This window comes from Tamandua tetradactyla, chromosome 5 (assembly GCF_023851605.1).
Source record: "Tamandua tetradactyla isolate mTamTet1 chromosome 5, mTamTet1.pri, whole genome shotgun sequence".
Classification (NCBI taxonomy): Eukaryota; Metazoa; Chordata; class Mammalia; order Pilosa; family Myrmecophagidae; genus Tamandua; species Tamandua tetradactyla.
In genome coordinates, this window is record NC_135331.1 from 26986268 (window position 1) to 27047215 (window position 60948).

Below are 60948 nucleotides of genomic sequence, written 5' to 3' on the forward strand. Positions count from 1 at the left end.
CATAAGCCCCCACTCTGACTGGTGGTCCAGAGTGACGTTTTGGGTCCCCTGGAATTAATGTCACTTCTGAACCAGTGTCTAATAATCCCCGAAATATCTGATCATTTCCTTTTCCCCAATGCACAGTTACCCTGGTAAAAGGCCGTCGGTCTCCTTGGGGAAGACTTAGAGGAAGGTTAACAGTATAAATTTGTGGCAGTGTAACAGGTTTCTCCCCCATAGGGACCTGGCCTCCCCTTCATTCAAGGGGCTCAGGGTCTGTAAACTGTTTCAAGTCTGGAAATTGATTAAGGGGCCGTGACTCTGTGTTTTTGTAATTCAGGTTAGACTTCTGTTCCCTTGACCTAGAACTCTTTTGTTTATACAGCTCCAACAAGAATTTAGTAGACCGCCCTTCTATTGTATTTCTAGGCACCCCATGATTTACTAGCCAATGCCACAAATCTCTGTGTGTCATATAATTTTGATGCCTCCTTTGAGTTTGTTGTCTATTATAATAGCCGCGTCTACCCAGTCTTTGTCAATTAAGTGCTGCCACCTGGCTTCTGCCAACTGGGGATCCTGTCATCCCCATTGTCTTTAAGGATTACAGCTCAGTGACAGCAGTTCCTACAGTAATATCTGACCAACAGAGAAATGCAACCACAAAGCTCTTGAGGGATGATGGTGCTAGTCTCACAAACTTATTTCTCACTGTTCTGGTAAAAGGTGCATCCTCTGGACATTCCTCTGGACATGCAGGCTTTGCATGATAAATCCACTCTAACATTCCAATCTCTCTAAGCCTCTGGATCCCCTCATCTACATTATACCAGGGCAGTTCTGGCATTTCAACCTCAGGTAATGTTGGCCACCTTTTGATCCATGTTTCAACCAACCACCCAAACAAGCTGTTAACACCTTTTCTAACCGCTCGAGCTCTAACACTGAATACAGAATCTCTGCTTAGTGGGCCCATATCAATAAATTCAGCCTGATCCAGCCTTATATTCCTCCCACCATTATCCCACACTCTTAAAATCCATTGCCACACATATTCCCGATTTCTGTCTATATAAATTGGAAAACTCACACAGTTCTTTTGGAGTATAACGTACCTCCTCATGTGTGATACTTTGTACCTCGCCTTTAGGGGCCTGTTGGGACTTTAGTCTAGTTATAGGTCTAGAAGAAATGAGGGGTGGTGGGGGTGGGTCATGAAAAGAATTAGAAATATCTTCCAAGCCATTTGCTTCAGGGCATTCATTTGCAGTTTCATCTGGTGAAACAGGATTAATAACTCTAGGGCTAATCCCTTCAGGGGGAGGTGGGTGGCCAATTCCTCAAGGCAGGCTGGAGGTGGGGCGGCTATGTCCTCAGGGCAGACTATTACAGGGTTATCTAGAGAAGGCTCAGCATGGTCTAGGGTTTCAACCTCACCCCCAACATCATTATCAATCCATATGTCACCATCCCATTTTTCAGGGTCCCACTCCTTTCCAATCAATGCCCTCACTTTAACGGCAGACACCGTGCAAGACTGAGATTTCAGTTTACATTGTAAAGTTGCTACCCTAACAATAAGATTCTGAGTCTGATTTTCAGAGATCTCAAGTCTACGGCTACAGGAAATAAGATTTTCCTTCAGGATACTCATAGAAACGTCTACATCTTTCAGACGGCGCTTAAGCTTCTCGTTTGAAGCCTTAAGCCCATCCCTTTCACCCTTTAACGTAGACAGTGTATCTAACAACAACCAACCAACATCTCTGTAACTCTTATTTCTACAAAACTCTGTAAAGGTGTCAAAAACATTATCCTCCAGGGTCTGGCTTCGTACAAGCGAAGCATTAGGAGAATCGAATGATGATATTTTGACTATCTCCTTTGCCAACTCACTCCATGGATTGGGAGTGTCATTCTGATTACGGGAATCAGAGTCCTTAGTGTCTCTGAGTCCAGTCAGAGTAGAAAACCATTCATAAAAACCCATTTTTAAGATTCTGTTCCTTAAGAAACACTCCTGGTACCAAGATGTATTAGTCAGGGTTCTCTAGAGAAACAGAATCAACAGGGAACACTTGCAAATATAAAATTTATGAAAGTGTCTCACGTGACCGTAGGAACGCAGAGTCCAAAATCCACAGGGCAGGCTGCAAAGCCGATGACTCCGATGGATGGCCTGGATGAACTCCACAGGAGAGGCTCACCAGCCAAAGCAGGAATGGAATCTGTCTCCTCTGAGTCCTCCTTAAAAGGCTTCCCATGATTACATTTAGCATCACTAATTGCAGAAGACACTCCCCTTTGGCTAATTACAAATGGAATCAGCTGTGGACGTAGCTGACGTGATCATGACCTAATCCTACGAAATGTCCTCATTGCAACAGACAGGCCAGCGCTTGCCCAATCAGATAAACAGGTACCACAACTTGGCCAAGTTGACACCTGTCCCTAACCATGACAGTTGGGTCCTCTGGGAACTGGCTAGGGTCCAAGAGGAGCTTCCTGGGACATAGATATCTTTATTAAAGTACACCTCTTTCCAGGAGGATAGCCAGTCCTCCCAGCTAAAGTGCATATTTTAATTGTTTCTTTTCAAGGTCATGTGATAGCAACATCAGCTGCATGATGGCAAGATCAGGTGAATAGAGCAGATGCCACAAGTATATTTTTTCCTTGCATTCAACCCTCAAATTTGATCTGCTCCTGAATTGAGTCATCGTTATTTTGGGATAAATTTAGTTTATACCTATGTAGTTTATATAAACACTGGATAAAGCATTAAAATATTTTGGCTTAAAGGAATTTAGGTATTCATATCATCTGAATATTATTTAGTGAGTAATAGATTCATTTACAGCAATATTACTTAGATTAATAGATTAAGCCACCTGGTTTGGGGCAAGAAAAGAAACAGTTTTTTTGCCAGTATAATGATACCCAGAAGAAAATCAGTATTTTTTATACAGATAACGACATGATAAAAGTTAACGTAAGCTACTTTGATAAAACACAGACTCTTTGCCTTTTACACTGATTATCTAGAAAAAAAATTTTATATCTTTTCATTAAGAGTCCAAGAAAACGTTGTTATTTTAGACTCATTAACTCTTTCTTCATTTTGACCATAATTTCCATTTGTATAAACCCTCAGCAATTATTACATTAGTTCAGGCTTTGTCCTACATTTTTCTCATTTTGTAAGTTATTCATTTTATCTTAAGATAAAACTATTCTTCTTCCTATTAATAAAAATACATCTTTTATATTTTTCATGCTTAAAGTCATTATTTTAAACAAATATTTTACCACACATACTTACCATCAAAATTAGAGTTCCTAGAATAATGTTAAATACTTAAAATACTTTAGTTAATGCATATTTGAAACATCAATATATAGTTTTTAACAAGAATTTTCAGTTTTAAAGTTCTGAAAATATATTTCTTTTTCAAATATGAATAGGAGCTAAACTCATGGCTAGTTTCCAAATTGCTATTTGTCGACGATCTAAGTTAACAAAAGGAGATGGAGCTGTCATTCCCATTCCTTGTCACAAGATTTAATTTGCAGCATTGGTATAAATTTCAGTAGAATAATTATTTAGATTAAACCAAGGTAACAACAGAACACTTTGAGTCAGAACTACAATCCTGAATTGCATACCCCTTAGGGGACGAATCTGTTACAATTCCATAGGAACCATTAATGAGCACTGACTTGTTCTGCATTGTTCCTATTGAATACTTTCTGACTCAGGTGTATAAGAATTTTTATATAAAGGCAGCTCATTAAAAACAAGTTCAGAAATTAATTTTTTTTCTTGCTCTGCTAAAGGTATGGTAAAGAAGCAATCTTTTAAATCTATCATAATAATGGAAAACATTGTAGCCTCGAGGCTGAAACCAATAACAATACTTCTGTACTAAAGAAAAGAGCTCTAGTGACTCTGAAGTCTTCATTGAGACCCTGTAGTTTCTAACAAAGTTCTCAACACACAAATATACTCCTCCATTCGCCCGCTATGATTTCCCATTACCCTGATGCTACAAGGAAATTAAATTACTTTAAACTTTAAAAGACTTACAACAATGACCTAGGTCTGTTCCTGTGGCGAATCCTCAGCTTCCGTAGACACTCAATTTCCTTGGATACTTTACGAAACCGAGTAGTCCCTTCTTAGAGTCCCTTCGTGGTCGCCATCTGTTGGCCGCTGTTATGACCCTAAGGAATGTTAAAGTAAAACGAGAGCCACTGGGATCAGGGGGTCTGAAGCTTTAGCAGTAAAGACAACAGACAACTTTATTCTTAACTAGTTCCTGCTTATATACTGCAGGGTTTACGTGACTAAAAGCATGCATACATTTCATGATAAAACAGAGTGCCTGCTTTTCAGTATATTACTCCCTACATACAACAGATAGCTAACAAGACCTTGGGGGTTAAGGAAAAAACAAACATCCTCTCCCTCTCAGACTGCCGAGGCCACTCTGAAGCCAGTCACTCCCAATAAATTCCGCAGGTTTTCTATTAACCCTTGGCTCCTACACATTCGCAGTTCACTTTTCTCCAACTTCCTCAACCTTCGTTAACCGAGCACATACCGGGACTGGGTTGCTGGCCGCGCCGGGAGAGTGCCACAAGGGCGCAGACGGGGCCTTCGTCTCCACCGCAGGCCCGTTCCAGGCCGGGCAAAGACGCCGGGGCCTGGCCGGAAGACGGCCGGTGGGCCTCCCACCCGGCCGGGGCTCAGGGAGAACGCCAAAGCGCGGGACCGACTCGCGGGCGGCTCCAGCCACTCACCTGAGCTAACCTGAGAGCGGGAGGCCGCCATTCAGCCACCTGGAGCCGGAACGTCGTCATCAAACTGCGCGCTGCGCCTAGCCTGGCGGGAAAAGCGCCACTATCTCTTGGCGCTGCAACCTCAAACTACGCGTGCGCAAAGCCAAGACCCGCCGGGTTGGGTGGGGGCCGCCCCTGGTTGCGCGGGGCCGCCTCTGGTTGCGCGTGCGCACTGGGTCCATATGCGCTCCCTCTTCAGCCCGCGCGGGGTCTCCGGCAAGAAGTGCGCGTGCGCGTCAGCGGCGGCCGTTTCTTAGCGCGCTGGAGGAGCGCCGCCTAGTGGGGAACACTGCTCGCCGGGGTGCGACGACGAGCTCCGCGTCCCCGAGGCGTTTATTGAGCGCCTACTGTATGCCAGGCACTGTGCTGCTTGCGGACACCTCAGCAAGCGCGCCTCGGGCGGCCTAGCAGGGAAGGCCGCAATCGCCCCGGAGCGGTTCTGCGCGGCGCGCCACGGCATCCCAGCTGGGGCCGCCGTGAAGGAGGCCAGGGCGGTCGGGGCGGCGGGCCGCGGGCACCGTCGTGAGGCCGGGCCGCCAGGGGGCGCTGCGGGCGCGGGGGGCGTGCCGCGGGGTTGGCGGCGGCGGGCGCTGGGCCCGGGCCCGGGGTGCCCCCGGGCCTAGAGGCGGCCCTGCAAAAGCTGGCGCTGCGGCGGAAGAAGGTGCTGAGTGCCGAGGATATGGAGCTGTACGAGCTGGCGCAGGCGGCGGGCTGCGCCATCGACCCCGACGTGTTCAAGTGAGCCCCGGTTGGGGGGTTCGCGCGCTTTCTGGGTCCCTCGGGCGCCCCAGCTCTCCCCGGCCCCCGGCGTGCCCCCGTGGCGGGGTGTGCCCAGCGTAGACCCGGGGTCTTGCGCGAGGAGGCCCCCGTGGCCGCGCCCGGCCCGCGCGCGCAGGCCCAGCCCGGGGCGCGGAGGACTCACTGCGCTTTTGTTCTCGCCAGGATCCTGGTGGACCTGCTGAAGCTGAATGTGGCCCCCCTCGCCATCTTCCAGATGCTCAAGTCCATGTGTGCCGGGCAGAGGCTGGCGAGTGAGACCCCAGACCCCGCGGCCATGCCTCTGCCCGCATCCAGCATGCCGGAGACGCGAGGTCAGAGCCGGGCTTGGTGCGCCCCGGCCGGGAGACAGGGTCCGGAAGGGGGTTGGGGGCGGCACCGGTGGCTCGGCCAGGGGATGGCCAGGACCTCTCTGTCTTAGTGGCCCCAGAGTCCCGGCTTGGGTGCTGCGCTGCAAGTGGGGGGTGGGGGGCGGGGCACCTCCAGATCTTGGGGACACAGCGAGGCCCCACAGCAGCCCAAGGAGGCTGGGGCGCCCCGGGATTTTCGCTGCCCCAGCTTTCTCTCCATCTCCGCCTTCCGCCCCTCCGTCGAAAACACGGGAGCAGAATGACTTTGGTCCTCGAGGAGGTGCTCCTCCCTGCAATCCCCTGGCCTGGGTCCTCTACTCCTGCTGTCCCTGCACCTACAGAGCTCCCAGGGCACCGGGGCCTGAGGGGAGAGCTCTGGGCTCCAGTTTAAAGGGCTTTCCCTTTTGGGGGTGACGACTGGGGAATAAAGGTGCTGGGTCCTGCTCTGTCTCAGCCTCAACGGGCAAGTCACTTCTGCTCCCCACGGCTACTGGGGATCCCCTGAATCACAGCCGAACCTCCCAAGTGAACCAAAGGCGGTCCGGGCTGTATCCTGGCCCAGAAGCCCGGGGGGGCCACAGACATCCCGGGAAGGGGTTGACATTTGGGTGGCAGGTGAGCCGGGCCCCTGGGCGGGAGTGAGTGACCCCGGGTTTCTGCCCCTGTCCCGAGAGGCCCGGCGTCTCACTGACACGTGCCCTGTCTGCTCTCTTTGTGTTTCTCTCCGACTTCCAGAGGCCTCCTTTCTCTCGGCCAAGAACAGTAGTTCCCCGACCAGGTCCTCCTTTTTCTCTGCCCCTCGGCCCGCAGCCTCTCCGGTTCTGCTCCACGGCCCAGCTGCCACGTACTCGCCTCTCTCTCCAGGGCCCCCTGGTTCCCTCCGGTTTTCTTGCTGCCTGTTCTCTCCTTTTGCAGGTCGCGTTTATTGGTTTATCTCTGGGGGTTGGTGCTCACTTTCGTTTTCGTTGGAACCTGTTGTGGGCCCCGACTGCCCAGTGTAGACGCAGGGGATGCAATTCATGGCTCAACTTCCTTAGAGGCATCCCGCAGTGCTTTTAGAGCATGTGGTCAGGCTGGTGTCAGGGGACAGGACAACCCCTAGAGGCAAGCCCTGGTAGGTGACAGTTGGCTCTGCAGAAGTGCCCCTGCCCCAGGGAGAGGACAGCAGGCCAAGGGCTAGGGAGGAGGCAGCTGGTGTTCTGTGGCCTCCACAGGTTTAGGCCCAAGAAGCACCCCACAATGGCCTCTTCGAGGCTGTCACCCAGACAGGGTGCAGTAGAGATGTTGCTACCTTCCCAGGCCTCCATAATCATCACTCAGAGACCGTGAGGCCCTGTTCCTGCAGGGTCCTGGGCTGGGGGCACCTTGCAGGTGGGGTGAGACGGGGGTCCCCGAGCCAGGAGCTGTTCCTAAGACCCCACATTAGCCACCTTGCTATTGGGGGTACATGGTCTTTCTCTGTAGGCCCTTTGTGTCCCCAGCTGTGGAACAGGAGCCTCCTTGGATAGCTCAGACCCCGGGACAGGGTGGGCTGGGACTGGCTACAAGACAAAAAGGAGGCATCGTGGGTGAGTTTCCAGACAGAGAGGGATGGCTGTAGAAACCAATAGTGATAGAGATGGGCATATGGGGGGAGGCCAGTGCAGCCTGTCCAGTCACACAGGAGCTTCTAGAACCTCAATAGTCCTAGCCTTGCTGTAGCAACAGAAGTGAAGCAGGGTGGGAAGGCCAGCTGGCACATTGGGTTGTCACCCTGTGGCCCTTGGAGGGGCTCTCCCCAACTGGAGTGGGGCGAGCTGAGGCATTGGTGAACAGAGGCACGTGTCCAGCCTCGGGTGGGAGCCAGGCCTGGCCTACGGTAGTGAAAGGAGGGCAAAGAATTAAAAGGTATGTTGGGGGTTAAGTAGGTAGGCCTTGGTGACGGACTAGAGTTTGGGGTGTCAGCAAAGAGGAGGGACCAGGAGGGTCAGCAGGGCCAAGGGGGTACACACTGGTTTTAGGGGAGGGATGTCCTGAAGTGGGGTGAGAAGGGAGGTGGAGGCTGGTGCATCTTGGTGGAGTAGGGATGGGGCCGCCTTGGCGTGGCACAGGAGCACGGGCAGACAGAGGTGGAAGGAACAGGGAGCACCTGAGCTGAAGAGGGGTTCTGAGGGTGAGGTCAGGAGTAGATGGAGGGCTGGTCCCACAGAAACAATTTCTGCATGAGGAAGCAGGGTGCCGGGGGGTACAGGGCACAGAGGCTCCTGGGTGAGCATAATCCCAGAGAGGCCCAGTGCGGGCAGAAGGGAGTCTGAGGAAACCTGGCAGGGATCGGGGCCTATAGAGGGGTGCGCTGGAGTGGGCTGCGGCCAAGAGGCAGAGCCCATCAGGCAAGAGCCGAGATCTCAGGCCATTGTATCACAGCAGCTGTTCACCGACCTGGCTGCCCTGTAAATGGCAGATCTGGGCTGGCGAAAATGCGTGAGCTGTCAGAGGGATGTGATGGAAGCTAACAGGTTTGGCCTGGCATGAGTACTGGGGTTCGGGTCATTGGGACTAACTGGCCATAGGTTTCTCACAGAACTCAGGGTGTGTGGAGTTGCTTTGGGCCACAAACCAGGAGCTGGAGACCCGCCAAGGTTACAGGCAGCAGGGGCTGGACACTGAGCTGCAGCACAGTGGGTTTGCCTGCAGGACTGTCAGCTCGCTCATGCCTGGCAAAAACAGGGGAGATAGGAACCTAAAAGCACAGTGGGGTGATGGTTGTCATGGCAAAGGTGTCTGGGGAAAACTGAATCCAGTTGAATGTTCTCTAAGTTATTAAAGAAGCTATAAGCGCTTTTAAGAGATGGCCACCTGTGAGGTGTAAGAGGAAACTCGGGATATAGGGACCACTTTGGAGCCACGAGCCACACCTGGCTGATCTGAAGCGAGATGTGCTGTGCACGTAAGATATATGGCAGATGTCCGAGAATTGGCCCTGAGAAAACTATGTAACATGTCATACCCGTCACATCTCGAGATGATAATATATTGGGTAACTGGACAATTAAAATATACTACTTCTTTTAGTTTTACCAGTCTCTCCTCTCCCTTGAGTGTGGCTACTAGAAAACTTAAATTACAGGTGTGGCTCACACTTGTTCTGTGGGGCAGGCCGTTCTGGAACATTCCCAGCAACACCAAGGAAGAGCTGAGGTGGAGGTACAGGGAACACCCCCACACAAAAACATCGTTCCAATGTGGGGGTGGGGAAGGGGAGTCATTGCTTAAATGGGGACAGTTCCTGTTTGGGGAGAGGGAAGAGTTTTCTTGATGGTAGGCCAACCTCGTGAACGCCATTACCACCACTGAACTGTGCATTTCACAATGACTAAAATGGGGAATTTTGTGGCCAGAACACGACGTGGCATCACACAGTGTTTGTCCTCTTCCATCTGGCTTATTTGAGTCAACGCTATGTCTTCAAGGTGCATCCCTGTTCCTTCTTACGGCTGAGTAACATTCCACTGCGTGCGTACAGCAATTTGTTCATCCCCTCCCTGTCGGCAGACCTCGGCTGTGCCCACCTTCCAGGTGTTGGGAATAACGCTGCTGCAGACATTGGTGCAGAGGACCTGTTCGAGCCGCTGCTCCATTCCTTTGGGTGCACACTGAGAAGTAGGACTGCTGGGTCCTATGGTCCTAAAGTCGAAATTGTAAGCCTGACTTTCCGACAAGCCAGCCCGTGTTTAACACCAGTCAGTCGCGGCTGTCTTTGACGCAAGTAAGGAGGTGGTGAGGACCCTGGCCTGTGAGCCACAGTCACCCCAGTTTAATGCCTCGTTCGGCTCCCAGGCCCTGGGAAGGGAGTGGCCGAGGTGGGCTTAGTGCTGCAGGGCCCTACCCTGACCTCTGCGTCCTTCTTGCTCGTCCCAGCCTCAGGGAGGGTGCAAGCCTGCGATGGGGGTGCTGGTGGCAAGCCCACAGGAGACGGGGTCCTTGCCCCCCCAGCAGCTGGTAAGGATCAGAATGCTGGCGCTTTGTTCCCCACACTTCGGGAACGTTCTCTGCTTTGTCTCTGTTCGCCATGGTCAGCTGGCTTAGCCCACCTTCACCCCCCACAGGTCCTGTCTGCTCTCCCGCCTCGGCTCTGGATAGCCGTCACTGTTTCTTAGTTGAATCAAATGAATACTTCAGTATGAAGCCCAGAGAAGCGAGGCATGGGAAAATCAAGACAGGAAGGTGGGGAGGAGCTGTCAGGTCTCACGGTAGACCTCTGTAGCCCTCTCACCCCACCAGGTAGCAAGGAGCCTCTAGTTCCCCCAAGAATGACTTCCCAGAAATTCTCCTCAGGGCTGTCACAGCCCTGCACGAATCCTGTGAAGAACTTAGCTGTATTAGAGGCTGTGGCGAGCGAGTTTCAAATCCTGAAGGAACCAGAGTCTGCAGTGCCTCAAAGCTAGTGCCGCCTCTTGCTCAAGACAGTAACAAATTGTGAAATGGAAATGGCTTATCAGACCTATAGGACACTTAGTTGCATCCTCCTGCCCAGGTAGGCACAAGTTGCCCGGGCAGGCTATTTGACTAAACTTGAGATAGAGGCCTGTGGAGGGATGAGGATTACCGGGGTAGGGGACACGCTCTGGTTAAAGCTGAGTGGAGGAGATCCCTAAGGAGGTCACTCTGGGGGAGCGGAGGGGACTTGTGACCAAGCAGGCATTCCTGCTACTGGGCAGATTTTGTTCCCCTCTCAGTCTGGCGGATGTGGTTGACACCGGGGAAGCCACAGTGGCCCAAGGAAGATGACAGGTCTTCTGGCTGTTCACAGCAGCCCAAAGGGCGTGGCAAAGAGGAGGAGAGTTAAAGTAAGCAAGTCACGACTCAGGTATAGCTGAGCCAGTGATATTTATCTGAGTTGTGACCACCTAGTATTCAGAGGGAAAATGCCAGGTGTTCAAGCCTCTCTAGGAACTGATCACGGAACCCTGTAGAGCTGGTGTGCATTTGCAAATATTCTGAGGCCCAAATGTGATTTCTTACTTGCATAAGAACTAGAGCCACTGATTTTCCTAGACACTTTATAAAGTGCCTAGAGTGTGGAGCCAAAGATGTCTTCCTGTGAAATGGGCTTTAATTTGGGCATTGCTCCAAATTAGAGAGCGTGCCTATGAGCAGAGTGCAGCCCATAAAACTTGTGGAGCCCCAGGCAGAGCTGAACAACCCACACTACGCCTATGTAGTCTTGATAGTAGAGCATGGAGGACAGAAATAACTGAAAACTATTTGAATTTTGAAATTAATTTTAAGAGAATTGGGTAGTCATAATGTTCAAACTTAAAATAATTATAGGGTTGTTGATTTCTAATTATTAACAGAATGGAACTTAGGAGAGATCACTGATCACAGAATATCCTAACAGACTCTTCATGTGACAAAAGATGGCCAAGAGTACCTGAAGAGTTTGATAGGAAAAAGTGTGTGCAAAAGAGCTTCCGAAACCAGAACCAAAAATCTGACTTAAATTGGCGATAACCATTGTACTTCCTCCTTCATCATGAGTGTATCCAGTGCAGCTCAGTCAGCTAATTCAGGTGGACTGTTCCCAAGGAGGTACGAGCACCAGGGGAGGTGGGGAGGTGGGTGGCTGAGTGCCAGAGGGTCCCGTGCAGCCCCTCCGGTGGACCCTTCCTCTTTTGGTACAGTAATGACAGGCAGGTGAAGTCTTTCTAGGGCAAGAGTAAATGAGTTGAACTGTTAGCTGAATTGGCCCATGGCTTTTGCTCCTTCAAATTTTTCTCTGCTTGCACTGCTGTCCTTTCCAAGGGCTTCTGCTGGATGACTGACTTGAGGCAGCCCTGAGCTGCAAGACTCCACGCAGATGTAGGGTCCCTGGCTGAAAATGTACTGGACAGGAATGCACTCTAAACGTTGCTCAGGGAGTGCAGGTGGCGCAGGCATGCTGACCGGGGTATGCCGGGCTCCTAATGATGTATTGTTTCCCCAGGGAGAAATAAGGGCAGCGCTGCTGTCGGCGGAGCCCCAGTTCTGGCAGAGCGGAGCAGCCGGGAAGGATCAAGCCAGAGGAGGCCCCGCCAGCCCAGTGCCACCCGGCTGCCCAAGGGTGGAGGGCCTGGGAAAAGCCCCACTCGGGGCAGCACCTAGAACAGGGTACATCATCCAGGGGCTGCCCTCACACTGACTCCTGGGCCCCACCATCCACATATGAGAGGGGATATGTCATCTTCCGGGGGAAATAAACCTTTTTGAAAAACTGATGGTCCAGTTCAAGATGTTTTCTTTCACCTTCTGAATAAAGTTCATCTTATTGCAAATAGGTATTTATAATGAGGCCAAAAAATTTAGAATTGGGGTGCTGTGTGCTGGTCCTGGGTGCACTCACCTTTTGCTTAAGTTGAAAGGTGCAGCGACTCCCAGCGAGGGCTGAGGTACAGTGGTGGTATCAGCTTCACCGTGGAGGGGAGAAAGCAGTTTTTCAAACAGTCCTGGGACAATCAGGTCAAAAGAGGAACTGCTTCTGTTGTAACCCAGAGATTCTAATCTGTGGGTCATTCATGCCATGGAAAATTCACTAAAACCTGTAGTTTTTCCCCAGGAAAAATCTGACCCACCGTTTTGGGAATTTTGTGGCTACGCCCGGCTTCAGGACTGCTGTGACACCGGAAAGCCCTCACATAATTCCCACATAATTACCTGCAGTTAGGCCAGACTCCTCCACGGTTCATCCCGCTCAGACTAGCCATGAGCTCAAGGGTCTCCAGGGCCACCCTCACCTCATCAACTGGCTACGAGTTCAGGAGTTCCCAGCACCCCAGCAGGTGCAGTAAGCCAGAACCACATGCACAACCCAGGAAAGCATAGCTACAGTTACAGCTTTTGCAGCCAAAAGGGATGCAAATGAGAAGCCAAGAGCAGAGACTCGTAAGGGCAATGTGGGGGGCAGGGGAGCAGGTCTCAAAGGCCAAGTTCCCATGCCCTCTGCACATGGGGCTACAACACGCCCCCTTCTTGCCCAGATGTGTCGATCATGGCAGCTCTCTGGGCCTCAGGTGTCTGGTTGTTACTGGGGTCTCATTATATGATTGTTGACATCAATGCCCACATGCCCTGCTCCTCTCCTTAGAGAGATCCCATTGATGCGATTTGGTTCCAACCCCCCCCCCCCAAATCCACTCTGGCGTACCTAGACAAGACCCTGCTATCATAGGAAATTTCAAAGATTTAGAGGATGTCTCCCAAGAGCCTGGCCAAAGGCAGCCAAGTTCTTTATTCTGCCACAGTCCCCACACACACACCTAGGCCTACCCATAGACCTCCAGTTTGAATGGCCCAGTTCTAAGCTTTTGTGATACCTTCATAAGCATGTCCCATCGTGGAGGCCAAAAATGGCTAATCTGATTGAGAAACCTAACAGTTTTCCTAGAATTTAGTAAATCCATTTTGAAACCTTAGATGTGAAATGCTGAGCTATTTCTCCTGGATCTTGTCATGTGACGTGGCTTCTTCAAATGGGGTGGTGGTGTTGGCAGTATCCCACACCCACCCGGAGGGCAGAGCCCTGGAACCCAAGCAGCCTTCCCTCCACTTGGCATGGGTATGGAGACCTTGTCCATGCCCCTGTGGGAGAGAAGGCAGGTATGTCCCAGTGCAGCATCAAGACAGACAGGTAGAATAGAGCAACTTTAATTGTAAACAGCTTTTGAAAGCAGCCGTGACAGGAGTGGCTGGAAAGGTGTGGGATGAAGGGGATGGAAGAAAAGGATGCCTCCGGCTCACTTAGTACTCCTCCCCTTCTTCAGCCTCGGCCTCCACGGAATCCACGCCTACCTCCTCATAATCCTTCTCCAGGGCAGCCAGATCCTCCCGGGCCTCCGAGAACTCCCCCTCCTCCATGCCTTCCCCCACGTACCAGTGCACGAAGGCACGCTTGGCGTACATGAGGTCGAACTTGTGGTCGAGGCGCGCCCAGGCCTCGGCGATGGCCGTGGTGTTGCTCAGCATGCACACGGCCCGCTGCACCTTGGCCAAGTCCCCCCCGGGGACCACGGTGGGGGGCTGGTAGTTAATGCCCACCTGTGGGAGAAGGGGAGACGACAGGGAAGTCAAATCGGCTCTTGGAAGTGGCAGCTGCTTTTACTCACACAGAAGACAGGCTGAAAGTGCCGTGTGGCCACCAGGGAGAAACTCGGTTCGCCCACACACCTTCACTGTTCCCTTCTTTGGGCCAGGCAGGCTGCCAGAGCTGGGCAATGGTCTCCAAAGACAAGGAAATAGCCAGGAAAGAGAAGCCGGATTCAGCCACCCTGGCTCGCTTCCAAGCTGCCTGAAGACTCTGGGTCCCAAGTAACTGACATGTCATACGAGTTCAAGGGAAGGGACTGTCTGCCCTCTGGAATGGACTGCTTTGTGTTTCTTAGAGATTATTTCCCCCCATGCTTCTACAAGATGATGATGAATTTTGTAGCTGGAACTGTTTAGCTGAGACAGATTCAGAGAACACAACTGGGATAAGGGAAGCTCATCCCAACCCCACCCCCACCCCCTTGTCCCCACAGGCAGGGGCTTATGCAAGAGTAACAGACAACCAAGGAGATACAAGTTAGGAATCATTCTCATGACCAGAGCACAAACGAAGGGTCTGAACCTGACCAAGTGGTGTGAATAGCCTGGCACAAGGAATCAGAGGGCCAAGAAAAGGAGAATGGACTGGGTTTAGGAATCAAGGGCTCCCAGAGCTGGAAGCCACAGGAAGGATGCATCATGCATCCTTTCATGAAGGTTCAGAAAAATGCTGTGTCTGAAACAGACACAGGCCAGGATGAGGAGCTAACCAAGGAGAAATAGAGATGTTCCGTTTTCTTCACGAGACGATTGTGATAGTTTTTATGTGATCTAAAATTATACAGGATGTTTTCTAACAATGGAACGAAAGTAAGATTTGGTGAGAGCAGTTTGTGGAACATCCCAATTTCAAATATATCCACTATCCACACAAATCACAAAACCATCCTGAAAATTCCCACATGGTTATGTTCAATCTACATTTCCTATACCAATTTTACCCAAAAAAGAATAAAAATCCCTTCAGAGAGAGGCCAGAAGTCAGCAGGAACCTAGAAGAGAAAAGAGAGGACACCGCCATGTAATGAAAAAACCAAGGCACTCTGAGGCCTGTCAGCTTGCCAGAACACTACCATCCACCAGAGGAAGCAAGACTTTTGGTCTCTGACACCCTGAGACGGTCAGTGTATATAACTTTCAGCAACTGTGAGCATGTGGAGACTATCTGCCTTTTGGTACAAGCTGCCTGCAGAAATTTTAGTCAATACCCCAGACAATGCCAGCTTCTGTATACCTAAAGGAAACTGCCTGGGCTCAGGAGCCTTGAATGTCAGCATCTGCAAGAATGGTTGTGCTGGTTTGAAGTTATTATGTACCCCAGGAAAGCCATGACCTTTAATCTTCATTCACTATTGCTGGGTAGAATCATTTTTATTGTTTCCACAGAGATATGACTCACCCAATTGTGGGTGGCAACTTTTAATTAGATGGTTTCCATGGAGACATATCTCCACCCCTTCAAGGTGGGGTTGCTTACAGGAGCCCTTTAAAAGGGAACCATTTTGGAAAAAGCTTTAGAGCCACCAGAACAGAGTCCCAAGGAAGCCATTAAAGAATCTTGGGGAGTAAGTTACGTTGCCATGTGCCTTTCCAGCTGAGAAAGAAACCCTGAATTTGATTAGTCTTGAACCAAGCTATCTTTCCCTGGATGCCTTAATTTGGACATTGTTTATAGACTTGCCTTAATTTGGACATTTCCATGGCCTTAGAACTATAAAATTTCAAATTAATAAATTCCTCTGTCTGAAAGCCATACCACTTTTGGTATATCACATCCTGACAGCTTGCAAGCTAGAACAGATGTTGGAACCAGAGAAATGGGGTGCTGCTATGTTTGCAAATAGTAAAAAAGGTTGGAACAGATTTTAAATGGATAAGGGGAAGATTCGGGGTGAACTGTGATTCACTTGATAGAGAAGGCCTAGAATACTCTGAACGGACTGTTGGTAGAAATGTGGACTCTAAAGATACCTCTGATGTGGCTTTATACAGAAATGATGAATGTATCATTATAAACCGGAAGAAAGGCATTCTTTGTAGATGGAAGGCAGAACTTGAGAGTGATAAACTTGGATGTTTAGCAGAAGAAATTCCCAAACTAAATGTGGAAAATGCAGTCTGGCTTCTCCTTGCAGCTTATAGTTAAATGTGAGAGAAAAAGAGATAAGTTGAGAACTGAAATCTTGGGTACAAAGAACACAGAAATTGGTGTTTTGGAAAAGTGTGGGCCTCCAGAAAGAGAGACCCCAGAGAATAGTGTCCCACGTGAGAATTTAATGAAACAGGGAACCAGTCAGACATTTCAGAAAAAGCCAGGATTAGGGATGGAGTTATCCAGGAAGGATTTGTGGAAAGTCTTTTTGTGTAATGAGCATGATCCCAGCATATTTCACAGGAAATCAACAAGAGTGCTGCGGGATCTGTATAAATGGAACGACTGCCACTCTGGACTAAAAGGGAGAGAAAAACGACAAAATGAAGGAAAATAACTTCAGAGGCAGAACAACGGAAACTAAGGTCTGAAGTCAAGAATCCTTGGGCCAGGGGTATAGACCCAACCCATACACTTGGAGAGGGGAGACCAAAAGAAATATCAATGTGTTGATTCAGCAGTCATATTACTTATTTCAATCCTATCTTCTCTATTATACCCTCCTCTTCTTTTCTTTAATGAGAAGAATAATACACAAGCAAAAAATCAATAAATTTCAAAGTACATTGCAAAAAAAATTCTTTTCAGAATACTTCCTATTTTCTGCAATTAAATGCTCACCACAGACATATATACACTGTGATGATTCAGGAAGGAAACTCAGAATACAAACTTGGATAAGTGATCACTTCTGGCTCACTCATGTATGACCAGGAACCTGAGAGGATGGGGCAGACTTCTCCCCAAGGCCTTGGCCTTGGGGGCCGGCATGATTATGCAGGTGTCCCGCGCCCTCCCAAGCACAGCAAGGCTCCTCCACACTCCTACCTTGAACCCGGTCGGGCACCAATCCACAAACTGGATGGTGCGCTTAGTCTTGATGGTGGCGATGGCTGCGTTGACGTCCTTCGGGACCACATCCCCCCGGTACAGCATGCAGCAGGCCATGTACTTCCCGTGGCGAGGGTCGCACTTGACCATCTGATTGGCCGGCTCGAAGCAGGCGTTGGTGATCTCGGCCACGGACAGCTGCTCGTGGTAGGCCTTCTCGGCGGAAATGACCGGCGCGTAGGTGGCCAGGGGAAAGTGGATGCGGGGGTATGGGACCAGGTTGGTCTGGAACTCCGTCAGGTCCACATTGAGGGCCCCGTCGAAGCGCAGGGAGGCAGTGATGGAGGACACGATCTGCCCGATCAGACGGTTGAGGTTGGTGTAGGTGGGCCGCTCGATGTCGAGGTTGCGCCGGCAGATGTCATAGATGGCCTCATTGTCCACCATGAAGGCACAGTCGGAATGCTCCAGGGTCGTGTGGGTGGTCAGGATGGAGTTGTAGGGCTCCACCACAGCTGTGGAGACCTGGGGCGCCGGGTAGATGGCAAATTCTAGCTTGGACTTCTTGCCGTAGTCCACCGAGAGCCGCTCCATGAGCAGGGACGCAAAGCCGGAGCCGGTGCCGCCCCCGAAGCTGTGGAAGATGAGGAAGCCCTGCAGTCCCGTACACAGATCTGCCTGCAGAGACAGAAGCGCGTGAGTCGCTGCCCACAGGAGCCACAACCCTGTCTGATAGTGAGCCAGGGCCTGTCCTGCTCTGCTCGGCACATACATGCAGGTCCGGGCCTCCCACGGCGAGCGTGCAGCACACTCAGCACCAAACAGGAGGGATATGAGAGGTACATGGATATGTTTCAACACACACCTCGGCAACCCACCTGAACTCATGATTCTGGCCCAGGTTTTGCCCTAATGCCCTCCTGATGGCAAATGAAGGCCCACCGCCCGTCCACTACCATTTCTGCACAACGCCCTCTCGGCACTTCTCACCAGTTTGCGGATCCGGTCCAGGACCAGGTCGACGATCTCCTTGCCGATGGTGTAATGGCCTCTGGCATAGTTATTGGCGGCATCTTCCTTCCCGGTGATCAGTTGCTCCGGGTGGAAGAGCTGCCTATAGGTCCCCGTGCGCACTTCGTCTGCAGACACAGAGTAGCCCGTGAGCCCTGCAGGCTTGCCACACGCACCAGGACCCACACACTGGGGTGCCACTCAGCTCTACAAAGCCGATCCGGTCCTTGTAGGATCAGAATGTAAAGACCTCATAGAAAACATGGGAGTCAAATACATGAACCACGATGCCGTTTAAGGCTTTGGGAAGGAAAAGTCAACTTGCAGGAAAATGCCAGCAGAACCAGTCCCCAAGGAAGGGAGAGCAAGCCCGCACGTGCACACACAGGTCATTCTACACTTTCTTTCATACTCAGAGCTACATCAAAGGGCCTGAAAAAAGAAACCCTAAGCACCAGACAATCACCCATGACTCTGCCGGGCAGTCCCCTCAGCACTGTGTGTGGCCTGGGACTTACGGGCCATAAAGTGATATCCTGTCCCTCCTGGGCAGCCACTGAAAAGTGCTCTCAGCAGCTCTGTTGGAAACAGGGAGCCCTTAAAAGGGAACCATTTTGGAAAAAGCTTTAGAGCCACCAGAACAGAGTCCCAAGGAAGCCATTAAAGAATCTTGGGGAGTAAGTTAGCAAACATTGCCATGTGCCTTTCCAGCTGAGAAAGAAACCTTGAATTTGATCAGTCTTGAACCAAGCTATCTTTCCCTGGATGCCTTAATTTGGCACCTAATCTGGAAGAATCAAAGGGACGCGCTACACCTACCTTGTTTTCGTGACGCAGGTCAGAACAGTTGCTCGAGACTGTGCACAGCATGAAGGATAGGGGTAGCCACCACTGCCTCCGATGGGCGCCATGAACAGAGCCCAAGTGGATCCTTTGCCAGCCCACCCTACTGCTGCCAGAGCAGCCCGCCCTCAGTGGGTCAGGTTTCCTAAATTAGGAGACTGCTTCCCACAGGCTCCTCAACCACTAACGTTTGCGTTTCTCACCTAAAATCACTAGGCTTCTAAGTCCTGCCCTGTCTGCAGAGCGGTTCAGGGGGGCATGCGTGAGGCCCTGTTAGGGGTCTTCCCCCATCCCAGGAAGGCACTGCCAGGGCCCGAACACCTACCCACCACAGTGGGCTCCAGGTCCACGAAGACTGCCCTTGGTACGTGCTTGCCTGCTCCGGTCTCACTGAAGAACGTGTTGAAGGAGTCGTCCCCTCCACCGATGGTCTTGTCGCTTGGCATCTGGCCGTCGGGCTGGATCCCATGTTCAAGGCAGTACAGCTCCCAGCAGGCATTGCCAATCTGGACGCCTGCCTGCCCGACGTGGATGGAGATGCACTCGCGCTAGGGGCACAACAGAGAGGGAAGGCTGTTCATCACCAGGCACTTCCAGACTTTAAGTTAACATTCTGTAATGCTTCAGCATGTCTAGACTTTTCTCACACTTATTTCCAGTGAGTTCATGTGACTATCCCGTGAAGAGACCTGATCTAGTCCAAACTAGCTAAGTGCCAGAATTATTCCCAGAATCTAGATGTTTGCCACCACACAAGAATTGGATTATTTTAAAACTTGGAAGGCAAGGAATGTGAACAATTATGTCCACATTATGCCTGCTGTCACATCAATTCTTGAAAGACACAAACATTTTTGTTGTGTCCTGATGAAAAAATCAGGGAATAGGATGGGGAAAGAAAAAGTGGACTAAGCATAGTTCCCCGGGTTCATGTCCAGCTGATCGCTGTGTGGGTCCTTTGCCTGCCCTCTAGGTCCACTTCCCATTTTCCTACACCTGGCGGGCCAACCTAGGTCCACCACCCCAAAGGCTTCCCTGTCCTCTGGGTTCTGACAGGGCTGGCCAATGGCAGCCCCAGCAGGAGAACATGCTCCGCGTGCTTGGCCCTGCCTCCCTTCGTGCTGGGAGCTGGCCGAGTCCCTTTAACAAGACCACAGCCTCTTCCTCCAACTACCCACAAACCCAGCCTTGACTGTTCCTTCCCCTGACCCGTCAGCCTGCACACATGGAGGGCTCCCAGACATCACAAGGACTGGGATACTGTCCTGTCCTTTGCAGATACCTGCCCAAAGCTTTATAAATCATGTTTTCAGAGTCTTAAAGTACCTATTTTGAATGTACCATCTCTTCCGTGCCACATGTCTAACTACTCATTTGTTTGACTTTAGACAAGTCTTCCTCAGAAATACATAGGAAAGAGCAAATAAAATTTGAGATCCTGTACCCACTCTAACATTCTTTTGTATGATCCCAAGAATGTGGTGACCTGGCTCCTCTGATATAAGCAGCACCTGTTGGCAAGGGCATGCGAGATTAGTAAGTGCCATGGTCCCCTCACATCTTCCAAAAGGGACCCATTCTATTCCAGCCCAAACTTCTCCAATCCTGAGGAGGGGGAATTCGTCAAAGCTCCTTGAAAAATCCTTTGGAACTCATTCAACCACACTATTTTCAAATCCATATTACTTGTTTTGCTTTAATTAAATACACTATTTCACAGGATGCCTGATTTGGCATTCTACTCACCTGTACAACCATTAACTAGCTCTGTAACCTGGGGGATTCGAGCCCAATTTCTTCATTTGCAAAACAGAGGTGGGAAACTGAGTGGTCTGTAAAGCCACTTCTACCCCCCCACCCCACCCCACCCCCGATGATCAATGAAACAATCCAAGTCATCAATCAGGACTATCACTATCTTGCAACAGAAAGCCACTATAAATTCATCCTTGCCAAACTCCCTTGGATTCTAACCTTTTACCTCTTTTCTCAAAAGAAAATTATTTGCAACTTCCTCTATTCTTTTCAAGGTTCGGACCAATTCCTCTCTTTCTATTCCTGGCAGATTTTACCTTTTACCCCACTTACCCAAAAGCTACAACTTGGTGCCACCCAATGTGCAAACAGACCTCCATGCTCTTCTTCCTTTCCCTGACAGTAAAGCTGTGCCTCTTCCTTTCCACCACTCATTCTTTTTTGTTTGTTTTTAACATTTTTATTGTGAAATATAACATATACAAAAAGTAAAAAAGGAAAAGAAATAAAAAGCAATAATTTTCAAAGTACACTTCAAGAATCAGCTACTGAACAGATGTCACAGTTTGGCATGGGCTAACATTCCACCACAGTTTCTAGTTTTCGCTTCTAGTGGCTCCAAAACACTGGAGGCCAAAAGAAATATCAACATAATGATTCAGCAGTCATGGTCATTTGTTAAATCCTATCCTCTCTGTTACAATTCCTCCTTCTCCTTTGATCTTTTCCCAAATCCTTAAGGGTATTTAGGCTATGCCCATTCTAACCTTTTCGGGTTGGAAAGGACTGTCGATAATATGGGATAGGGGGATGGAACTGGTTGATGCTCTTGGAGAGGCTGGCCCTCTGGGTTTCAGGACTTATCTGGCCTAGGAATCCAATGGAGGTTTTAGGTTTTAGGAAAGTAAACTTAGTGCATGAAACTTTTACAGAGTCTCAGTTAGAGCCCTAGGTGTTTTTAGGATTAACAGGAGTGCTGTTGGTTCCACCATTCTTTCTACCTACTCCCTTTCCAGCAACAGTCCTCAAAGAATTCAGCAGCATTTTTAATCCCCTGAGGCGCAGAAGACCTTTATAGGGGCACATGGGGAGAAAACCAATTTCACACTACCATTACAACATCTAGAGCCCTTTGCACTGTTGGCATTTGCACTGGCTGTGCAAAAGCAAAGGTGGGCAAAACTGCTGGCGTCTCAGCACACATCAAGTCCATGGCCCCAAATTGCACATGACCTCTGGATTCTTCAATCCTATTTACTCAGTCTTGTTTTAGTTAGTTTCATTTCAGACTGTCTTTGATGGGGCAATAAAAATTACTAAGTTTATTAAATCTCTACCCTTGAGTTTTGTGACAAAAGCTGCAGTTCTGTCGTCTCCAGGAAAAGACCCAGCACATGTTTGAGTGACGAGCTGAATTAGGAACCTTTTTTTTTCTTTTTCACGGTACGCCAAAGAATGACCGACAAACTGTTGGATATATCCTAATTTTGGATGTCCCATTTTCAGATATGTGTCATCTTTAAGCACAGTCGTGATCACTGTTTTTTAACCCCACAGCTTTAATTTCCAGTATGACTTACAGCAATGCAGATATTTGTAAGAACTTTCTGCTTGATATTTTGAGAACATTCGCAGTTTTGACAGCTGACTGAATGATATCTAAGTTAGTGTTGAATACTTAGAATTTAAGAACTTTGCTTTCTGAATATGTAAATTTCTTTCCCTTGTAGCCTCAATTTTGAATTGATTTATGAAACCTACTACGGAAACACATTTTACAATGACTACATGGATACTTTATTTAAATATGCCTTATAATTAACCTGAGATATCCATTTATGGTGGTCCTGAAAAAAAAATTCCTTATGGGTCAGTCTCAAATATATGTATCTTCATGTCTTCAGGAGAAAGTTTTACACAATTTAAGGATAAGCCAAAGAAAATTAAGACGACCAAATTTAAAGTAATAAAGCCTATTTTTTTCTTCTTTTAAGTTTTAAAACCTTATCTGCTTCTCCGTGTCCCACCCAATAAAAAAGCAAGTTGCATTAGTGAAGAGTGCTTTGAAAATTTTTTAAAAAGTTTCCAATTCGACTAACATGGAGCCGGGAACCCACACGGACAGTGGGGTCTCCAGTCATTTCTCATGGTGGGGGTGTATGGGGGGGGTGCCCGAGGCCCGCCCTGCCCCCACCCCATGACCACCCACACCTGGGGGCCCACGTGTGTCACCCCGGTTACAAATCCTTCCCCAACAGCTCGGTTCCCGCCCCAGCTCTTCAGGGCACAGATTCCCCGGACTTCTCCGGAGTCACTACCGCCCTCGAGCTCGCGGACCCCGCGCCCATCCACGTGCGTCCACCCAGCTTCCGGACGCCCGCAACCCCGCCCCGCGGCCTCCTCCAGCCCCGCTCCCAACGGGCCCGCCCAGGTCACCCCGGCCCTCCACCGCCCCTTGGGCCCAGCCTCCGCCACACATGCCGCCTCCGGGGGGCCTCACCATAGTAAGCTGCTCCGCCGCCGCTGCTCACCCGCCGCCGCCGCTCTTCTCCCTCAACGGTTGCAGCCGCGCGCCCAACTCCTAACGCACACTGCGCGCGCGCCGCCTTTTGGCCCTCTGCCAACCGTGCGCCCATTGGTCCGCGGCCCCGACGGGCGGGGCCGAGGACGGTTCGCCTGCCCTCGATTGGCCATGTCCCGGCGCACGCGCGAGGCGGAAACGCTTTCTGATTGCAAGTGGGTTTGGCGGGAAGACCGCCGGGCCGTCCATGGCGGCGCGGTTCCAGGCGGGCAGCTCCCGGGGCTCCGGCGCCGCGCGGGCTGTTGCAGAGCTTTTCTGTTCCCGGGAGCTTCCGGCCTGCGGAGGGCTTGAGGGTACATTGAGCTGTCGTCCCCCTCCCTGGGCGTCACAGGCCTGCTGGACTCTGCGCCGCTTATTCAGGTCTCTGCAAACATGGCCGCCTCAGAGGCCTCACCCTCCCACCCCCGCCTCTGCCCCCCAAATCCTGCCTCCAGCTCTCTCTTCTGCCCCTTTCCCGGGGCCTTTCCCAACCAGAACTCAGTAAGAGTGCAGGATTTGATAACTTATGTGGTGTGAGGAGTGGGGTTTCCAGGGACCAGGGAGGGCCGGGTACACCCCCAGTCCCCACTCGGGAAGGCCCAGACCGTGGCCAAGGGGAGGCCGTGAAGTAGGTGGGTTGGGACACAGCACCCATTTTGGAGGACTCTGCAAAAATCACTTGATTCTTCTTTTCAGTAAAAAAGAAAACCTTAACTTTTCTTAGGATCCAGTGTGTATTCACTTCTGGGGAAAAGGACAAAGGAGGCACCCAATGTAAGGGGTGGATCCGTCCCAGTCAAAGAAGTATGGAAACCCCTTTGTTTAACTCTCCACCTCCTAACCTGGCCCACATTCACCCCAATTACGTCAGTATATGATGGATTGAGTTTACTAGAACGAAATAGGTGCTTAGGGCATCAAGCTTATTCACTTGATCCCCTCCAAATAAGGGCAGTTGGATATGCAAATTAAGTATTCAACCTACCTTAATCTGTGATTGGTTGAAAACTAAATGAGTAATTATGATAATATAGTGTAGAAAGCTCAGCTGTTACTTTGCTACTTTCTGAGACTAGCTTGAAAGTCCTAAGGAGCCACCCAATGGTGAACGGTGGGGGTGCGGGGGAGGGGGACTCCTTTGGGTTAGGGACTAATATAAAAGGAGCCTATGGGCTTCCATATTCTGCACTCACTTGCAGCTTGTTCCTGTGAGCACCCTTTCTCACGAGAAAGAAATAAAAGAGTTTCTACCATACTGTGTGAGTGTCCGAAAAACTTACTTGAGCTGGTAACACTGCTCTGTACACCAAGCATGGGCCAGCTCATCACCCGAAGGCAGCATCCTGCTCTGGCATCTGCCTAGATGGTAGATGAGGCACTTTTAGCTTGTCCTCCTTAGAGAGCTGGAAACTTCCCCAGTGTCCAGTGTGGTAGACATACCTGGTCAAGCTGTTGGGATTTTCCCCTAGGCCTTGGGCAGCCTCTGGCCAGTGCCACCAAGTCTGGCCTTACAAAGATCGCTTTGGCAGCAGGGGGGAGGAGAATGGAAGGGCAAACCAGCTAACAGCCAGGGAAACCAGGTGGGGCCCCTGCTCTCCCCTCTTCTTCCCAGGTGAGTGAATCCCTGCTTCCTCTGGGCCTCAACCACACCATACACCTCTCATGTTGTATCGTAAAAATATATTTATTTTTCTGGTCATAAAATTAATATGTACGCTGAGTAGAAAGTTTGGAAAATGCCAGAGAAGTACAAAGAAAACAAAAATCATTCATAAGCCCACAATCCAGAGATAAAGCATTATTAATATTTCAGTGCCCATTTTCTCTTTTCGCTTCGTGTGTGTGTGTATATATTTATCTACTTTAAATATACACTTGCGGGGGCAGGCAGACAATGGTGGCTCAGTGGCAGAGTTCTCACCTGCCTTGCCGGAGACCCGGGTTTGATTCCCTGTGCCTGCCCATACAAAAAGAAAAAAGTATGTATATATATACACATATATATATATATGTGTATATATATATATATATATGTATATATATATATATACACACACACACACACACACAAACAATTGGGTTCAACTGGGATCAATCCATATGATTTTTTTTTTATTTCTGTTCCAAAGTAGGTATTGACCACATATGAAATGGGAGCACTGGCTTTCCCCTCCGCCCCCCCCCGCATGGACAGGCACCGGGAAACGAACCCAGGTCTCCGGCGTGGCAGGTGAGAACTCTGCCTGCTGAGCCACTGTGGCCTGCCCCCATGTGATTTTTTTGCTAACAGTGTCTTGGAGATATGTCACATACTATACACTTTACCCACTTAAAACATACAATTCAGTGGGTCTCATTATATTCACAGAGTTGTGCAACCATCACTACAATGGATTTTAGAACATTTGCATCATCCCAAACCTCATTTCTTTCTATTGCTGAATAATATTCCGTGGTATGGGTGTACCACATTAATTTATACATTCATAAGTTGATGGACATTTGGGTTGTTCCCGCTTTTTGGCAATTATGAAGAATGCTGCCATGAGCATTTGCGTCTAAGTTTTTGTGTGGACACGTGTTTTCAGTTTTATTGGGTATGTAGCTGGGGGTGGAATTCCCAGGTCCTAGGGTGATCCTTTGTTTAACTCTTTGATTGAGGAACTGCCAGACAAACCCTGTGATTTTTTTATCTTGGTTTTCTCATTTAACAATCACGTGCATTTTCCCACTAGTTAAATGTTCTTCAAAAACGTGGCTCTCGGTGATTGCCAAGTTTGAAATCTTAATCACACAATCCCTTGTGACTGGGCATTGAGGAGATTTCCATTTTTCATCATTATAAATAGCATTGCAGTGAACACCTTTGGGCATCAAGCTTTTGTTATTTCTGTAGAGCAAATTAATCAAACAATTGGATTAAAAGGGCGCAGACAGTTTCAAGCCTCTCGGGGCATAATGGTAAAGCGCGTTCAAAAAGGCGTCAGTTTGCACTCTCACAGGTCGGGTTTAGGAATGCTGATTGCGTATTTTATTTTAATTGTGTTTTTTAGCTCATCAAAGCCCAGACATCTGGAGTCAAGGACTTTTTTGGGGCATCCCCGAACAGCACATAACAAGGGCTCAATAAATGTCACCTAAAGGAGTGAGAGAAAATGAAGGACCAGATCATGCATTTGGGGCACAGAGGAGGGCATGGGTCTGAGTCATTGTGGGAGTTTGGAGCTGTTATGTACCCCAGAAAATGTTGTGCTCTTTAAATTCATTCTTGTTGGGGCAGACCTGTTTTACTGGAGTCCTTTGTGAAACAATAAAAGGCATAAAAAGCACAGAGAGCTCGAGAAGTCCCAGAGAAGCTGAGAGACAAGAACATACCCACAGAAGTTGAGAGGAAGCCATTGAAGCCAGAAGCTGAAAGCAATGAAACCTGGGAGAGAAGGATCAGCAGTCACTGACCAGGTGCTTTTCCATGTGACACAGGTGTCCCAGATGCTGGCAGTCTGTTTTCAGAGTCCAGGTATCATCCTGTTGGTGCCTTAGTTGGACATTTTCATGGCCTCAGAACTGTAAATTTGTAAGCTAATGAATCCCCATTGTAAAAGCCAATCCTTTTCTGATATATTGCATTCCAGCAGCTTTGGCAAACCGAAACAGTCATTTTGAAGGTCAGCTCAGCAGGACCCACCACCTGGCTGGTGAAGGGACTCAGTTGCAGACAGGGGTGGCAAGTGATGTGAGGCCAAGAACCCCCAAGGTGGAAGGTTAAGTGGCTGATGGGAAAAGGTAAGGAAGCCCCACTCCCAGATCATTTAGAGTTAGGTGCTGGTAGAGGCTGGCGGCAATGCTTTTTTGTATTCCACCCTTGAAGCCCCAGTCTTGATGCGAAGCTCTGGAAGGATTGTCTTCACTGAGCTAGCAAGGTCCATAAATTCTCTCTTCACCTGGATATCCTACGGAAAAAACACATTATAAGGTGATATAGTCTCACCTTCTGAGAATGTGACTATTTGTAGTTTCACAAGAACTGACACCCACACATAACTCCTATCCTGTGCATGATAATCTCACTCCTCAAATCATTAAAACAGATGGGAAGGGACTTGAGGTGCTTCTAAGGTACATGCACTCCTTCTTGGGCTGGAGGCTGGTTAGGCAGCTGTATGCTGTTTGTGGAAATCCATCCAGCTCTACACTTAATCTAGGTGCCCCTTTCAATATAGACATTGAACCTCAATTAACAATAAAAAGCAAAGAGGGTGGGGAGAACTAGGATTGAGCGAGAACTTCTCCATGCAGGCCCTTTCCTACAGGGTCTGTCACCTCACCCTGTCTTCATGATAAGTTTTGATATGCTCTGTTCTCATTTTCATTGGCCTCAGGATGTTTTCTGATTACATCTGAATCATTCTGAAGGCCGGTTCAGCTACACCCAGCACCTGGTTGATGAGGGGACTGGTGCAGACACAGATGGCAGGTGATGTGTGGCCAAAACCCCGGAGGTGGAAGGTTCAGTGTCTGATGGAAGGAGGTAAGGAAACCCCCTCTCGGGTCATTATGCCAGGCAGGCCTGGGCATAAACCCCATTTTACATAGAGACCAAGTTGAGGCTGAGCCCTGGGAAAAGTTTTACTTCAACTTTATAGCTTATACACATCTCCCTCAAAACTGAAGATAAAATCTGGGTTTGTCAAATTTGACTAATAATAACAGTTAAGGAATCAGAAGACAGGACACTGGCTCTAGACTCGTGTTGGTCTTTAATTCAGAATCTTGTCCAAGATCCCACATTAGATGCATCCAGAACTTGGATCTGATTCTAAAGCCCGAGCTATTTCCACTCTACTATAAGACTCATACGTTATAACGAACAAATGGGCATTTTTTGAGAGAACGACATCACATAAACTTCATCTCATTTAGGACGATAGGGTTCAGAACTGATGAATTCCTAGAGTAGAAGGCATGCTATCCCCTGGCTTTGCACCCATAGAGACCAGGCAGTTGTTAGCGGGAAGCAGTGAGGGTTGTCCCAAACCCTGAAGTCACATCTCTGGGAAGGCTTTTGACTCAACCCTGTGTTGAAATAAATCAGGGCTAGGAAGTTGTAGCTAGGCTTTCTTTTAGTAATTTGCATTGTGGGATTCTCTCTTTCCATCTTTAACGTTTGACTGCCTAATATAGAAAAGACTGACATTTTGTATACAAAACAAAGCAAAATTGAATGAAAAGGAGGCCTAATCTCCTTCACAGCCAGGCATGGGACTCTTGTAGGGCCATCCATCACCTGCAGCCAGTACAGGCCAAGTGGAGGGGCCAGCAGCCTTGGCAGTACAGAATCTGCAAATCTAAACAAACGTCAGTGAACAGAACATCACGCCTCTTGTCATGGTCAGGTTCATGTGTCATCTTGGCCAGGTGATGGTGCCTGGTTGTCTGCTCAGGCAAGTGCTGGCCTGTCTGTTTCTATCAGGACATTTCACGGACTTAAATGATGACCACGTTGGCTGTCTCCGCAGCTGATTGCATTTGTAGTCACCTATGGGGAGTGTCTTCTGCAATGAGTGACGCTTAATCTAACCACCAGAAGTCTTTTAAGGATTCAGAAGAGACGCTCTTTCTGCTTCAGCCAGCAAGCCTCTCCTGAGAGTTCGTTAGGACCTTCTTCATTGGAGCTGTTAGCTCGTGGCCTGCTCTACAGACTTTGGAATCTACATCCCCACGGTTACTTGAGACACTTTTATAAATTTTATATTTACAGATATCTCCTGCTGATTCTGTTTCTCTAGAGAACCCTAGCTAATACAACCCTCAACCAACCAGCTATTCTCTTCTAGCCAATGCAGAAATCAGGCAGGGGTCACGAAGGTGAGCCCAGGCTGCTGCCACCAGGTAGGAGCCGGGATTAGGCACCTCATGTCTTAGATTGAGGCCGGGTTCACACCCCGACGCAGCACCACCTCCCTGGGCAGAGTGCTTTATTTCCACGCTCCCCACTTTTTCTGATGTAAAGTGGAGGCAATGTCACCTCACTGGGCTGTTGGGAGGCCCAGAGACGAGGTTTATCAAAAGCCCTTACGGAGAAATCCAGCAGTTCCAGGGCTGATACTGGATTATTCCGGACAGCCTTGAGAACCGCCAGGCAGCCTTCATTTCGCATGGGGTTCCTGGACATCTAAGAGACACGCCCGCACAAAACCAGAGGCGCTTAGCGCCAGGCCCACGGCTCTGGGTGGACTGAGCACCCACCCAGTGCCCAGCTCCACGCTGGACCCCCTGTCCTTGTCGAGTTTGCTGCTCTCAGTGGAAGGAATAAAAGGAGACAGATCACAAAAATGCAGTGTGGGAAGTGCAAGGAGAGGGTGGATGTCAAGTTTGCCGGGAAGGTTCTGGAAGGCTGGTGGGAAGGATGGGGTGCAGGCAACGCCTGAGCTGAGCTTTACAGATGAGCTGGGCAGAGCTGGGCCTTGCGGCAGGAGAAGAAGGAGCACACACACAGGTGCGGAGGAGCACCTGGTGTGGCGAGTCCCGTGAGCTGGGAGTGAGCGATACATGCTCAGGGCAGGAGGGGAGGGGCGCGTGTGGGAGGGCCTGGAGTTCAGCTGTGGGCACAGGGTCCCCCCCTGTGGACCTGCCCCATGCCCGCCCTGCTCACTGCCCTCTCTGCCTGCTCCTCAGCTCCCTCCCCTGGAGGAAGGAAAGTCCTCAGGGAGTTCTCAGCTATAGCCCCTATTTTACCTGGCCGAATTCTGGGTGCCAGCAAGGCCAGAGGAAGAGCTGAGGGGGAAGCAAGGGGTGTCTGCATGATGAAATACGAAAGAGGAAGGGCAGTGGTGGGTAGGGGAGCAGCTGGGATGGAAGGATCAACGGGAGGGGTCTGAAAACGTGCACAGGCCAGGTCACAGGAGACCCTTTCCTCTAGGCCCGCACATGTGGTTCTGGAATGTTCCTGCATCTCTGCCACCGGGCCGGGCAGATGTGGTGGGGAGATCGCTGAGTGGACAGGCATGGGGGCAGGTCCGTTTTGGAGCCTCCCCCATCAGGCCAGCACTCACGACAAGAATCTTCAGTGTTTGGTTGACTCGGAGGCCCAGGCCCAGGCTCAAAGCTCCCATTGCTGAGATGCGGTTGTAACTGCAAGAGAAAGAAGTGGGGTGCGTCCCAACAGCCATGCAGAGCCTGCGCTGCCCAGGGTCCCGCCCCTGCCTGCTGTCTCGGTCCCAAGGAGCTTCCGTGGCATACACATTGCAAGCCTCTCTCACCTGAGGATCGTGAGGAGGTCAGTGAAACAGGGAGAGAATGCAGCCAACACACTTAAGGGACACACAGACCCGAGCACCCCTCCTGGCAGAGAAGGTCAGTGCCTCCCCTGCCTGCTGAGCTAGGAAGATGCTCCCACAGGTTCTGCCCCAGCTGGTACCCCAAACTTATCTGTGCTGATTTGGAAGGATTACATACCCCAGGAAACCATGTTTTAACCCTGATTCAATATTGCAGCAAGGGAATTCATGACTAGATTATCTCCAAGGAGATGGGGCACGCCCAATTGTGGGCATGGCCTTTGATTAGTTGGAGATGTGACCCTACCCATTCCAGCTGGATCTTGACGAGTTTGCCAGAGCCTTTAAAAGGGGAGACATTTTAGAGAAAGCTCAGAAGTGAGAGTCGACAGAGAGAGCTGACAGAAACTTCAGAGCAGAGCTGACACAGATGCCGACACTTGGAGAACAGAGACATCTCCAAACCTCTGTTTGGAGATGCTTGGAGCCCAGCAGATGTTGCCATGAGATGTTAAGCAAGTTAGAACCTGGAGAGAGCCAAGGGAAACCAAGAGATGAAAGCCAGTCCTGGAGAAGCCAAAGGAGGAGCCCCCACAGGAACAGAGGCTGAAAGCAACAGAGCCCAGGAGCAAGGGACCAACAGATGCCAGCCATGTGCCTTCCCAGCTGACAGAGGTGTGCCTGACCCATCGGACTTTCTGGAATGAAGGTACCTCTCCCTAGATGCCTTAGTTTGGACATTTTTGTAGACATAGAATTGCAAACTTGTAGCTTCTTGGATTCCCCTTTTTAAAAGCCATTCCAGTTTTGGGATAGTGCATTCTGGCAGCTTGCGAACTAATACACTATCACGGAGACAGGGCCTGTGCCAGTCAGTGACCCAGCTCCCTCCCTGTGTCCCTTCCTCTGTCCTGCTCAGCTGCTGGGTAACTGCTGAGCCATGTTACCCTGGCTCGGCTTGCCTTGCCTTGATTTCAGCATCTTCCGGCTCCTTCCATGGAAGAGGAAATGTGGGCAAGATCGAGTAGCAACCCAGCACCCAAGCCAAGGGAGGACTCAGCCAGGCAACTACGACTGCCCTAACCTCTGCCTTTCTACTCCCCTCCGTGCTAACGGCCCTAGAAGAGTGCGTCACACAGGGCAGGCCCCTGGGAACCAGCTGCTGCACAGAGCATGCCCGTGCACCCACAGGTCAGGGTCCTGCTGCTTCTGAAAGGGAGAGAAACTCTCATGGAGCACCCATTCCACATCAGGCCTTTGCAGATATTTGTTATTCCCGCCCACCTGCCCTTTCAGTGGAAGTCATGGGTCCCAACGTAGAAATGGCGAACTAGAGTGAGAAGGACAGAGCTGAGTGCTCTTGGGTGTGGCTCGAGGCCCATCACGGGTGGGTGGTGGCAGGTAAGTTAAGGTGGAGACAGAGCAGGATACCAGAGCCCCGTGCTCTGGGGCCAGCACCCCCATGCTCCTTACCCAATGTTGAGTTCCTCCAACACGTTGTTGGCTCTCAGGGCCTCACCCACTGCAGAGGCACCTGGATCACCAAAACCATTGTAGGAAATATCCAGGATTTTCAGGAAAATGTTGGCTTAGGACACAGAAGAGCCAAGCTGTGGGCCCTGACAGTAGGGGAAGCCTTGCGGGGTGGGGGGGTGCAGGCCGTAGCCCTGGAATGCAGGAGACCCAAAGTGCACAGAGCAGGGAGAAGCTCCAGGACAGAGGGTGGCATCTAGGGAAAGTGCCACGCAGGCCCCGTTAATTGTGGGCAGCAGGAGAGGGCGGCAGGTACACATGTCCCCCAGAGGCCACTGGAGCCTGGGAGTCTGCCATGCCGCAGCAGGACCCAGAAACATGATGATCAGTTGCCAAGTCCAGTCAGGAGCCTTTCAAGGACAGGGACCCCACGGCATAGGGCAGGTGGATGAAACATGCCGGAGGACTGTGATGGGATGAGGGGCGGGAGTTTGTGTGTGCCGTAACCCCCAGATCAGGCCCTGGAGGAGGGTGAGGCAGCAGCTGCTGGTGTCTGAAGAGGACCCCCCCAAGGCAGCCAGCACTGCAGGCCGCTCATGCCGCCTGGCCAGAGGCTCGTGCCACCTGTTCCTGGAACCCGCAACATCTGAGGGAGCGGGTGTCAGAATGGCTGCTGCCACCCAAGAGTGCAAAGGTGTTGTTTCAGGTCAGCATCAATAGCTGGGATGACTGCAAGGATGTCCCCTTCCATCTGAATACCTGTGATGTCTGGAAAAGGTGTGGGACATTCACCTGTGGGAGTTCTCAGTAACTGACAGGAATGGGCATGGCACATGGGCCCATTGTTGAATGCATTAAATGCATTCAGCACACCAATGCAGTGTATTTTATGAATGATCATTCTGTATTCCCACAGCTTCTCTAATAATAATAAAAAAGATTGAAGAATCATTTCTGAAGAGCTGCAAAGTCAGCCCAAGGGGGATTGGGAGGGGGAACTCCTACCTCCAGACCCCAGGCAAAGGCTAGAGCTCCTAAACCTCGGAGGTGATTCCAGCTTATGTTGAGCTCCGTGAGTCCTGTGTTTTCTGCCAGAGCTTGGCCAAGTATTGTTCCTTTAGAGACACCAAGAGAGACCTTTTCATTCACACTGTTTATTGATTCAAAAAGCAATGCCAATGCCTCCTGTGTGCCAGGGTCTCTACTGGGCATGTGGGTCTAGGGGAAAAACCCAACATGGGCTCTGCCCTGTTCTCAAGGAGCTCACACCAAGAGAGGAGATATAAATACAAATGAATGGAGTTTGAGCTATTATAGGCTACAGATGGGGAGATGTGCAAAAAGAGTGGGGTGAACCCTGCTGTGCTGGTTTGAAGCTGTTGTGTACCCCAGAAAAGCCATGTTCTTAATCCTCATTCAATGTTGTTGTGTGAGGTCCTTTTGAATAAGTTGTATCTGTGGAGATGTGGCCCATAAAATTTTGGGTGGGACCTTTTGATGAAGTGGTTTTCATGGAAATAAGTCTTCACCCATTCAAAGTGGGGTCATTTACTGTAGTCCTTTATGAGGGAACCATTTTGGAAAAAGCTGCAGAACCCACACAGGCAGAGATGTTTGGAAATGAAGAAAGAAAATGCCCTCGGGGAAGCTGTTTGAAACAAGAAGCCAAAGACCCTAGCAGTTGCCAGCCATGTGCCTTCCCAGTTGACAGAGTTGTTCCAGACCCATCGGCCTTTCTTGAGTGAAGGTATCTTTCCCTCAATGCCTTCATTTGGACGTTGTTATAGCCTTAGAACTGTTAACTTGCAATTTAATCAATTCTCTTTATAAAAGCCAACCCATTTCTATTATATTGCATTCTGGTAGCTTCAGCAAACCAAAACACCTGCCTTAGGGTGTCAGGGAAGTAAGGAGACAGGAGATAATCCTGAACACTGAGGAACTCATCATGCCTGGGAAAGTGTGAGGTTGAAAGCTCTGGGAGCATGCAGCACTTGTGGAAATGCACACATGGAGCTGGGGTGCGGAAGAGGGAGAAGCTGGGGGTGGGGGTGAGGGTGGAATTAGGGAGTTGTGATGGGCACTGGGGAGATGCTAAGAGGCCTTGAATGCTAAGCCAAGGGACTCAGGCACCACCCTATAGATTCAAGGAGCCACAGGAGGGTTTTAAGTAAAGAAGTGACAAGGCTGAGTTGTTATTTCAGCAAGAGCTTTAGAGGCTCTTTAAAGGGTGGACTCGGGGGGTGGCAGAGGCAGAGACGAGAGCAGGGGGACCAGTTGAAAGGCTCATGCTATAGACTGAGCAAGACTTAGCTCTGGTGGGGAGGGGCAGTGACACTAGAGAAAGGGGCATGTGTTTGTGTATATGTAAAACAAAACAAAACAAACATAAAAACCACCTGAAATATTTCACATGTTAAAGGAGTAGAAACCCCTGCTTCTACTCTCCCCTGCCCCTGGGACTTTGCACAGCCTCTTCCCCACATTGGAACTGCTGACTCCCACTTGACCTGGCTAAGAGCGCCTCCTTTTAACCTGGGTTCGTAGCATCAGGAAGCTTTGCCTGCCTGTCAGGGTTAAGCTAAACCTCCTCGGACGTCCACCTCTACTTGGGCTCCCACCCTTCCAAGGCTCTGGCCCGTCCGATCTTCTCCCACCAGCCTGGAGCTCCGTAGAGGGACTGAGCCTTGACCCCTGTCCACGGGCCAATCAAGCACAGAGGAGAGAAGGAAAGAAACAACCAGTGAGCCCAGCTGGCCCGGACCCTGGGAACATTTTCAGCACCGCGGAGAGCTCCATGCGCAGGCGCGAGAGATCAGCCTTTGGCGCCCAGCACTGGGGTTTGCTCCTACCCCTCCCTCCCAGGATCCCAGATAAGGGGTGCTTCCCCCTGTCCTCAGACACTTCTAGCCCTGCTAGCGAAGGGTACTGGTTCCTCACTCTTTGGGGAAGCCCCTTCTCGGCTGAACGGCTCCGCCTTTGTAACTTACCAAAGCTTGGCACCTGCAGCCCCCCGCCCCCGGGGACCAAGACAGGAAACTGAGACCCAAACTCCTTCACCCCTTTATTGCACAAGGGAGTCGGGCCCACCCACGGTTCCCAGTTGGGAAAGCAAAAGTGTCCGTGTCCTCTGTGCTTCTTGCCCTCCAACTGTGCAGGTCCAGAGGGACACCTATGGTTAATCCGCTGAAAGTCTGAAATTAGCCTTTCTTTTAATTTGATTGACTTCCCCACAACAATCTTCTCAAACTAGCCCTCTGGAAAGGCCAGTTCTCACAGGCTGAAATTGGCACCCCCGCCCCGCACTCTAAGCAGCTGGAGACAGATCCAAACTTTCCAAATCAGACAAATCTTCTGGGGGGGCACCCTTTACAAGACTGATATCCCCCAAGGGTTGGGCTCAGCAGGTGCAGGGTACAGAAATCTGTATTCCTAACCTAGAGTGCCAGGCAATTCATACAGCTAATTGGAGCATTTGGGGAGAGGCAGGCAGAGATGTAAAGGAGACAACCCGTGCAAAGGTCCTGGGGCCCCAGAGAGAAGCGAAATCAAGGAATCCCACTTGTCATAAAACACTCAACTCTCTGACATGACCTGCAGCCACACAGGCCCCCTGCTGCCTCTCCACCCCACACCATAGGCAGTCTCCCCTGGCTCGATAACAAATTCAGACTGCTATCAGTCTGGGAAGAGGACACGCATGCTCTCCCTCTGGTCTTTCTGGCTGGCTCCTTCTCACCGTGTGCACTTCAACTTAAATGGAACTTCTTTACAGAGTTCTCCCCGGCAACCCCCCACGTCCGTTTGAAGCTATTATGTACCCCAGAAAAGCCATGTCCTTTAATCCTCATTCAATATTGCTTGGTGGGAACATTTTCATTGTTTCCAAGGAGATGTGACCCACCCAATTGTGGGTGGTAACTTTTGATTAGGTGGTTTCCATGGAGATGTGTCCCCACCCATTCAAGGTGGGGTTGCTCACTGGAGCCCTTTAAGAGAGAAGCATTTTGGAAAAATCCTAGAGCCAACAGAGCCCGCCTATACAGCCTTTGGAGATGCAAAAGAAAAGTGCCCCCAGGGAAGCTGTTCGAAATGAGAAACCAGAGATCCCAGCACATGCCAGGCACCTGTCTTCTCTACTGACAGCCTTTCTTGTATCATGGTATCTTTCCCTGGATGCCTTAGTTTGGACATTTTCATGGCCTTAGAATTGTAAACTCGCAACTTAATAAATCCCCCCACCCTTTTAAAAGCCATTCCGTTTTTGGTGTGTTGCATTCCAGCAGCTTTTACAAACTAACACACCCCCTATAGCAGGGTCCTGGCTTTTCCCTAGAAATCTGCCCTGTTTGTTGTTTTCCTAGCACCGAAAATTATGGAGAATTGTTTTGGTCACTTGTGTTTCTTGAAGCCAGGGACTTTCTTTTGTGGATGGCTGGCCCCCTAGCTGTTACATCAGTGGCCAGCACATAGAGGAAGAGGTCACTCAGAGATGTCTGGGTGGCTGGGGTGGGCGTGAAGCAGACCAAGGTGACGACGGAGGTTCGACTCCCCCGACAGGTGCTGTCCAGCAGGTGCCCAGGTGTGGATGGGCTCGCGGGGTACCTGCTTGGCCATTCAGCTGGTTGTAGCTCAGGTCCAGGGATTGCAGGCTCGTGTTGAGCAGCAGGAGCTCCGCCAGGCACTTGGCCGCCTGCATCTCCAGGCCATTTCCCACCAGCTGCACCCTCTGCACGGCCGGATTCACCACGAGGGCAGCACAGAGGGCCCGGGCCCCCACCACTCCCAGCTGGTTCTCCGACAGGTCCACATCTGCAGGTGATACCACCACCCGGTCAGTGGGACCCAAAGCTGGGGTGGGATGGGGAGAAGGCAGCAGGGCGGCCAGGAACCATGGGCCCCACCCTCCTCCATCCTGCAACTTTCCAGGCCTCAGGCAGCGGCGGGAGCTTTGCAGATGGGTTGTTCTGGGGTAGTGTGGGCGCGGCCCCTCGGGTCTTGCCCCCCCTTCCTCTCAAGGGGTTAGGACTACCCAGCTTGCTGTGGTGTGCAGCCCCCCGTGGGTTACTGACACAGGCAGCAACCTAACCCACCCACGGAAGCCCTCGCTGCCCCCTTATAGGGCCTGACAATGCCAGCCCAGGTGGCTGTGTGTGCCTATCCCATGCAGGTGACCTCACTGGGTAATAGGGTCACTGAAGACATGATTGAGTTAATGAGAGGCAGGAACCGGATTAGGGTGGCTCTAACCCAATACGAGTTGGGTCCTTATAAGAAGAAATAAATATGGACACAGCCAGAGGGGAGAGAATGCCATGTAATGATGCAGACAGAGACCAGTGTACTGTTTAGGAAGAGGCAAGGAAGGCTCCTCCCCTACAGGTTTCAGAGGGAGCAGGGCCCTGCCGAGCCCTTGATTTTGGAATTCTAGTGTCCAGAACCGAGAGACAATACATTCCTGTTGTTTGCAGCCGCATGGTTTGTGAAACTGAGACCACACACCCCCTGGGGCCCGCTCATCCCTTCCCCTTCTCCAAGTATTGCATCCAGGCACTGCACCCTGGGGATCCACCACGTTGAGGGAGGGAGGTGGGACGGGTCGGGAGGATCGGGGAGTGGTGACCCGCAGTGGGTGCACGACAGAGGGTCTGACTCCCTCCCCCTCCCCAGCCCACCCTGTGATGAGGCCCCTTCTCTATCTCCACCAGTTGGGGGAAGGGTCGCTTTGCACCCTAGAGGAATCAGGGAGGACTCAGGATCTGCCCACGTGCCCCAGGCCCAGCACCTACCACAGATGCAGCTGCTTCTGCTCAGGGCAGCTGCCAGGGCCTCAGCCCCTGCCGCACAGAGCCCGTTGTCCCACAGATTTAGCCGTTTGATGATCGGATGGGAGCTCAATGCGGAAGCCAGAGCCCGGGCCCCCTGGGACAGGGCAGAGGGTCCAGGCACAGCTGGCTGCTCATGCTCGCAGGGCTCAGCCCACTCTGTGCTTCCCCACTGGAGACTCTCCCCTTCACATAGGCGCCGGGGGGACACCACCCCCCTGGCTGGAAGCTCCCCAGCCCTATGCTTTCACCCTCATCTGTCTCCCAAATGTGGGGATGGAAATTGCATGGCACAGAAGGGGTCTGGAGAAGTGTGCCATGGACACAGCACTCAGACCGGGAATAGATAATCCTATGCATGTTTGGACCCCACCCCCACCCCATCCGGCCCCCAGAGTCTCTTCAGGGTTACCTAGGGCCCCAGGCCACGGTGCTGCAGGTTCAGTTCTGGGGCGCTCCCTTGGCGCAGAAAGCAAGAGGCAGGCACGACACCATGGGCCAGGCAAGACCGAGATAGAGGGCGTCCCTGCCCAGGTCTCCAAGCCCACGGGTGCCTGGGAGAAGACAAGGGAAGAGTGTGGGTGGACCCCTCCTGGGGGTAGCAGGCTGCCTCCTCACCTGCCCTCTCCCTCCGGGCTCAGGTGCTTCTCCCTGCCTGATGCCAAAATTCATGCTTAGTTTTTCCTCTGAGTTGGGAAAAACCCAGCCCTGGGTCCATTTCGGGGTGGGGCACCCCTCCTTACACTGTTGGGCAGGGTTTGGTTTTTCCATTTTAACGACTTCCAGTGGTGAGGCACTGCGGGGGGTGGGGGCACCGGGCACCCACAAAAGGGTGTGCACCCTGCTCGACAGGGGTCCTCTGCCCACTTCGAGCCCAGCCCGCCTCCCACCACCCCCGATGGTTGAACCCACAAGGCAAGATAGGCTTGGCCCACCCCTCCCCGGAGGGGCCTCTTCCGTCTCCAGGTCGAAGTCCGAATCCGAGTCCGAACCCTCCTCGGCCTCCGGGACCCCCGCTGCCGCCGCTTCCTGCTCCCCCTCTTTCTTCCCAGACCTCTCGTGGGGACCCTTCACCGTCTCGGCCATCTCGCAGCGCCGGGCACCGAGGCCGTGACCGCAGCGCAGCCACTTTCCAGCGCGACCCGGGCATGGGGGCGGGCTCTCAGGCTAAACTGGCCAATCAAACGCGGCGCCCGGCAAACGGGCGCCCGGCCAAGCCAGTAGAGATGCGCGTCCCCGGGCAGCGGTCGCCCGGACAACCAGTAGTTGTCGGTTGCCGCGGCAACCGACGGCGGCCCACGTGGTAGGCTTGTCTGGCAGCGCCCGGATTTCACCGATTGCAAAAAAAAAAAAAAAAAAACACGTCTGTGCATTAGTCACTGCGCCGTTCGCCCCTTGGGGCTGGGGGCCCAGAGCTGCGGAGGCGTCGCACAGGAGGGCCTGGGGACTCTTGCAGAGGCGGGTCACTCACCCCACTGCAGCCCTCTCTGAGCACCCTTGCTCAGGACCCTACTTGGCTCCCAGTTCATCTCCCATGCTTCTCAGCTTTTCCATACACTCCTTCCTTCGTCCCTCCCCAGCCTTGTCGCTTGTTGAACTTCAGAATCTGCGTGTCAGCTCAGAGGTCACCTCTTCCTGAAGCTCTCCTTGGGCCCTCCTCCAGGCTCCTGCTGTCCCCATGCTGCCCTCTCGCGGCACTTGTCATTCCTCCACCCCGCTCCATCCCTGAGGAAATGAACCCCAGAGGGCACAGACAGGGCTTGCTTGGGGAAACCTATGCCCAGCCAAAGGAGTCTGCAGAGGAGGGGAGGCCCAGGGCCGCTGGGGCTGGGGTTCACCTCTCGCCTGGTGGGGGGAGTGGGGGCAGTGCCCCTTTAACAGCTGCTGGCCTGGCCCAGTTTGGAATCCTGCCTTGCCTCCGTCTGGCTGGGACAGCAGCTGCTGTGCTGACTCATGCAGCCCAGCAGCCAGCAGGAGCTGGGAGCATGGGCTCCCGGGGGGCCACAACAAGCTGGGGGCTTCTGGATTACAAGACCGAGAAGTATGTGATGACAAGGAACCGGAGGGTGGGCACCTTACAGAGGCTGCTGCAGTTGGGGGTCGTGGTCTACGTGCTGGGGTAAGAGACGAGTCCCCAGCAGGCTGGCCATGGGGTGGTGGCCAAGCTCACTTGGCCTGAGGGTTGAGAGTTTGGTTCCTTCAAGGGCTGGGCAGAAGGAGGGACCTCCGTCAGTCCAGAGGCCAGCGGGATGCAAAAGCAAGCTGTGAGCTTTGCCCAGCTGTGTGTCCCTTGCCTCCCTTCCAGGGCTTTGTCTCAGCCCCATGTCGGGCTCTGAGGCACAGAGTAGGGTTGGTGGCCACCCCTCTGTTGCAGGAAATGCCCTAGCCAGGGAGGAGGTCATTTCCAATAATGGTGAAAGCTGGAGTGCTAAAGCCCCCGAAAAGAGATCATGGGTTCTAACTGGGGGTCTGGAGGGCTTTAAGAACTGGGAGGAAGGGACTCGGTGGGCAAAGGTGGAGTTGATTAGGACAGTGGGGTAAATTAGGCTGAGGACGGTGGCTCTCCAATGTCTGGCTGGGGCTTCTGGCCTGTGCAAGAGTCTTGGGCAGGAAACGAGGCTGGAGAGCAGTCAGGTGGCTCTTGAAGCATTGAGTGCTACACAGGGAGCCCCAGGGCTTGTGAGTGTGATGGGACTGCAAGGTTGGGGGTGGACAGTGTCCCCACACAGGCCCACGACACATGAGCGTCTAGGGAGAGTGGTGCACAAATGGGAACCAGCTCTGGCCCTGCTCCCATGTACCGGGGACATCCCACACTGCCGGCCTTCCTCTCCCCTAGGTGGGCCCTCCTGGCCAAAAAAGGCTACCAAGAGCGAGACCTGGACCCCCAGATTTCCGTCATCACTAAACTCAAAGGGGTTTCTGTGACCCAGATCAAGGAACTTGGGAACCGGCTATGGGACGTGGCCGACTTTGTGAAGCCGCCACAGGTGGGTTTCCCGCTGCTGGGCGCGAATGGGGTGTATGGGGTGGGGGCTCCCACCTCTGACACCAACCCTCCAGGCTCTTGCAGTGGATGTCTATGAGAGAGAGGCATGTGGTGCCAGAGGAGGGGTGGAGGGACTCTTGCTGACTGCAGGGCAGGCTGGGAAGGGTTTCCAGGGATGTGTGGGAGGTTTCACAGGGTGAGAGAACGGGTCCCGAAGCTAGGTTGCAAAGGTTGCATCTGAAAAGACATGGGGTGTCTGAGAACTCAAGACTTGAGCCTAAGGGTGGGGTTGAGGCACATGAGAGTGGGGGAGGCCTGGAGCTTCTTAATACTCTTCTTCCTAACCTGGAGCACCAGCCAGTTGCTCTCAGTCCCTCTCGAGCCACATTGCCCATCCCCCTCTCCTCTACCCAGCTCTTCTGTAACCTTAGCTACACCTTCCATTCTACTGATTCCCAAACTGAAGTCCCAACGACCACCTGCCCTGAGCCTCAGCTACCTCCTGCATGCACACTCCCTGTGTCCAAAGAGAAATCCTCCCTCTCTCTGCACCAACACAGCCTCTCCTCATCCAGTGAGAGCCATGATGGCCAGACTTGGCACCTACCTATTCTTCTCTCTTGTAGATGCTGCCTCCTAATTTTCTTCACTCCTGCCCCGGAAGGAGTGAAGGAAACCTCCCACACATCTGAAAGCCCTTCCCAGCCTGCCCTGCAGAGGGCACCTATCCTTCCCTCCTGTCGATGCCACCTCCTAACATTCTTCACTCCTCCCAGGCTCCTTGTCCATGCCTGGCTGAGGCTCTGGTCCTCTGTGACCCTCTGACTTCTCCTCTCACCCACTCCCTACTGCCCAGGTGCACACCATGCAGCAGACAGATTGAGCTTTCACACATGGCATCATCAGGTCCCACAGGCTGCTGCTGGCAACCCCGCCAAGGCTCCCCTTCCTTGATGGTGGGACGAAAAGTCCTTCCATATTGTAACCTCTGCTGCACCTTTCCCTGCCCTCCACCAGCCCTTGACCCCCTTCCTGGTCATGGACCCCACAAACACACAGCGCTCACATGCATAGCACTGAGGGGCCAGCCATCCTTCTGGTACTTGGCCACCTCAGACCCGAGCAGAGCTCACCACCTGCTCCCCTGGCCAGCCAAGGATCCACCGCCCCCACTAGCCTGTGTGGGACCCCAGCCCCACTCACCTCTGATCCTCAGTGCCTAGGAGCAGGAAACTCTTGGAAAATTCTGGTTGAGCAAATGCAGGTGAAATGAGAGAAATAAACTTGTCCCCAAGAGGTGGGCATCGAGTGAAGTTCCCATGGCTCGGAATTGTCTGGAAGCTCAGCCAAATCCCCTCTCCGCCCCAACCACCCTCACTGGGGGTGTCTTTGGGGGTTGATGACCAGATAGAACCGGTTCCCTTCCTTCTCACTGCCCACCTGTGGCCTCCTAGTCAAGGGAGTCAAGCAGGGGCCAACTCCGGGACTTACCTCCTAGGGAGAAAATGTCTTCTTTTTGGTGACCAGTTTCCATGTGACACCAGCCCAAGTTCAAGGCAGATGCCCCGAGGTAAGGCTGCCTGAGAGCCTCCCTGCCTGGGAGGATCTCTTGGGTCCCCACCAGCCCTGGGCCCACCGACCACGCTTGTCTTCTTTCTTCTCCTTCCCAAGTAAATGAAGTTTCCCCATGTGCCTGCCGTATCCCAGGGATAAAATCTTTCTTTGATCCATTCTACTCAATTTTCGGAAAGACCATGATAGAAATGACTATGATCCTTGTTTAAGAAGAGAAGACCGAGGGTCAGAGGGGTTGGTTGGGATTCAGGCTTGGGTCTATGGACCCTAGCCCCGCCAGCTCCGGGCCTTCACGGCTCTCCATTGTCCCTCCCCATGAAGGGCCCAGCTCCCTACCCTGTCCTGTCTTGGGGCCCTCGCCAGGTGCTCAGCCTGATACCCAGAGTTGGGCACAGAAGTCTGAGCAAACCTGGAATTTCACCTCCCCTTTCTCTAGGCCCAGCCTCCATTAATATGTCCCGAGGCAGCTTCCGTTTTTGTTCCTGCTTTGTTCAGGATCACTTATGATCTCTAGATGTTTTTCGCGACAGCTGCAGTCGAGCCAGGTTTGCCCACCTTGTCCTTGTCCATTTCTCACCTCCAGATGCAGAGTCCCTCCTCCCCCCATCCCCGCCCCTGAAACCCCATTGCCTGGGGCAGTTCTAGCATCTCCTACAGAGATCACTCCCTCTCCTTTCCCAACTTGTGCATTCTCTGTGAACACTGGGGACGTGGGACAGAGGCTTCAAGAACTTCTTTCCTTAAGCAAGTCCAGACATTGAATCACTTGTTGGACGGTGACAGCTTAGTCACCTGTGCCCCTAACCCCAACAACTGGTCCCACCAGAGTCGCTGGGAAAACGTGGCCGTGGTTGGTGCCCATTCACCATGGAGGTGGCATATGTCTGCAAGGATGTGCTTAGGCTTAGTGAAACCAAATGTCCTTCCCTTTCCAAAACGATCAGATGTCCAGGTAATGTTCAGTTTGCACGCCGACCTGGAACTTTGTGGGGCACTGTGAGTCAGTGCTTTCTGGACTCCATATGATTCTGCTTTCCCTGTGTCGGGGCCCCTCCTCTCCCCTCTTGTCCACGGTTCCCAGGGAGGCTTGCGGTCGTGAGGCCACAAGCCTGCCAGGCGATTCATCCAAACGGACAGACCTGGCTTCCTGACTTGCGAGAGTCCCCCAGCTGTGCTCTAGTGGATCCGATAGCCTCCTAACAGGCACAGATGGTGTCAGGTCCTTCAACCTGGGCCACCAAACTCGACTTGCCATGCCTCCAGGGACCCCTGTACAGATAGACACAAGTCGCGGTAGCGGAGCTCCGTGACGGGGCTGGGTGGGCAGAGGCTGAAGGCTGGGAGAACCAGGGGAGGTTTTCCCACATCGGGGAGCTGGTGGAACCGGCTGGTGTGAGACAGCTGGGCACAGGGCTGAGTCAGAGCCATGGGAGATGAAGCACTGCTGAGTGAGGCCGGAGTTGGCCTGGGGCGGGAGTCCCCAACTTAAGGCCTCGTGAACCCCACTAAGGAGCTGGGCTTGTTTGCCGTGGTGGGAAAAGCAGTGGGGAGCCATGCTTGGGTTCTGGGAAGAGGTGGGCGCTTTTCTGAACATCAGGAGGGACCACCCAGGCTGCGGGGTGGGAGCTGGGGAGGCCACGCACTGGTTACTACTGGGTCGTGTTGAAGGAGACGGCCATCTGGTGCTGTGACTCTGGGCAGCATGCTTCCACCAGGGCCTCGGAACAAAGCCCCGGCAGCTCACACCTTCCCGGGAGCCTGTCCCCTTTCCGGCTCTGTCTGCCCAAATGTCCCCAGATATCCCCACTGGGGACAGAACTGCAGGAGGGAAAGCAGGGCTCCTCGCCCTCCCACTTCTGACACCTCCTTTTCTTTGCACCCCTCCCAAAAACAACACTCAGGGTGTCCTGTGGGGACATGGGGAAGCTCAGGTTCCACCAGCTGCTTGGTGACTCTGCACTCTCGTCTCCCCTCCCCAGCACCCTTCAGTCCCACTCGCGAGCTGCTGGGTCCACAATGACTGCCCAGAAGGGGAGACAGGGACACACAGCCACGGTAATTTTGGGTTCTGCCCTCCAGGGCCTCCAGTGGGGCCGGGGTTGGGGTCCTGAGATTTGAGGGCCTGGAGTCTGTCTGTTTTCAAGGCATAAAAACGGGCCAGTGCGTGACCTTCAACGGGACCCACAGGACGTGTGAGATCTTTGGCTGGTGCCCGGTGGAAAGTGGCCCCATGCCAGCGTGAGTTGTCCCCGCTCCCCCCTCGGCCCCATGCAGGGTCCCCTTGGGGTGGGGTGTCAGGGCGGTGCAGGGACCTTCTCTCACCTTCCTCTACCCTCAGGAAGCCCCTTCTGGTCCAGGCTGAGAACTTCACGCTTTTCATTAAGAACACCGTCACCTTTAGCAAGTTCAACTTCTCCAAGTAAGCCCCATGAGGGGAGGGGAGAGGTGGGGTGGTGACCTGGCTGTCCCCACCTCCCCCCCCACACCCACCCAGGGACACCCTTCCACCCCCATATCCTGCCCTCCTCTTCCAGATCCAACGCCCTGGAGACCTGGGACGCCGCCTATTTCAAGCACTGCCGCTATGACCCTCACTCCAGCCCCTATTGCCCCGTGTTCCGCGTTGGGGACCTCGTGGAGGCAGCCGGGGTGGGTTTCCAGGACCTGGCACTGCTGGTGAGTCCACCCCCAGCAGGCCTGGGAAGGGGTGGGGGCTGCTGGGAGGGGGCCGGAGAGTCCCCCCCCCCACCTCCAATGCCCCAGTGGAGCAGTGCCACACGCGGCCTGCAGGGCGGCGCTGTCGGTATCCGCGTGCACTGGGACTGTGACCTGGACACCGGGGACCCCGAGTGCTGGCCTCACTACGCCTTCCAGCTGCAGGAGAGGACCTACAACTTCAGGTGTGGCCCCTGCTGTACCTGGTGCTCCTCGCAGGATTCCTTCTCCATCTGCTCCCAGGCCCTGCTCTCTGGGTGCCCCCTGTGGGGTGGGGGTGAGGTGGGGTGGGGACAGAGGTGGGGAGGGTGCTGCCCGCAGGCACCCCCTCTCTCGGCACAGACTCCATCCCACCTCCTTCCCAAACCCCACTTCCTCCCTCTAGTATCTCATCCCCAAGCCACAGGACCCACCGCCCCTCCCCCCAACCCCACCTCCAAAATTTTATCTAAACTGCTCCAAAGACACCATAGAAAAGTTGGCTCCTTCCAGAAGCACCCCCCTGATGGATACTTCCTCTGGGGTTGCCAGGCGGCTACCATTTTGCCAGTCTCGTTCTCTCTCCCTGCCAGACTGATGTGGATTTATTTACATAGATTGAGTGGAAGCAAGGGGCAGTCCTCCAGACCCAGCCCACTCGACACTGTCTGGCATTTTCCGGGGACAAGGACTCGGTCCCTGGGATCCATCGTGCCAAGGACATACCCAAGAAATCGGGCAAAAGCAGAATGGATCCAATATCAGAATCTTCCCAACCGTCCCAATAACAGTCCTAATCGTTTTCCCCCCTTCCTCTCAATCAAGGGCCTTGCGTGACATTTATTGTCATCATTTATTGTTTGAGTAACCTGAACAGCCCTTCCCACCCCAATCTGGGGGCCTGCTGTCATTCCCCCATGTTTGATTCGCACTTGCCCACACGGCCTCTGGGCCTGGGGACAGAGCCCTAAATGCCGGTGGCCAGGCCCTGTGCTCAGAGCACCTCTTTTCCAGTCCCCAGAAACTTCCAGTGCTTTCTTCCAGGCCCAGCCTACACATGCCCCCTCCATCAGGGAGTCTTCCCGGCTCCCAGGCAATAGTCGGCTGTGGAGTCTCCAGCTCTGGGTCTGCCCCCTGCCCCTCCCCATACCCACTGCTGGTGTGTCTGTTAAGGGACCCTCCTGTCCCCCCACCTCCGCCACGTCCCCACCTTCATCTGAGCAGGCAGACGAGCTTCCAAGAGGCAGGCCCGTTTGCTTCTCCCGGCCTCAGCATCCTCACAGAGCCGAGGCCCAGGCTTTCTGGGATGGGATGGGATGGAAGGGACAGGCTGCAGTGGACAGAGGAGCTGATCCCCAGGGCGCCGTGTCTCTTACCCGCAGGACGGCCACTCACTGGTGGGAGAGCCCCGGTGTGGAGGCTCGGAGCCTGCTCAAGCTCTATGGCATCCGTTTTGATATCCTGGTCACTGGGCAGGTAGGGGCTGGAGGGGAGGATGGGCCTGGCGGCATGGGGTCCCACTCGTGGCAGGGGAGGCTGGCTCAGCCTAAGTCTCACTCTCGCAGGCCGGGAAGTTCGGCCTTATCCCCAGCACCATCACTCTGGGCACTGGAGCGGCCTGGCTGGGCGTGGTGAGTGTCACCCCGGCGGTGCCTGCCTGCCCCTTGCTTGCAGGTTGGTCTGGGGTGGCCGAGACCCGAACGTGCCATGCCCTCTCCCAGGTCACCTTCCTTTGTGACCTCCTGCTGCTGTATGTGGACGGAGAAGCCCATTTCTACTGGAGGACGAAGTACAAGGAGGTGAGCCGCCGAGCTCAGACACCCCCAGACAGACGGTGGCCGGTGGCCAGGAGCCCTGACCCCACCCACATTCCTTTGTCCTGCAGGTGAAGGCCCCAAAGGTGACAACCAAGCCCGCGTGGACCGAGCTGGCTCTCGCAACCGCACAGCAGGCTGCCGAGGGGCTTTAGATGCAGCCCACCCCAGAGCCGGGGGGACACCCACTGGTGACCCACCCTGGAGGCCTGAGGCAGCTGTGGGGTCCCCGCAGGCCCAGGGGGCTCTCCTTCCCCTCGCCCCCTGCCTCTAATCTTGGCAGGTGGCCCCCTGCAGCTGCTGTGCCATCTGTATCTTAGAGCCCTGCAAGGTAACCATGGTGATGGGAGAGCCAGGTGTGCAGGTGGCTGGGCCACTGGTTTCTACCAGCTGCTGTGGGCTCCCGGCCCCCCTCCCCCATTTGTCCTGAGTGGGAGGCCCCGTGCAGAAATTGGCTGCCTGGGGCCCCCACCCAGTGGGCTGTGGTGCTGCATTGCCTGGGGCAGGCCTCACCCAGCTTTGCGTTTCTCCAGCAGAATGGGAGTGGGGTGGGGGAGGAGTGATTCCCCAGCCCAGCTCCCTCCTCTGGCCCACCCACGAGCCCTGAACACAGAACCTATCTGGCATCTGCCTACCCCAGCAGATGGAACCAGCGGCCACAATGAAGCCGGCCCAGCTGTAGCCGCGCCGGTAGAAGGCGTCAGCCAGCGCCGAGTCCGGGTCCAGGCTGTGCCAGGGGACCATGAGGGTCAGCACGGTGGACACCAGGATATAGACGGTGGCTGCCATTCCCAGCGAGATGGCGATGGCCATGGGCACGGCTCGCCGGGGGTCCTGGGCCTCCTCACTGGACGTGGCGATGATGTCGAAGCCGACGAAGGCGTAGAAGCAGGTGGCGGTGTCGGCCAGGATGCCTGAGAAGCCAAAGGGTGCAAAGCCACCCTCCTGGGCGCTCCAGTTCTGCGGGTGGGTAAGGGTGAACCCCAGGACAGTGGTGAAGACGATGACACCCAAGCTGATGACCGAGAAGGTATGGTTGAGCGAGGAAGAGACACGGGCGCCACAGGAGATGAAGACGGAGGCCAGGAGGAGGATGCCAGCAGCCAGGAAGTCGGGGTAGCGGGCCAGGAAGGGCACCTGCCAGACGCCCACGTGGCTCTCGGTCAAGTTGCGGATGTGGTGGCCGAACATGGCGTTCAGGTAGCCGCTCCAGGCTCGGGCCACGGCAGCACCACCGATGAGGTACTCGAGCAGCACGTTCCAGCCGATGAGAAAGGCCCAGAGCTCGCCCATGGACACGTAGGTGAAGAGGTAGGCAGAGCCCGTGCGGGGCACGCGGGCGCCGAACTCCGCATAGCATAGGGCGGCCAGCAGGGAGGCCACGGCGGCCACCCCGAAGGACACCAGCACGGCAGGGCCAGCCAGCTCCTTGGCCACGGCACCTGTGAGCACGTAGAGGCCCGAGCCGACCATGCCACTCACGCCCAGCAGGGTCAGGTCCAGGGTGGACAGGCAGCGACGCAGTGACGTCTCCATGCTGGACTCCTCCAGGGGCTTCCGCCGGGTCAGCTTCCCGCAGAAGCGTGCCAGGCTGGCGGCGCTGGGCAGTCCCCGGGCCATGGCAGGCAGCAGAGAGGAGGCAGCCACCACCACCTGCCAGGGTCCCAGGGGAGTGAGTGACCGGCTGCCCAGCTTGGGCTCTGGCAGTCTCCAGTGCCTCTCTGATGGCCCGGCCACGGCCCATCCCTGTCTCTGGCTCTGTCCCTGGGCAGGGGGTTCTGGCACACAAGCACTGGGGACGCGGTGGGGGTGGGGCTGGGATTGGGAAGGGAGGGGTCAGGGCCTGCTGGAGGGGGTAGCTGGGGTCCCAGGGAAGCACAGAGGGTCTGTCTGCCACTCCCCTCCCCAGGGGGATCTGGTGGATCCAGACCTGGGGGTGAGTCACGCCCCAGGGAGTCTGACGTGGGAAATCCTCCCTGCCAGGGATCTGAGAGCTAGGTGGAGACCCGCGGTTTCCCGGGACAGAGCCAGGTCGCCAGGATCCGGAATAGGAGGGGCTCTATCTCCCGGGGCAGGGCCCAGACCAGCCACCCTAGCCTCAGCCAGCGCCGGGCCCTGGCCCGAGCGCGCGCCGAGACCCAAGCGTCAGAGGGGATGTCCGGCTCACCTCTCGGAGCCAACGGCCCAGCTCTGACCCTGTCCCCAGGCAGCTGAGCCTCCACCCGGCTAGGGCCGCTGCCTGTCCCCCAGTGACCCACCTGCTGCTGCTGCCGTCACCGCCACCACTCTGCGCCCTCCGGCCCCGCCCGCCCAGCGCGCGCCGCCTGTGCGCACCGCCCGCCCCCAGCCCCTAGCCCATCCTGCCGCCGGCTCGCCTTCTCCGGGCCGCCCCCACTCCCCCTCCCCGGGGTCCGCACCAGCGCACAGCCCCCCTCCCCCTCCCCGGGCCCGCACCCGCACACACCACTCTCCCTCCCCAGGGCCCGCCCGCACCCGTGCACAGCCCCGCCCCGCGGTCACCCACGCATCCCCTCTCCCCATACACGCATCTATCCCTCTTTACATGAACAAAAGCAGCACTCACCAGGGTCCTGGGCAGCTCTGTCATCTTCACAGATAAGCAAGGCCAGGCCACCACGTAGGTTAAGTAAGTGCTTTCCCCTGTACCACAGGGCAGGCTTAAGGTGCAGACGTGGGGGGCCTTATAGCCCACCCACTCCCCACCTCATGCCAGTCGTCCTGCTGGGCATCATCCAGTCCCAGGGTTGGGGTGGGTTCCCAAGGCCACAGCAGGCCCTGGTGAATTGAGCCCCGGAGTCGGGGGTGGGGGGCGGATTGGTGAATGAATGACCCTGGGCCAGGGGCAGGGTGCCTGGGAGAGCCCAGAACAAATGCTGCCTGTTCCCACTCTACAGCTGCAGCCAGGACCTCCTGGGATAAGCTGCAGTCCCTCCAGCGTGGGGCACCCCAGACCCCTGGGAGGCCAAAGGAGCCCCTAGTCAGGCATGGAGGACCCTGAGGGACCCCAACACAGCTCACCCACTAGCTGCTTTCCCTGCCATTAGGATGATTTTTTCCCTGCTGCTCTTCTTGCGTAGCTGCAAAGGAGAAAGGTGATGTGATGGGGTGAAACTTGTTCACAGCAAAATGACCATCCAACCAAGCAAAGCAAAACCAAACCGAAACAGGCATCCTCACTTTTTATTCATGTGTTTTCAAGTTTCTAGGTGGCTCTTGGGCCTGGATCTTAGGGCACCTGCAGCCTGGCTGACTCAACCGCTGGCGATGGAAAGGTGGAGCAGTCCAGACAGGATGGTGCTCCATGGAACCCTGTCCCTTAGCCAGCTTCCTCAGCCCCTTCGTGTATTTGCCTGATATCGTCTTGAGGAACTTCTCAGATGGGTGTCCGTTTCCTGCAGGGATGACATCTCCCCCATGCCCTGCCCCTGGCTTGCCTAAACATAATGCAGCAGATATCCTGTGTCTGTTGGAAAGGATGTATGGACCCTAGAAAAGTCATGTTTTTAATCCTCATCCCATTTTGTAAAAGCAGCCATTTCTTCTAATCCCTATTCGGTACTGTATGTTTGAAACCTTAATTAGATCGTCTTTCTGGAGATGTGGCTCAATCAAGAGTGGTTGTTAAGCTGGATTAGGTGGAGATGTGTCTCCACCCACTCCAGGTGGGTCTTGATTAGTTTACTGGAATCCTATAAAAGAGAAAACATTTTGGAGAAAGTTTGAGAATTTGAGAGAGCAGAGACTGCCACAGCACCATGAAGCAGAGAGTCCACCAGCCAGTGACTTTTGGAGATGAAGAAGGAAAATGTCTCCTGGGGAGCTGGAGAGGAAGCTAGCACATGACACCATGTCTGCCATGTGCCCTTCCACTTGAGAGAGAAACCCTGATCTTCATTGGCCTTCTTGAACCAAGGTATCTTTCCCTGGATGCCTTAGATTGGACATTTCTATAAACTTGCTTTAATTGGGACATTTTCTCAGCCGTAGAACTGTAAACTTGCAACTTATTAATTTCCCCCCTTTAAAAAGCCATTCCATTTCTGGCATATTGCATTCCAGCAGCTAGCAAACTAGAACATATCCCTTGTCCTAAAATGCCTCAAAAAAATATAATCCAGCACCCTTTCTTTTTCCTTTTATTTCCTTTCTTTATTATACAAAAGGTAGCATACTACACATATTCGTTTGTACTTTTTTTTCTTCTTAATATGGCCTGGAAATCATACCATTCTTTTTCACAACTGCATAGTACTCCATGGGACATGCCCCCCCAGGGCTTATTCCGCTTCTTTACTGTGCACGGACATTTGGATTTCTTCTAATATTTTGCAATTTACAACAGCACTTGAATGGATAGCCTTTTGCACCTTTAGTTTTGTATGGTTAGACCTGTATTTCCAGGGAAAATCCTAGAAGGTGGGTCTTCTGTAACATGGGCATATTGGAAAAATTGAAAAAGGTATAGAGTACATAAATACCTTCACCCAGGAGGCAGGTAATTCATGGTGGAAGATCACTTTGGGACAGCTCCATCTCCAATTAGGCTGACCTCTGCTCTCCCATGGCTTTAAGAAATAAACATTTATTTTTCATGGCAGTAAAATATGCATAACATAAATGTAATTTTAACCATTTCAAGTGGACAATTCTCTGGCATTAAGTACATTGACAATTCTGTGTGTCTCTTACTACTATCCATTTCCAAACTATTTTCATTATCCAAAACCAAAACTCATACTCATTTAGCAAAATCCCTAATCCCCTCTTCCCTCAACCATGGTAACCACATAGTCTGCCTTCTCATCTATAAATTTGCTTATTCTAAGGATTTCATGTAAGAGAAATCATGTAATAATTTATCCTTGTGTGTCTGGCGTATTTCATTCAACACCTCTTCAAGGTTCTTCCATGTTGTAGCACGAACCAGCACTTCATTTCTTTTTTATGGCTGGATAATATTCCATTGCCTGGTAGATCATATTTTGTGTATTCATTTATCTTTGGATGGATGCTTTGGGTTGCTTCTACCTTTCGGCTGTTGTGAATAATGCTACGATGAACACTGGTGTACAATTATCTGTCTGAGTTCCTGCTTTCAGTTCTTATGGGTATATACCTAGGAGTGGAATTGCTGGGTCATGCAATAATTTGGTTTAACGTTCTGAGAAACTGCCAAGGTGTCTTCTACAGTTGTGGCACCATTTTATATCCCCACCAACAATGCACAAGGGTTCCTATTCCTCCATGTCCAGACACTTGCTATTTTCAGTTTTGTTATTAATAGCCATAGGAGTGCGTGTGAAACTGTATCTTATAGTTTTAATTTGAATTTCTCTAATTGCTAATGATGTTGAGCATCTTTTCATATACTTATTGGTCATTTGTGGTCATTTGGAGCTAAGTATCCCAGAAAAATATGCTCTTAACCTTAATCTGTTCCTGTGCTCATGAACCCTTGTATAATAAGAACTTTGGATGAAGTTACCTCAATTAAGGTGTGGCCCAGTTGAATCAGGATGGATCTTTATCTACTGTTACTGAAGGCCTTATAGAGAAGGTCACAGAAAGAGAGAAAGGGGAAGGGAGTGGTCAGAAGCTGAACATTAGTGGAACCCACAAAAGAAGGGAGAAGTCAGGAGCGGCCGCTAGGTCCACTGATCTGTGACAGAAAAGCCAAGGACCAGTATTGCTGACAAGTTACCAGCAGCGAGCCCCAGAATGCCACAGTCCTCTGGGAGAAAGCATTGCCTGATGACACCATGATTTTGAACTTCTCCTAGCGTCAAAAGCATGAGTCGATAAATTCTCATTGTTTTTAAGCAACTCAATGCTTTAGCAACCAGGAAACTAAAAGTTTCCTTTTTAGAATTTCATCCCTTCATTTTGTGCAGTTGTTTTTCTAATTTCATTGAGTTCTTTGTAGATGGGTTCCTTTAGCTCTCTGACCGTGTTTAAGGCAGTTGATACAATGCCGTTGACTACCAATTCCAATATATGATCTACCTCAGGGATGGTGTATGGTAAATCCTTTTTTTTTTTTTTTTCCAGTGGAAGGGCCATACTTTCCTGTTTCTTTGTGCATTTTGTAATTTTTTGGTGAGAACTGGACATGCTGAGTATTATCTTGTTATAACTTTGGACCTGTATTCTTCCACTCCTCGGGGACTGCTAGGTTGTTTTGTGTGTATGTGTGTTGGTTTTGAGAAATAGATATATTCCAGAACAACATGTTCTTAAGCTTAATCCATTCCTGCAGGTGTGAAACCATTTTAAGTAGGACCTTTTGATGAGGCGCCTTCAGTTAAGGTGTGGGCCAGGATGGGTCTTAATTCTGTTGGTGGAGTTCTTTATAAGTGGACTGAAATTAAGACAGATAGAGAAAGGCACTGGAAGTAGGAACCTGAAGTTCAACAGAACCCAGAAGAGAACTGAGAGACTGGGAGAGGCTGCCACGTACATTGCCAGGACCAAAGATTGGCTGGCAGCCAACTGTTGAACGCCTGTCTTTGGAAAGAAAACATGACCTTGGTGATGTCTTGATTTGGACTTTTTCTTGGCCTCAAAACATTGAGCCATTAAATTCCCTATGCATGCTAGGGTAACTTTCCAGAAACCTACAACCTCCAGATGGGTCCCTGGACCAGATAAGTCCTGAAACCTAGAGGGCCCAGCCTCTCCAGAACATCAGCTAGTTCCATTTCCCTACTCCATACTACTGACAGCCCCTTCCAACGTGAGAAAGTCAGAATGGACATAGCCCAAACACCCCTAAAGAGAGGGATAGAAAGATCAAAGGTGATGGTGGAGTTATACAGAGAAGGTAGGGTTTAACAAATGCGTGTGATTGCTGAATGTCTTACTTTTTTGAATAAATGTTATTTTTTCATGAAAAAGAAAAAATGGTGATGATAAAAAATATATATGTATATATTCCTTCTATCCTATAATGTTCTGGAGCAGCTAGAAGGAAAAATCTGAGAGGATGGTATGGCAGCCCATGACAAAATCTGGGATCTGTCCTGTAACTACTTGTTGAAGTGTGCTTTGAAAAGTATTGCTTTTTTCTTTCTTTGCTTTGTATATATGTTATATTATACGATTTAAAAAGTTTAAAAAAATCCCTTTGCATGGCAGTTGCTTGAGTTGCCTGGAGAAATAAAACATTGTTGGTGAGGGCATTAATTTGTGACTTTTCCAGACTAATTTTGCTACAAAATGGGCAATGGAAAGAGAGAGAAAGAGTGGGGGGAGGGGCGGGGGAGGAGGAGGGAGAGGGAGGCTCTACCTATTTAAAATCCGCCACTGCTATTTACGTGAGGTGAGGTTGTTTGGAACCGGGGCTGCCCTCACAGCCAGGCCCCAGTGTTCTGATTAAAAGCAGTGATCAATGATCAGCCCCCACACACCCAGATTTGTGTGTGTGTGTGTGTGTGTGTGTGTGTTTTGCATGGGCAGGCACCGGAAATCGAACCCAGGTCTCGGGCATGGCAGGCGAGAACTCTGCCTGCTGAGCCACTGTGGCCCGCCCCTTGTGTGCGTTTTAAGTTTTAAAAAATTGTATAATATAACATATATACAAGGCAAAGAAAGAAGAATAAAATAGTTATCAAAGCACTGTTCACCACGTAGTTACAGGAAAGATCCAAGAGTTTGTCATGGGCTACCATACCATCCTCTCAGATTTTTCCTTCTAGCTGCTCCAGAACATAGGAGGCTAGAAGGAATATACATATATTATCATCACTTTTTTGTTCTTTTTTTTTGTGAAAAATAACATACACAAAAAAGCAATAAATTTCAAAGCACAGCACAACAATTAGTTGTAGTACAGATTTCAGAGTTTGGCAGGGGTTGTAATGCCACAATTTTAGGCTTTTACTTCCAGCTGCTCTAAGATACTGGGGACTAAAAGAGACATCAATTTAATGATTTAGCAAGCACACTTGTTTGTTAAACGCTGCCTTCTCTGTATATCTCCACCATCACCCACATAGCAGGAAACACCGGGAAGCAACCAACCCATCTGCAGCTAAAGGACCCCACCTGAATAAGTCATCTACCGAGAAGGGTGAAACTGAAGGACCCACACACTCTCTACAACTGCCCCCAGAGAGACGGGAGAGTGGAATGGGATGGGGAATTTTTGAGGTGTTGGGGGGAACTGAGGGTGTATAGCTTGGATATTCTTTGTATCCATTCATCGAGGTGTGTGTATGTGTGTGTGGGGTAATTCCTTGGTTCCCTGCAATGATCCCTTATGGGGTTTCCTGCCTCCCATTTCTCCCAGATTTACAATCCAACCGGGTTCCAACCCATATGTGTCACCGGCCTGCTCCAGCCCACCAGACGAAGCGAAACTCCTTGGTCTTGCCTCTGTCATGCCAAGACTGGGAGCGAGACTTTAAGAAGTAACAAATGATTACAATTACTGAGTCATTATATAGGCGTTTTTCTACTTTCTCTAGTACAAAACAGCCAAAAGTTAATACCTGAAATGAGAAACTCAATTAGCCTCAGCCCTGCTTACGCTTACAATAGTAATGCTTCTTCTAGCCTAGACCAGCTCTGTCTATACTTGATATTGTACTGGTTACAAATCATAAAAACCCCGAACTCCCTTTAGACTCCAGGGAAACAGATTTGGGGGCTGAGAGGCCACCTGATCGCCTGCGTCAGGTATGGCAACAAATCTTCTCTTCGAAACTCAATAAATTCTCTCTTTGAAACCCAATGTCATAGATTGACTGTTATGTGCATGGAGCAGAGTTCCCCAACTCCCCTCCCACCCACCCCCACTTCTGTTCAGTATGGGGACCACCGAGCACCTCCACATCTCCCTCCTTATGGCAGCCCAGCGCCTGGTGGAACCTTCCAGATCTCAGGCCTCCCTGGCCCATGCCTGGCCGGCACACCCTACCCAACCCCCCTTGGCTGCCAGGCAAGCTGCTCACAATTCCTTCTTCCAGACCCATCCCTCCCTCACCTCCATCTTTAAATCTCTGGTAAAGGTCCACTTAAACCCCACCCCCGACCCCACTTCTGCCTGGGCCTCCCCTTCTCTGTTTCCCTTCTGGAACTCATCCCATGGCCTTGCAAAAGGCGGACAACATTTCTGCCCTCCAGGTGGGACCTGGGCACCAACATGCATTTGCAAGCGCAGGAGTCACTAGCTCACCCTTCACAGTCACTAGCTCTCATAAAAAAAAAAGTAAAAAAAAGTCAACTTGCAGTAAAATGCCAGCAGAACCAGTCCCCAAAGAAGGGAGAGCAAGCCCGCACGTGCACACACAGGTCATTCTACACTTTCTTTCATACTCAGAGCTACATCAAAGGACCTGAAAAAAGAAACCCTAAGCACCAGACAATCACCCATGACTCTGCCGGGAAGTCTCCTCAGCACTGTGTGTGGCCTGGGACTTACGGGCCATAAAGTGATATCCTGTCCCTCCTGGGCAGCCACTGAAAACTGCTCTCAGCAGACCTGTTGGAAACTACCTCAAGTACCTAATCTGGAAGAATCAAAGGGACGCGCTACACCTACCTTGTTTTCGTGACGCAGGTCAGAACAGTTGCTCGAGACTGTGCACAGCATGAAGGATAGGGGTAGCCACCACTGCCTCCGATGGGCGCCATGAACAGAGCCCAAGTGGATCCTTTGCCAGCCCACCCTACTGCTGCCAGAGCAGCCCGCCCTCAGTGGGTCAGGTTTCCTAAATTAGGAGACTGCTTCCCACAGGCTCCTCAACCACTAATGTTTGCGTTTCTCACCTAAAATCACTAGGCTTCTAAGTCCTGCCCTGTCTGCAGAGGGGTTCAGGGGGGCATGCGTGAGGCCCTGTTAGGGGTCTTCCCCCATCCCAGGAAGGCGCTGCCAGGGCCCGAACACCTACCCACCACAGTGGGCTCCAGGTCCACGAAGACTGCCCTTGGTACGTGCTTGCCTGCTCCGGTCTCACTGAAGAACGTGTTGAAGGAGTCGTCCCCTCCACCGATGGTCTTGTCGCTTGGCATCTGGCCGTCGGGCTGGATCCCATGTTCGAGGCAGTACAGCTCCCAGCAGGCATTGCCAATCTGGACGCCTGCCTGCCCGACGTGGATGGAGATGCACTCGCGCTAGGGGCACAACAGAGAGGGAAGACTGTTCGCCACCAGGCACTTTCAGACTATATGGCATGTGGGTGAAAACTGGTATCAACTAATATTTGTAAAACATTTCACTCTCTAAAGGTCTTCTCAGACCTAACATCCCGTAAGCTTCCAGTGATCATTTCTTACCTGAATACCTGCCTATCCCACGTGGACACACCTGAAACAGAAATACTGCCATTATAAATTCATCTTCCAAGCAATCAATTAATAATATTAAAAACTAATATAGGCCAAACATCTTTGGAGAGAGTCCCTGTAGTTTCTGCTTCAACAGTACCTGAATGGAACCCAGCACTCACCCTCTTGGATGGTCTCTCCAAGCCAGCCTTCACCCACCTTCTCACAGACCCCTCAGAATGCACACCCCTGCCCCCCGACAGCTCCAAGGCCCCCACTGCTGCTCCAACATCCCACAGCTGCCAACACCCCTCCTCACCCTCATGCCACAACAACCACATCCCTCTCACAGGTGTGCCAGGCTGACAGCCAGTATTCAGAGGCCGCCAGTAGCCCCTGATCAACCTGGGCCTCTCACATTTGCTAGTGTCTTCCTACTCTCACTGTTACGCTGTGGCTGTGAACAACTGAGAGCTTTGCCAACTATTTTCCTCACCAATCCCATGAGGAGAGGGAAATGCTCAGAAACTCATGGGGCTGCAGAACCAAACAGGCGAATGAGTATTCCTTGAGGATATCAAGAATCCAGGGTGTGACAAGTCGAAGAGCCAGCAGAATGCAATGGGGTGTCTGACACTTGGAGAACAGAGTGACTCAGTCACCACTGGAACTGCACAATCTAGCCACTGACAAAAATGACTCCTACTGGATTTTTATGCAGCTCATCCTTCAGTTGATGCTGCCAATGGCTCTACTGAAGATAGAGGAGAAGCTGCAGATGAAGATAAGAGACTTACTACTGATGTTGAGATAATAAGCTTATTCTTTGAATTCTTTGACCCGAACAGATTGGATCAGAAAGTAAACAAAGAGAATTCTAAGGAAGAGGTGAATTAAAAAAGATACCTATAGTGCCCCGCGGCGATGACTGTGATGCACCTAAGGAAGTTTCTCAGAAGTAAAATGGACGTACCTAATACATTCCAGATTGATGTCATGCATGAAGAGGAACCTTTAAAGGATTACTGTTCACTAATGGATATTGTCTACATTTGTACATAGAGAAGGAATGGGCTGCTTCCTTTGAAACTGAGTTCGATCCACTTGTAAAAGAATGAAGATCAGTCATCAGAGAGATGGACTGATGATTGCTGGAGAACTGGAAAGTGACTCTGGGAGTGACAAGGCCAACAGCTCTGCAGGAGACCTCCCTTTCACCTCCTCGTGTTTGCTGACCCCAGCACCCCGGTCCAGTCTCCCCATCCTTAGTTTCCCCACATCTCCAGTACGATGAGTAGAACCAACAGCAGCCCCAGTGGGAAACACCAATCTTCCTTTGCCAACAGACCTCGGAAATCATCAATGGATCTTTAGCAACTCCACCTGGTTGAAACCTGAGACTGTTGAGGAAAAGAATTTTAAATTCCTGATTTATTATAGATATCTTCCTGTCATTACAGCTTTATGGATGCTAATACATGTGACTGTTGTCCAATTTGCTTTCTTTCGTAGTGACGATTAAATTTGGCTATAAAAGATGGACTAGATGTGTAATACTCATATGTGCGTTCAATGAAAAAGATTGTTCTTATAAAGGGTTTGGTTTCTGGGGAGAGGCAGGCAAGACTTCTGTGTGTATGTGTTAGGAAAGATGGGAAATAGTTTCTGTAACCATGGTTTGAATTGGAAGTATGGATATGAGCACTAGGTCATAGTTTGTTAATATACATTACATTCTCCTTGACTGTTCTTGTTATGCTGTTTTGTGTACCTGTAGAAAACAAGTGTTTCTTACCTTAAAATTTCAACAAATGGAAAGATATGCATAGAATAATGCATTTATGGAGCCATGTCACTGTGAATAACAATTTCTTGCTTATTTAGCCATTTTGACTTCTATGTTTCCTTTTTTGATGAGCAAACCGATTAAAGAAAAGTAAACTTCAGTTTTACAATCTGTATGCCTAAAAGCAGGTACTGCTACTTATTTTACTGACTTGTTGAAATGATTCCGTTTTCTAAGAATCAAATGGCATTATGCTTGTTCTACAACAGAAGTCAAAATGGCTAAATATGCAACAAACTGTTATTCACAGTGACATGGCTCCAAAAATCCATTATTCTATGCATATTCTTAACATTTGTTGAAATTTTAAGAAACATATGGGTATATGACATAACAAGAAACAGTACTGTATGATACATTTATAAATACTATAAAGAAATTATTGTGTTTCATGCACTCAGAAATGGTTGTTAAAATTCTCCCAACTGGTTCGACCTTTACAAACACCCCATGTTTGACACTGCTTTTCAGCACAGAATATTTTTTATCTGGCTATCTAATTCTAGATTCTGTTCCACTGGATACAACTGGAAAGTCCTTGCAGTATTGACTTTTCTCCAGTAATACATATTGACTCTTAAATTTTATTGTTGTAAAGAAAAATGTAACCATGCAATATGGAAATCATTTGTTCATTTTCCATGGATTATGATGGAATTCATGGGTTTTTAAAATTTATCACTATAATTCTGAAATAATTTTTTAATATTCCAGCTGTTTGCTGTTCGGAAGAATTTTACCTAAAATTATTTTTGTAAGTCCTATAGCAGTAATTCCAAATTTAAGACTTAAATAGTCATAAACAATGCTCATATGCCTTCTCCGTAATATCTGGAAATGGAAGCAATTTATTATGAGCTTCTAGAGGTTTTAATTTTTACATAGAGTGAGCATGCTGAACTTAAAATACGAATAACCCCAACAATTTTCAGTTCGTGTTTTGCTTTGGTCGAATTTTGGTGTGTGTTCATCACCCATCAGTTATTTGTGAGGGTGTTTCTTCTATATGAATATTGTTGCATGTCTGTATGGGAAAAAATTGTAGCTAAACATTTCATTGTCCACAGTCTGCCAAAGAAGCATGGTTCTATTGCTCTGTCTTGCTTATAGTCATTAAATCATTACTTTTGCTTTAAAATAAAAAAAAAAAGACCCCTAACTTGTGTGACTGTATTGAGATGCATCACTTAAACAAGCAGGTGAAATACACCAAAGAAGTAGATGAATAAATAACAAATTTGTGGGAGATGGCCCCCCTGGAATGTGCGTCTCTTTGACAAGCACACCCAGAGGTGAGCCTTAGTTTGCCTTCTGGGGTCTCCACGGCAGTGCATGTGTGTTGGGTTTACCTTTACCTTTTCGAGAAGTTGGAACAATATCCACCAAGGTCTTTCATTTGTACTATTCTTTCAAATAAAGTAATATGGTACCCTCCCACCAAACTATAAAATAATCAGTCAAGCAACTGTGCTTCCATCCAGGGATCAGATTTACAGCCCACCCCCAACCCCGTCTTAAGCAATGGCTTAGAAAACTGGAAAAATATACAAATCTATGATGTTCAGTCATTGAACAACAAGCAACACAAGACAAGGTCAATACATCAGGATGGCAAAAACTGAAGAAATAAGGACTATGATTGCTGTAGTCAACTGCCAGGGGAGTTTCCAAGATGAAGCAGAGGGAGAAGACACCCAAAGAAAGCCCAGCCATCCCTTCAGTTTAGGAGAGAAAACTCAGTGTTCATGAAGGCCAAGGCAGCTGAATTCAGGGAGCAGGATTTCAGAGAAGGGAAACCAGGGGACAGAACTCTCCTGACTCTGCAGAGAGTTGTGAGTCTCCAGCTGAGTACTGATCAGCACATGTGTGTTAGGCAGGAAAATCCCTGCAGCTCGTTTTGTAGGACTCCGGGCAGATCATGTCCATGTTTCAGCAGAGTAAAAGGACCTGTAGGGTCACAAAGCT

The 60948-nt window shown here is 51.4% G+C and overlaps 3 protein-coding genes, 2 long non-coding RNA genes and 2 pseudogenes across 8 annotated transcripts; 4 read left to right on the forward strand and 3 right to left on the reverse strand.

Annotated features, from left to right (window-relative positions):
• The first annotated feature begins 5006 nt into the window (after window positions 1–5006).
• On the forward strand, window positions 5007–12187 carry LOC143682999 (mitotic-spindle organizing protein 2-like). Its single transcript, XM_077159332.1, has 6 exons — window positions 5007–5047; window positions 5105–5260; window positions 5365–5562; window positions 5767–5915; window positions 6687–6866; window positions 11917–12187. The coding sequence occupies exons 1-6, from the start codon at window positions 5007–5009 to the stop codon at window positions 12072–12074; spliced, it is 882 nt and encodes a 293-aa protein (XP_077015447.1). The 3' UTR covers window positions 12075–12187.
• Window positions 12188–13597: 1410 nt separating this feature from the next.
• LOC143683870 (tubulin alpha-3 chain) lies at window positions 13598–23268 on the reverse strand. Of its 2 annotated transcripts, none has more exons than XM_077160305.1 (5): window positions 23144–23268; window positions 19214–19436; window positions 18025–18173; window positions 17032–17712; window positions 13598–14003 (listed from the first exon to the last, which is right to left on the reverse strand). In XM_077160305.1, exons 1-5 carry the CDS (start codon window positions 23144–23146, stop codon window positions 13707–13709), a joined length of 1353 nt encoding a protein of 450 aa, XP_077016420.1. In that variant the 5' UTR covers window positions 23147–23268; the 3' UTR covers window positions 13598–13706. The 2 variants fall into 2 exon arrangements, with proteins under 2 accessions (XP_077016420.1, XP_077016419.1); XM_077160304.1 differs by lacking the exon at window positions 23144–23268 and adding an exon at window positions 20337–20450.
• A 140-nt stretch (window positions 23269–23408) lies between these two features.
• LOC143683871 (uncharacterized) lies at window positions 23409–31572 on the forward strand. 2 transcript variants are annotated; one of them, XR_013175684.1, is made up of 4 exons: window positions 23409–23517; window positions 24673–24815; window positions 26257–26986; window positions 27583–31572. It is a non-coding gene; the product is annotated as an uncharacterized LOC143683871 (long non-coding RNA). The 2 variants fall into 2 exon arrangements; XR_013175683.1 differs by lacking the exon at window positions 27583–31572 and having other exon boundaries at window positions 26257–27572.
• On the reverse strand, window positions 26203–32050 carry LOC143683872 (uncharacterized). Its single transcript, XR_013175685.1, has 3 exons — window positions 31954–32050; window positions 30256–30334; window positions 26203–27153 (listed from the first exon to the last, which is right to left on the reverse strand). It is a non-coding gene; the product is annotated as an uncharacterized LOC143683872 (long non-coding RNA).
• Window positions 32051–39522: 7472 nt separating this feature from the next.
• Window positions 39523–47005, forward strand: LOC143683000 (P2X purinoceptor 6-like). Its single transcript, XM_077159333.1, has 12 exons — window positions 39523–39897; window positions 40618–40768; window positions 42266–42337; window positions 44322–44397; window positions 44487–44580; window positions 44681–44761; window positions 44877–45018; window positions 45133–45242; window positions 46419–46512; window positions 46602–46667; window positions 46758–46835; window positions 46922–47005. Exons 1-12 carry the CDS (start codon window positions 39764–39766, stop codon window positions 47003–47005), a joined length of 1182 nt encoding a protein of 393 aa, XP_077015448.1. The 5' UTR covers window positions 39523–39763.
• Window positions 47006–47120: 115 nt separating this feature from the next.
• Window positions 47121–50034, reverse strand: LOC143683001 (cationic amino acid transporter 4 pseudogene; annotated as a pseudogene). Its single transcript, XR_013175398.1, has 3 exons — window positions 49890–50034; window positions 49435–49511; window positions 47121–48503 (listed from the first exon to the last, which is right to left on the reverse strand). The product of XR_013175398.1 is annotated as a cationic amino acid transporter 4 pseudogene (transcript).
• A 7817-nt stretch (window positions 50035–57851) lies between these two features.
• Window positions 57852–58406, forward strand: LOC143682313 (polycomb complex protein BMI-1 pseudogene; annotated as a pseudogene).
• Window positions 58407–60948: the final 2542 nt, after the last annotated feature.

Coding starts and splice junctions, on each gene's coding strand:
- LOC143683870 (XM_077160304.1), bottom strand. CDS start 20,435: ATGGCACTTACTAATCTCGCATGCCCTTGCCAACAGGTGCTGCTTATA. Junction 18,174..19,213: donor CCTGGAGCCCACTGTGGTGG/GTAGGTGTTCGG, acceptor CTGTGTCTGCAG/ACGAAGTGCGCACGGGGACC. Junction 14,004..17,031: donor GGTGCCCGACCGGGTTCAAG/GTAGGAGTGTGG, acceptor CTTCTCCCACAG/GTGGGCATTAACTACCAGCC.
- LOC143682999 (XM_077159332.1), top strand. CDS start 5,007: ATGCGCTCCCTCTTCAGCCCGCGCGGGGTCTCCGGCAAGAA. Junction 5,048..5,104: donor CGCGGGGTCTCCGGCAAGAA/GTGCGCGTGCGC, acceptor AGCGCCGCCTAG/TGGGGAACACTGCTCGCCGG. Junction 5,261..5,364: donor GCCGCAATCGCCCCGGAGCG/GTTCTGCGCGGC, acceptor CCGGGCCGCCAG/GGGGCGCTGCGGGCGCGGGG.
- LOC143683000 (XM_077159333.1), top strand. CDS start 39,764: ATGGGCTCCCGGGGGGCCACAACAAGCTGGGGGCTTCTGGATTACAAG. Junction 39,898..40,617: donor GTCGTGGTCTACGTGCTGGG/GTAAGAGACGAG, acceptor CCTCTCCCCTAG/GTGGGCCCTCCTGGCCAAAA. Junction 44,581..44,680: donor GAAAGTGGCCCCATGCCAGC/GTGAGTTGTCCC, acceptor CTCTACCCTCAG/GAAGCCCCTTCTGGTCCAGG.